The 72,089-nt window shown below is 34.1% G+C and overlaps 5 protein-coding genes across 11 annotated transcripts in view; 2 read left to right on the forward strand and 3 right to left on the reverse strand.

The window, feature by feature from the left end:
• Positions 1–1,928: 1,928 nt before the first annotated feature.
• On the forward strand, positions 1,929–5,300 carry LOC131630447 (probable receptor-like protein kinase At5g18500). Of its 2 annotated transcripts, none has more exons than XM_058901226.1 (8): positions 1,929–2,372; positions 2,689–3,333; positions 3,457–3,561; positions 3,677–3,799; positions 3,904–4,074; positions 4,152–4,281; positions 4,398–4,610; positions 4,732–5,300. In XM_058901226.1, exons 2-8 carry the CDS (start codon positions 2,696–2,698, stop codon positions 4,864–4,866), a joined length of 1,515 nt encoding a protein of 504 aa, XP_058757209.1. In that variant the 5' UTR covers positions 1,929–2,372; positions 2,689–2,695; the 3' UTR covers positions 4,867–5,300. The 2 variants fall into 2 exon arrangements, with proteins under 2 accessions (XP_058757209.1, XP_058757205.1); XM_058901222.1 differs by having other exon boundaries at positions 1,930–2,372; positions 2,677–3,333.
• Positions 5,301–5,601: 301 nt separating this feature from the next.
• LOC131630463 (pto-interacting protein 1) lies at positions 5,602–8,020 on the reverse strand. 2 transcript variants are annotated; one of them, XM_058901233.1, is made up of 7 exons: positions 7,828–8,020; positions 7,440–7,532; positions 6,970–7,217; positions 6,738–6,864; positions 6,387–6,660; positions 6,142–6,274; positions 5,602–6,052 (listed from the first exon to the last, which is right to left on the reverse strand). In XM_058901233.1, the coding sequence occupies exons 2-7, from the start codon at positions 7,519–7,521 to the stop codon at positions 5,831–5,833; spliced, it is 1,086 nt and encodes a 361-aa protein (XP_058757216.1). In that variant the 5' UTR covers positions 7,522–7,532; positions 7,828–8,020; the 3' UTR covers positions 5,602–5,830. The 2 variants fall into 2 exon arrangements, with proteins under 2 accessions (XP_058757216.1, XP_058757221.1); XM_058901238.1 differs by lacking the exon at positions 7,828–8,020 and adding an exon at positions 7,716–7,740.
• Positions 8,021–21,161: 13,141 nt separating this feature from the next.
• Positions 21,162–23,335, forward strand: LOC131630485 (pentatricopeptide repeat-containing protein At3g06430, chloroplastic). The gene is made up of 2 exons (XM_058901261.1): positions 21,162–21,676; positions 21,998–23,335. Exons 1-2 carry the CDS (start codon positions 21,335–21,337, stop codon positions 23,132–23,134), a joined length of 1,479 nt encoding a protein of 492 aa, XP_058757244.1. The 5' UTR covers positions 21,162–21,334; the 3' UTR covers positions 23,135–23,335.
• Positions 23,336–23,556: 221 nt separating this feature from the next.
• On the reverse strand, positions 23,557–36,303 carry LOC131630477 (pleiotropic drug resistance protein 3-like). Its single transcript, XM_058901250.1, has 24 exons — positions 35,699–36,303; positions 35,176–35,299; positions 34,977–35,062; positions 34,696–34,780; positions 34,400–34,559; positions 34,229–34,305; positions 34,096–34,149; positions 33,896–33,986; positions 33,321–33,622; positions 32,947–33,228; positions 32,542–32,855; positions 32,294–32,454; positions 32,098–32,201; positions 31,655–31,808; positions 31,424–31,564; positions 31,245–31,318; positions 30,821–31,153; positions 30,447–30,737; positions 25,582–25,665; positions 25,269–25,402; positions 24,926–25,153; positions 24,593–24,764; positions 24,245–24,499; positions 23,557–24,024 (listed from the first exon to the last, which is right to left on the reverse strand). The coding sequence occupies exons 1-24, from the start codon at positions 36,025–36,027 to the stop codon at positions 23,758–23,760; spliced, it is 4,302 nt and encodes a 1,433-aa protein (XP_058757233.1). The 5' UTR covers positions 36,028–36,303; the 3' UTR covers positions 23,557–23,757.
• Positions 36,304–68,468: 32,165 nt separating this feature from the next.
• The window catches only part of LOC131630491 (uncharacterized), a 7,491-nt gene continuing 3,870 nt past the window's right edge, over positions 68,469–72,089 (reverse strand). For all 5 annotated transcript variants that reach the window (XM_058901293.1, XM_058901289.1, XM_058901273.1 and 2 more), the window contains one exon: positions 68,469–72,089. This exon is cut by the window's right edge. In XM_058901293.1, the coding sequence (XP_058757276.1) occupies positions 68,817–69,929 (1,113 nt within the window). In that variant the 5' untranslated portion in view covers positions 69,930–72,089 and the 3' untranslated portion in view covers positions 68,469–68,816.

The raw sequence follows: 72,089 nt of genomic DNA on the forward strand, positions 1-72,089 counted from the left end.
TTTTGAGGGGTTTTGTCAAAATATCAGCTAATTACAACTTAGTTTTGCAATATTCAGTGCTTAATCTCCGCTTGCTCACATGATCTCTTAGAAAGAGACACCTCATATCTATGTGTATGATCATTGAGGTATCTTTGTACAAAGTGATATTCACTAGTTCATCATCTGACTCCTTCTTCAATTTGGTGTCGGTCTCCATAGATGTAATTGTAAGATTGCATTTGCTCATCTTAAACCTCTTCAAGATGTATTCTGCATATTTCTTCTTATGCAGGAAAACTCTTTGTTTGGTGTTCACAATTTTGATTCCTAGAAAATATACCAAATTTTCTAGGTCTGGCATTTCAAACTCATTCTCCATGCTTGCTTTGAACCTTGTCAATTCTTTTTCATTTGAACCTGTAACCAACAAATCACCTACATAAAGATATAGAATGACTTAGTCTTGTTCATTTAAACCTTTGACATATACACTATGCTCTGATGTGCATTTGTTGAAATCTAATTTGATTAAGAAGTTATCAATCATCTTGTTCCAAGCTCTAGGTGCTTGCTTCAATCCATACAAAGTTTTTCTCAACCTATACATCATCTTCTCCTGCCCTTTTACTTCAAAACTTGGTGACTTCTTCACATAAGCTTCTTCCTCTAAAGGTCCATTGAGAAATACATACTTCACATCAAGTTGATATATCTTCCAACCTTTGTAAGCTGTTATCTTCCAACCACAAGTGATTAAACTTTATTAAAGTCCAATCTAAGTCCTTTAAGTAAATCCACATATTTCTAGTGAACTCATCTATGAAGGTCAAGAAATATTAATTACCTCCTAATAACTTCACTTCAAAGGGACCGCACACATCTGAATGCATAGTTTCAAGCTTTTGATGTGACTTCATTGGCAAGTCACATTTTAATGGCTTTATTATCTACTTGGCTCTACAACATTCCTCACAAAGCTGCTTTGGTACTTCAATCTTTGGAAGTCCATACACCATTTTTTCATGTGCATCAAGCTAAGTCTTGTTGGTTGATTAAGGTGTCTTCGGAATTAGCCCAGACATTTTATCAAGCACCTTGAGTTTCCTTTCTTCCATATTCATTGTGTAATTCTTGTCAAGTAATTGACCCAAACTGATTAAATTACATGCCATTGAGAAAACATACAAGACATCCCTGATAATAACTTCATGTCCATCCTTCTTTCTCACCATAATATTACTCATTCCTTCTGAAGTCACCATGTTGTAGTCTACAAAACGAATCGATCTTCTAACTGATTCATCTAGGGAGTTAACATTGCCATGAAGTCAACATTACCATACAATAAAACTCTCATTTAAAAAAATTTAATAGTGCGTGCTCATAACTAAATTAAAAAAAAAAACTCTAATTAATTTAAACGGATCCCTTACCATCATCCACATTGGATCATCTCCTTCCATACATCCCTCTCCTTCAATCAACCAAGTGTAATAATAATAAACATTAATAAAATATAATATATAAAAAAGAAGAGAGGGAAAATGTTAGTGAGAGATAGAGACAAATTTGTGAAGGAGAGAATTGGAGAGAAATAATGGAAGGAGAGGATCCAATCCCTCATCCACATTGGATCATCTCCTTCCATACATCCCTCTACTTCAATCAACCAAGTGTAATAATAATAAACGTTACCTTGGATACATTTAAATCATAATTTATAATGACATGAATTAACAAATGAATTATTTTACACCACATTGATTATTTCAATTAAAAAAAAAAACAAGAATGAATAAAACAAGAATCCATAAATGTCAAATGCCAATGAAGCATCTGTTTGTCTGTCACCGTCACACATAGGAATTGAAAAGAAAAAGAAAAAATATCAAAAGCGAAAAAGCACGCATCACATCACAATCACAAAGAATAAAGAGAAGAAATTTGAAGAAACAGCAAAGGAAGTTTCTATTTTGATGCTTCTTTTTTACTATCTTCAATCACCAACCACTCATGCCTTGTTTATTAATCCCTCAACAACATCATTTCCTTCCTCTCATGTTTTCTCCTTTTCCCTCCAACAACTCCACTCAGCTTTCCTTTCCTTGCCGTCACATTCTCTTTTTCTCTCCATGTTTTGTGTTTCATGTTGTTGCTGCTTTCAAAAGTTTCTTTTTTGAGATTGGAAATAGATACCCTTTGGAGAGATTGACAAAACCCAGATACAAAATTGTGTTTTGATAATGGACTTGAGTTTGGTGTGTGATAATGAGTTCACATCCAACTGGGTTTTTTGAATGGTTTAGAGATCTAGTTTTAAAAGTTGATTTTTCAGGTTCTGAAAAGGAGCTTCTGAGAAATCTGTGTTAAAGAATTTTGGTTCTTGATAGGTATTATTATTAAGACTCTCTTTATGTGATTTTGTTAATCTTAAATCTATGTGGCATTGGTGGAAAATCAAAGGGTGATGATATGTATTCATACGAATATTTTGTTAGCAAATGATTTTTTTGTTTTGTTTATATGGTCATTGGTTTCTTGCTTTTGTTAATTTTGGTTTAGCTTATGTGAATTTTCATTGGATTCATCTTTTCTTTTGTTTATCAAATGAATGAAGTTTTGATTTATATCTATTAGTACTATTTGTTTTCAAGTGATGAAGTGATTTTTTATATTTAACTCTGATTTCTGTAGATATATTGGCAGTGATTAAATGGCATCTGATCTGAGTTCGAGTTTGTCGAAGAAAACATCTTTTCTTGGGTTGGAAGTATGGGAGTTAATGGGGTTAATAGTTGGTTTGTTCATTATAATCATTCTTCTAGTGATATCAATATGTCTTACTTCGAAAAAGAAATCGAGAAGAATCAACAGTATGCTTCCCGTAACTCATAGGTTATCCGTTTCCGAAGAGATCAAAGAGATTAGCGTTGATCAGGTTTCGACAAATGGTCATCCTCAGAATGGCGTGTTTATGAGTCTTTACGACAAGTTTAGTGATAAGGAGGCCGAAAAGGTTTTGCTCCAAAACAAGAATGGGGAGTATAGCAGTCATTCAGGCTCATTGATTCATGTCGAGAAAGACATTGCTGGCTCTCAATCGGGTGATGAAAGTGGTGCGAAGCGCCTTTCTGCACACAGGCTTTCTTTAACTTCACCGTCACCTTTGTCTGGTCTTCCGGAATTCTCTCACCTTGGTTGGGGGCATTGGTTTACATTGAGAGACCTAGAACTCGCAACAAACAAGTTTTCAAAGGACAATATTATCGGCGAAGGAGGATATGGAGTTGTTTATCAAGGTCAGCTGATCAATGGGAATCCTGTTGCTATTAAGAAGCTTCTAAATAATCTGTGAGTATTGCCACTATTTAATTCTCAGTTCTGAAATCTGTTTTATAATTTCTATACTTTTCGTGTTATATTAGCGTGTTTGCAACCAGTTAGATTATAATACTATTTACGCTCATCGTGCAGTGGACAAGCCGAAAAGGAATTTCGAGTGGAAGTTGAAGCTATTGGTCATGTTCGGCACAAGAACTTGGTTAGGCTTTTGGGTTTTTGCATTGAAGGAACTCACAGGTAACCATATCGTCTTCGTCTATATGTTATTCTGGGTTCAATTAAATATCCAGTTTTTCATTTTTCTTCTTCTCTTATATATGAATCGACAATGGAAATTCCATGTTAATTTCAGGTTGTTGGTTTATGAGTATGTTAACAACGGAAATTTAGAACAATGGCTTCATGGAGCCATGCGGCAATATGGTTACCTCACATGGGAGGCTCGGATTAAAATTCTACTTGGAACAGCTAAAGCGTACGTTCATTTAGTAAACATCCCTGATTTTGTTTTTGTAGAAAGTTCTTTTTTTACTTTCGGTGAGTTTCATTTTACTGATCTTATGATTATCTTGCGTGCAGGCTGGCTTACTTGCACGAAGCAATTGAGCCTAAAGTCGTCCATCGAGATATTAAGTCAAGTAATATTCTAATCGACGATGAATTCAATGCCAAAATATCTGACTTTGGACTAGCCAAGTTACTCGGTGCCGGAAAAAGTCACATTACAACTCGAGTTATGGGCACTTTTGGGTAAACTCTCTTCTGTCTACAGATTTAAGACTTGTTTGTTTATGTTTTCGTTTTAATGATTGTTTTTGCGTTTTCAGATATGTGGCTCCCGAATATGCCAATTCTGGCTTACTAAACGAGAAGAGTGATGTTTATAGCTTTGGTGTATTGCTCCTTGAAGCAATTACCGGAAGAGATCCGGTAGATTATAGCCGTTCACCAGCCGAGGTGTGTCTTTATTAACCCGTAAAGAAATTATTTGAGACTTTGATAGACATGTTATTATGTATAATGCGTTCGGATTTTTCTGCCTCTCCTAACTATCATTTGGGTGATTGTTGTAGGTAAATTTGGTCGATTGGCTCAAGATGATGGTCGGTAATAGGCACGCAGAAGAGGTGGTGGACCCAAACATTGAGACGAGACCGTCAACAAGTGCCCTTAAAAGAGCCCTTTTGACTGCTTTGAGGTGTGTTGATCCAGATTCTGAAAAAAGACCAAATATGAGTCAAGTCGTCCGCATGCTTGAATCTGAAGAATATCCAATACCTAGAGAGGTTCGACTTCTGATTCACATATATAAAATTGCGAGTTTCCAACATTTTGTAGCAGTTACGTTGCAACTGTAATGTGCTTGAAACTTCATATTTTTAAACAATGAAGTGATTGTTTTTTCAGGATCGAAGACGCAGGAAGAGTAATGCCACAAATGCTGACGTGGAGACACATAAGGAGACTTCTGATACAGATAAGAGCGATCATCCAGAGTCCAAGTCCATCGGAAGAAATGGAAGAAGGAATCAACGGAAGTAAAACCAAGGATACTAAAGCTAGAAGTTACCTATTCCTGGTTAAGGTACGTACGTGCAAGTGAATGTGCCATTTTTGAATTCTTTCGTGGGAGCGTGTACGAGTTACGATAACCGCCTCATTTTACATCATATTCATGGAGCTGGACCAGAGTTACTCTGTGATATACCTATTTGGTTGCTATAACTTGGATCATCATGTAGATGTTAGGAAATTGATCCCTTACACCGGTTTGTACTTTGTACAGTTCATTGCTATTCATACTTTTCCTCTTGTATTTCTATTTGTTTCATCACTCATTAGGATTGTAAAGTAATTGATGTTTCCTTGTGTAAGATGATAAGAAAATTATATAAAGTGTGAAGGAGAAGGACACAAAATATGTGCCTTATTATTGTCTATAATTGTTGCAATGGAAAATTTCTTGATTATTACCATACCATAATGAGTTCTTCCCCTGTTTTCTTTGATTTTTTTTTTGAATGACAAATAATAATATATAAAAGAGGGTGAAAATCACCAAAATACATCAAAAAAGTCACGAAGCACAAGAATTGCCAAAAACAGAAAGCTATAACTAGACTAAAATCTCAGCTCTAAACTTATTTTGGGAATTGAACCAGCAAAAGCTATAATTCATGGTTCTGATCCATGTAGCCGACTCCACTTAGTAGGATAAAGCTTGGTGGTTGTTGTTGTAGTATTAGTTTTACTAATTAAGCACTTATTTAGTACAAATTTATTCAAAACCAGAATCTTAACTATGAATCAATATTTTTCAGTAATGCTGTCTGGAGTACAAATGTTAGGTAAAATAAATACTACACACAATACTTTCACACTGAGTACAAAAATTAATTGTCATTAACATAATCTCTTTTTTTTTTTTTACTTGTGTCATTAACACGCTTTGTTTTAACTCGTGTCATTAACACAATTGAATAAATGATGGGTTTGGTTTGTGAATTTACACGTTGCGTGGTTCCCTTGATTGCGAAGAACGAGGATTATTCATTAGAGGCTGTAAAGCTTTGACAATGATGCTCATATTTGGTCGAAACTCAGCTTCATATTGAACACACAGTGCAGCAACAGCAGCCATCTTTGCAACTGCTTTGGAAGGGTACTCTCCCTTTAGTCTAACATCAACACACTGCTTCACCTTATCTTCACTAAGCCTTGGTGCTGCCTGATAAAATCGAACGAACAAAGAGTCACATTGTGTAATATCCAATCACTGTCAGATTAACAGAAAGAGAGAAAAAAGTTATAGCATACCCATGTCACAAGGCTTTGCTGTCCTCGGGGCAGTGTATGATCGACAGGTTTACGCCCAGTTAAGAGTTCCAACAGTATGACTCCAAAACTGTAAACATCACTCTTTGAAGAGAGGTTTCCAGTCATTGCATATCTGTCATACAAAAAATCAAGTCATTGTTAGTTCTTAAAAACCAACTTGGAGTCAAATTTATACTCATTGAGAAAAAAAAGTCAAATTAGTTAGGCATTTAGAAATAACTTACTCTGGAGCATGATAACCAAAGGTTCCAAGAACACGGGTAGAATGAAGACGAGCTGCTGCATCAGGGGCTTGATTTGACAGATCAAAATCAGCAATCTTTGCAACGTCGTCCTCGAATAGAAGTATGTTACTAGATTTAATGTAACGATGGACAATATGAACTTCTGCCTTTTCATGAAGATATTCAAGTCCTCTGGCTGCTCCAACGGCGATTTTAACCCTTTGAGCCCATGATAGAACTTGACCAGGTTCTGCACCCTTTACCCCTTTGCGCCCTACATCCAAAATCATGATAAAATTATATAACATACTCATGTGAAGGAAGAGTGATATGATGTTAGGAATAACTAACCATGTAGAATGTCATGAAGGGATCCATTTGGAGCATACTCGTAAGCAAGGGCACGGAAAGGGCCGTCAACACAGTATGTAAGAAGCTCGACAACGTTTTCATGCTTTAGCCTTGAAACGATGGAGACCTGTGTCAATTTAAGAACTAAAAGTTTAAAGTACCGAACGGAAACATAAGATGATGTTTTGTTGATTATCTTATCAGAAATTTTTTAACAACAATCGAACCAAACCTGAGAAAGAAATTCTTGGTCTGGCTGTTTACTGGAGTCCAACTTTTTAATCGCAACTTCACGTCCCGTTTTCAACGTGGCGCGATATACTTTCCCGTACGCACCTTCACCAAGGAAAGACTTCGTACCAAAACTATCTGTCACAGACTTCAATTCATCTACTGTAATGGAAGGCACAGAAATCGGTTGGAGATTTATAGGCCGAGGAATGGTTACTGCCGTGTGTCTTCCATGATAACTAGAGTTCCCTGCATTGTACGAAAGAAGAATCAAAACGAAACGCAATTGTAATGCCAACACAAGCACAAATATACACCACAATCAAGACTTACAATTTTCAGAACATCTCAATTTGAACAAAAGCAAGTTCAAAATTATTCAGTACAAGAATTTGTAATATTACAGATATAAAAACTATGAATACTATGTTTCAAAAAACGACGGCGGATCGATAGTGGATTATTAATTACCAGTAGGATTGTTTTGCATGAAGTTTCCTCTGTCAGCAGTAGTATAAGAATCATTCTCTTTGCAGAAGCCAAAGCAACCCATGATTCTTTATTCTGAAAGTAAGTTTCAATATGAACGGTGTTAAATCACATACATAAACATTGATATCAATAGCACAAGACAATTAAGGTATTAATAACATAAAACCCTAGTTAGATAAAGAAAGTATACATAATTTTTACTACAAAATCCAGAAAGAAAGTAAAAAAGTGACAAGAATATTAGAAGCAACAAACCAGTATAAGATTTGGATGAAAGCAAAGTAAAGTAACATAGAATAATATGCGTGGATGAAAAGAAAGGAAACAAAAAAAGAAGTTTCCTGGATAGGAAAGATAAGAAAGAAACCTGTTAGAAATTGCAGAGATTGTGGACCACAAAAATGGATGATGAAGTTATAAGAGAGAGTTAAACGCAGAGAGAGTAAAAGAATAGATGGACTTTTGTGTTTGTGAAATGAATTGGAAACTACCTTGACTTTGCCGGGTGAGAAGGGAAGAAGAATATATTATAAGAAAGTGAGTACGCGAAGCAAGAGGGGCTTAAAAGACATCACCAAACGTTGTTTGTTTCATATATTATTGGAAAGTCAGTCAAAGTCAATAAGCATTCAAAACCCCGTTTCCATCTTGGCGGATGCTGCTTTTCTTTGAGTTTTTCTTTTCTCACCAATAAATTCCTGTTGATATTTTTTAGTATTAAGAAAATTTCTGACATGTATCCATATGATTTAAAGGAAGTTATGAAATACCGATACCCGAACACGATTTCGACACTGATATGAGGATACCAATAGTAATTTAAAAAAATAAATAAATTATACGTAATTATAATTGTCCATGCAGGTGATTAACAGTACTAATACACGAACAAGCAATTTTTTTAGTGGTGTAACTAGCGGGATACCCGTGCGTACGCACGGGTACTGGTACGGGACGCGAATTTGTTTTTAATACATAATAAAAATGAAATGAAAGAAAAATCAAATTGTAAAATAAAAAAAATTGATTAATATATTTTTTATTTAGAAGATAAATTAGTAGTATAGTTGTTACTGTTTATTACAATAATAATTTGTGTCATATATTAAAGTTAGATAAGTAGTAAAGTTGTTTTGTTTATGTACAATAGTATTATTTTTCACCTTAATGTTTTCACATATTTGAAACAAATTATTGATAAATAAATTTGTTATCCAATATTTAGATTAATAGTAAAATTGTTTCCATTTATAATAGTTATAATTTTTTCTATATATAATAGAGAAATGAAAATAAAGTGAGAATGACTTAAAAAACAAAGGGTTAATAAATTATTTTTTATTTATAGAGAGTGGTGATAAAAAAATATTGTAAAAAGGTAGTAGTTTGTTAAAAACATAAATGGAATGTGTAGAAATAGATATAGTAGTTTGTTAAAATATTTTTTTATAAAAATCAATATTTTAATTTTCAATGTGTTTTCAATGTTTGAATACACGCATTTAAAAAAAATATATTATTTTAATCACTTAAAGAGTGCCCTAAACGCACTGGTTAACATTTCGCAAATAATATTATTTATAAAAATAATTTGGGTTAATCAAAGATTGTTTCGTATTTTGACATCATTTATAAAAATATTTGAATCAGTAATATATTTTTTCCCGTATACCAATAAAAATTTGATTCGTAAATTTTTTAATGCGCATAGCATTGTCAAATCAAATGATAAAGTATAAGCATAATTTGGGTTAATATGATTTTCATTATTATTATTATTATTATTATTATTATTATTATTATTATTATTATTATTATTATTATTATTATAAACATCAACTAAATAATCATTTTATAATTGACATAAATTTTGGTGAAAAAAATTATTAATAAATATATATGTGTTTGATTTAGGTTAGGCAACAACTTTAACTTATCAATTTGCAACTAAAAAGGTGAATTTTTATCATCTGATTCTGTAAACTCTGTTGTCTTGATGACTGCAGCTGAACAACATAAACTGATGTGTAATAGTTTAAAGATTTGACTAAACCAAATTTAGGGGAATTTCTTACCATGACTTCATTTGATTTTAACTCCATAAGAATTCTCAAAAAGATTTATATGATTTGTTTCTTCATCCATTTCTTCTTACAACACATACATAAAATATTGTACTACATATAACAAAATAGTCTCACCGCTAGTAGTAGATTTTGAAGATTTCTAGTAAAATTTATGTTAACAATTGTGACAAAGTCCATTTCAATAATTGGTTAGATTAAAATTTTGGTTGCATGTAAATTGCAAACCATGGACCAAAGTCCAAAGTGCAGCGACTGAGATAACAAGTAGAATTATTAATATAAAGACCATTTGAATATTTGATAAGGTCAACCCATAGCACGTTAATGTTGATCTTGTGACCAAAAGCCAATTGGGTAATGTTGATCTAGTAGCGTTAAGACCTAGGTTGTCAATAGAGCGCCATAGCGTCATTGTAGAGGCGTAGCAAGACATCACGACTCCTCATCGCTACATTATCACGACTCCTAATATTTAATTATATCAATTTCCTTTTTCATTTCCACCATTTTTTCATTGTTTTCTTCTCTATCTTTCCGTTTTTCATGGTTCTTCACCATCTATATTATTCTTAGTTGTTTGTCGTTATTTTCATCAATTTCTTAGTCGTTCATCTATCTTCCCCTCTCTCTTCTTGTTTTCCATTGTTCTTCGTTGTTCTCATCTATATTTTACCTTGCTCTTTTTCTCTTTTAATAACAACCATGATAATATCACCTTCTGCCTCTGCGCAAGTGTAACATCAACCTCCAACAACTTGCGCATAACATCAACCTCCAACAACAAAGGTTATCTTAAATTTATTGGTGACAACTTTGATATTGATTGTAGGCATGGAAACAAGGCGGGGGCGGTGACGGGTTTTATCACCCTCGTACTCAAACTTGAATCCCAATTAAATATGTGTTTAAATATGTGTTTTCTGCCCGAATCCCAATAAGGATGAATAATTGAACCGAAACCCCGTCTTAAACGGGTTCAGATATCCCCACTTTGCCCTATCCCCACACCAGAATCAATGTTTTAAAATTGAAATAATTCATTTCTCCAAACCTATAATTTGTCACGAACTCTAACAAACATTAGAAATATTAAATTAAAACAATCACGAAAAATTTCAAATAATAAAGTACAAACTGAAATATCAATTTCAAATAATAAAGTACAAACTAAAATATCAATGTATTAACTAAACATATATTATTCTAAATTATCAAAATCAAATATTCCAAATCATCGATAGGCAGGTTCGAAGGCGGGTTCAAAGTGAGTCCCAATTACTCGCCTCATACCCATTTTTTAAAATCAGAGAAAATCCAAGCCTAGTCCTGAACCCTGTCAAATCGAATTTTCCCCGTCAAACTCAAAGCAGGTTTAGACGGGTACAAATTTTGTTGCCATGTTTAATTGGTTAGTAGTGGAACTCTCATAAAGACTAGACAAAGAAAACAATTGTTTGTGATTTATTTAGCACCCTTCTACGGAAGGAATTACACGAGTTAAGAAGAATTAATTGAGGATAACGGGAGAAGTAAAATCTTATATAAAAGTACCAATTGATATTAAAAAAAATATTGCAGCAGTGTTACGATTAAAAAAACAAGTCGTTGTTGATGGTTAGATGTCTGAGGTTAATATTAATGGGATGATGGTGATGTTTTGCATAAAAATATCAAAGTTTCGTTCAAGAAAAAGGCCTTCAATTGTTGCTATGAGGGCCAAGAGTAATGCTAAAGGTCTAATGGATGCACTTATGCTTCGAAATCCATAGGCATCTCATAAGAAGACGTTATCACTAAATAGAATAAAAATATTAATCAAATATTCTTGCATGGAAAATGAAAAGGAGTTAACTAATCAATATATTGTTCGTTTCTTCTATCATAATAGCTTGTATTTTAATTTGTGAAGTCTATAAATTTCAAGTTAAAGGTTGATGTTGTTGGAAGTTATGGAAAACACTTGAAGCCTTCAAGTTACTTTGAAATTAGAGTTCCCCTGCTCAATAAGAAATTAGAGTTCACAAAGAAAATGTACAAGGGCACATGTGATAGAGAAAAATCAATTTGGATGTTTTATCATATCGGATGTATGGAAGGAGTGAAATTTTAGAATATTGATCAATTTTATGGTCAATACTTCAAGCAGAAGTATGTTTGTAAGAATCATTGATGATTCAAGCTACGTGAAGACCTAATGGGAGATATTTGAATTATTGAACTTATTTGAAATATTGCAGACTATTAGTGACAAGTAGAAACTATGTCTTCACTAGAAAGAATGTTATACATTATTGCTTTCTACTAATATTTCATTTCATTCATGTGATAAACATCATTGGTTATTTAAGTTATTTGTTTTGGTCTTAAGAGAGTTTTTAGCTGAGAAAAATTATAGAATCTATTGGATTCCATGTAGTTTTGATTTAAAGTTATAAGACATAGAAAATATACCTATGTTGAGACAAGTTTGACTCTGCAACTATGTGATTGTTGAATAATTTTATTGAGCTATGCTTGTTATTTTATGCATTATTAACATTTTTAAATGTATTCTCACCCCTATTTGCTTATTTGTTTTGTTCTTTATGTTGGTGGTGCAAATACTCAAGTAGACGAGTCTTAGCTGTTGCTGTGTTGGAGTATGCCATAAATGTCTTCTTCTTTGTGTATCATTTTGAGTTATTTAGATTTCCACCTGTCACTATGATAGTGTAACACTGGGACGGGTTATACTTTGTTTTCAGTTTCTCAAAGTTGTTGAATTATTTCCTTCATGTTTTGAAATAGTCATTTTGAATTATGAGACAATTAAGTTGAATGGATGTTTTTGAGTTCCGCTGCTTTAGTAGGAAAATTGAGTAAGATGTTTATGTTGAGAAAAGATGTGACACCATGCCACTAAGTTAAAATTATTATGTATGTTTTTATAAAATAATTGTTTGAGATTTTATGGTGTTACATTTTTCACTGTGCAGATAATTGAATTAACATATAAGACCAATAAGTACAGACCATCACTTTTGAAAATTGTTGGTTTTACTTCTACAATTATGAATTTTTCAGTTTGGTTAGAATTTTTAGAAAGTGAAAAAGCAGACAATGTTGTGCGGACTTTTTCAGATGGTACATATTAAGGAATAATCCAAGGACATGTTTCCAACATTTATGCTCGACACACAGCTGGAATACCTTAATGTAGGCCCAAAACCTTGGATAACAGTGAGAGGGAGCAACTTTCAATGTTTCAGGACGCCTACTTTGAAGTCGTAGAATGGTAGCCGCAGTCATATCCTTGCGAATAAGCACTCATAAAGGGGAGCCATGCAGTCGTCATAGGAACTCCATGTCCTCTTCTTGGGGTTCACCAGAAGAGCTGGCCATTCTAGAGGATCACTAACCATGGTGCCAATAACCTCTATATCGGTCATGATACTCATAACAGATAAAGTTCCCATTACTTCTGCATCCTCTCAGTTGTGCTCTACTGCATCCGACCGATTTTGAAGGTCTAAGTGGGGCTTCACATTAGCGTCGCTGGATTCACAGTTATTGGTCCTCAAGCAAAGTTGCATATGAATTTTAGCACGCTATTTCCTCTGGAGGTTGACTTGTATTTCCTTATCGGTTAAGATGTGATAGGGCATAGAGACCTCGACATAATTCACCTCTCCCACGATATTTGATAAAAGGGCTTATAATGAGTCGGATGAAGAAGCTCTTTCCTTCAGAGAATCCTTAAATCCCCTTGCCGAGTCAGAATCATCATATAAAGGTATGACTTATGGTTCCAGACGATCATGATCAAGAGAAAGGAGATGAGAAATGTGGGATGTCCCTATTTTTTAGGCACAAGAAGTTTCACCCTTCGAGTTGCTCGCTAGGATAACTATACTATTACTTATTCTGGCTAGAAAATAAGAAATGCTGAAGAAAAAGCTTGAGTTTCTCCACTACTCTTTCAACTGGCTCCAAACGTTTCAACTCTAGCTCACACCGGACCGCATCCTAGAGGCTGGCCAAATCACTAAAGGATTCCCCGACTCACTCAAATGTCTAACAAAGCTTTAGGGGCAACTGTTTTGGATCGACCAGAGATCCAAAAAACTAAGGCCCATCTCGACTAAAATTCACACCGCTTGACCCAATATATAAAAGTCATTTCACATGAAGAACAAGATACATTTTCTGATCTCCACTTTTCACTATACTCATCTTGAATCTTAAATTGACCTGAGTGTCCGAGTGCTAACTAACCATGCAAATCCACTCTGCACCGCCGTAACTAAAATTAACATCACCAATTAATCAACGATCCATTTCTTATTCCTGAACTAAAGACTTCTTTTCTCTTCAACTTTATCATCATACTATGTCATTTTTTATTAATTTCTTAACAAAGATTCCACAATATGAAAATTATTTTTTTAAATTATAATTTCACACACTTTTTAAATTTGTCTACCCATTTCAACCAACAAACTATTTATTTTAGTATATCCAAAAACATAAATTTATTTAAATAGAAAATTTATGATATGTTAAGAAAAGTTGGATGCTTAGATCTAACTTAATTAATATTTGTAAACTAATATGATGATATTAGTTACTAATCAAGTTATAATATCAAACTAAGATAAAATAGAGAAGAAAGTAGAATGATAATTTATATCATTCAAAGTGAAAAATGGTATGTATTTACATAAACCAAAGGGAGGTATTTATACTAGTAGAAGTATTACTATTATACTAAGTAAATAATTGGTATTACTATTCTATCTTTGACAAATTATATGTCACCAATTATTTGTCATTACTATTTTAAGTTTGACAATTTGAATAGATATTTCTAAATAATATAATAATTTATTTAATTATTATAACACCCCCCCCCCCCCCTTTGAAATATCTATCACGGTGCTCCATTGAAGTCTTGTTGAGAAGATTCATATGGAAACATAAGTTGCCTCATTAAAAACCTTATTAGGAAAAACCCATTGGGATAAAAATCTTAATAAGAGAAAAAGAGTACAACATTATGCTCCCCCTCAACAGAACACGTATAACTCTTCTTTAAAGATCTCAAAGGTGACGCATTCCAATATTTTGTACATGCTTCTTGAAAACTGATGTAGGAAGTGTCTTTGTAAAGAGATCTGCCATATTGTCACTTGAACGAATATACTGAATATCAATCTCTTTATTTCTTTCAAGTTCGTGTGTGAATGAGAAAAACTTCGGAGGGATATGCTTGGTCCTGTCACTTTTTATGTAACCTTCTTTCATTTGGGTAACACATGCAACATTGCCTTCATACAAAATTGTTGGATTATTATCAATTGGTAAACCAGACGCTCCTTGGATATGTCGAGTTACTAATCATAACCATCTACACTACTTTGCTTGCTTCATGAAGGGTGATTACTTCAGCATGAATTGAAGAAGTTGCTACAAGTGTTTGCTTTTGGGATCTCCATAATATTACAGTGTTACCATATGTAAATATATATCCAGTTTTTGATTTAGCATTATGTGGATCTGACAAATATCCTGCATCTGCATAACCAAGCAAAACTGGTTTTCTATTGTTAGAATAAAATAAACCAAGATCAGATGTACCTCGAAGATATCGAAATATATGCTTTATTCCTTTCCAATGTCTTTTTGTAGGGCATGAACAGAATCTTGCTAGTAAATTCACTGCAAAAGCTATATCGGGTCTTGTATAGTTAGCAAGGTACATGAGTGCCCCAATGGCACTAAGGTATGGCACTTCTGAGCCAATATCCTCTTCATTACTTTCCTTAGGCTAAAGGGATCTTTTTCAATATTAAGTGTTCTACCCATCATTGGACTACTCAAAGGATTTGTCTTGTTCATGTTGAACCTTTTCAATACCCTTTCTGTATAATTTGATTGATTTACTAATATACCATTTTTGATATACTCAATCTGTAAACCAAGACAGAATCTGATTTTCCCCAAATATTTCATTTCAAATTCTTTCTTTATATAATTTCTTGCTTCTTTGATTTCTTTATTAGTCCCAATGATATTTAAATCATCAACATAAACAACAATTATTACAAATCCGGATATAGTTTTTCTTATTAAGACACAAGGATAAATAGGATTATTCTCATAGCCTTCTTTAATTAAATACTCACTTGGTCTATTGAACCACATGCGCCGGGATTGTTTTAACCCATACAATGATTTCTGCAACTTAATTGCACACATTTCTCTAGGTTTTGATGTCTCAGGCATTTTAAATCCTTCTGGAATTTTCATGTATATATTAGTATCAAGTGATCCATATAAATAAACAGTAACAACATCCATAAGATACATATCAAGATTGTTAAATACTGATAAACCAATTAAATAACGAAAAGTTATAGCATCCATAACAGGAGAATATGTTACCTCATAATCAATTCTCGGTCGTTGGTAAAAACCTTGTGCAACGAGACGAGCTTTGTATTTGACAATCTCATTTTTCTCATTTCGTTTTCATACAAAAACCCATTTATATCCGACCGGTTTCACATCTTTTGGTACATCCATAATAGGGCCAAATACTTTTTGATTTTTAAGAGAATTTAACTCAGTATCTATTGCATCCTTCTAATTTTTCCAGTCATGTCTACTTTGACATTCACTCATAGTTCTTGGCTCTGGATCATCATTTTCATTAACAATTTCACATTCAATGGAGAATGAAAATATTTAATTTATATTCATACCTTTTCGGTTCCACAAAATTCCTGTATCAACATAATTAATTGAAATCTCGAGGTCATTCTTATTTTCAATTTCATTATCAATGATCTCATTTTCACCATCTTATGCTTCTTCGAGAGAACGTTTTTCAATTGTGGATTTATCAATATCTAGTGTCTTTTAAAGACCACTTTTAATCAAATTCACCTTTTCTATTCCCTTTCTTTTTCGGGGATTTTTGTCTTTTGATCCCATAGGTCGACCACGCTTCAAGTGTGCCTTGGATGTACTTACTACATTATTTTGACTTGAAATTTCTATCCTAGCTGGGACATTTATAGCTGGTACATGTGACTTTGTTACTCTTTTCAAATCAGTAAATGAATCTGGCATTTGATTTGCTAAATCTTGTAAGTGGACTATTTTCTTCACATTTTCTTCCCACGATCTATTATATGGGTCCAAATGTAATAAATGAGCTACACACCATATTATGTCATTTCTAGTTTTTTATTCTCTCTCGCCTAGAGTTGGAAATATTGTTTCGTCAAAATGACAATCAACAAATCTTGCCTGAAAAACATCACCTGTTAAAGGTTCTAGATATCTAATAATAGATGGTGATTCATATCCCATATATATACCTAACCTTCTTTGAGGTGGTAATATTGGGACATATACTGCGCAACCAAATATACTGCACAACCAAATATCTTTAAATGAGAAATATTTGGTTCCTTACCAATTGCAAGTTGATAAGGGGTATGTTTATGATCAGCACTTGGCCTCACACGGATGAGTGCTGCAGCATATAAAATTGCATGACCCCAAACAATAACTGGTAGTTTAGTTTTCATTATCAATGGTCTAGCAATATATTGAAGACGTTTAATTAATGACTCAGCTAAACCATTTTGTGTAAGTACATGCGGAACATGATGTTCAACAGTAATACCAATCGACATGCAATAATTATTAAATGATTCAGATGTAAATTCACCGGCATTGTTAAATCTAATTTTCTTTATAGTATAATCAGAAAATCGAGCTCTAAGTTTAATTATTTGTGAAAGAAATTTTGCAAATGCCATATCACGACATGACAATAAGCATACATATGACCATCTACTAGATGCATCAATCAATATCATAAAATACCTGAATGGTCCTAACGATGGATGGATAGGTCCACATATGTCTCCTTGAATTCTTTCAAGAAATTTAGGTGATTCTATCAGAATCTTGCCCGGTGAATGCCTTGTTATTAGTTTGCCAAGAGAGCAAGCTTCACATGGTCTATCTTCTTTTGTAAGTTTTAAACTTTTCAATGGATGACCATGTGTACTTTTAACTATTTTACGCATCATTGTTGAACTAGGGTGACCTAAATGGTCATGCCATAAATTCACAATTTTGGGATCTTCTTTTACTACTAAGTTGCACTCAACTTCATGTATATATGTGTAATGTAATCCAGAAGGCAATTTTGGTAGTGTTTCTAAAATTTTCTTCTTTCCCAGAACATTAGAAGTAATATTAATGTATTTCATATTACCTTCAGTTGCAGTTTCAGTATCATATCCTTGACGATATATGTCATTAAAACTCAACAAATTTCTCTTTGATTTTGGAGAGTATAAAGCATTATTAATGACAAATTTTGTCCCATTTGGTAATATGGACATAACATTACCTGTTTCTTCAATCAAATCTACAGGGCCTGATATTGTATTTGGCAAAATAACCTTTTTGGTCCTTTATGTTAACCTCGGGGTTTATTTTGGTCCCTTAACTTCAAAAAGTGTCATATTGGTCCCTTAACTTCAAAAAGTGTCATATTGGTCCCTTAACTCTTCAAAAGGTGTCATTTTAGTCCTTTTAATCACGTTAGCGACGAAAAAACTCAAAAATCGGTCGCTAAATCAGTCGCTAATATGACTAAAAGGACTAAAATGACACCTTTTGAAGATTTAAGGGACCAATATGACACTTTTTGAAGTTAAGGGACCAAAATGAACCCCGAGGTTAACATAAGGGACCAAAAAGGGTACTTTGCCTATTGTATTTATTATACCTTTAGTGAGATTTATTTCAGTAAAACATTTCTTACTTTTGAGGATTGTGTGTGTAGTTCCACTGTCCGGAATGCAAATGTCTTATACATGTTCCATGTCCAACCTTCTTAAAAATAGAAATAAAATTAAATACAATAAATTAACAACATATTTAACATCATTATTTCATATAAACATAAGATACACCTTAACAAAATACAAATTGTTAAGTAGATACATATTTCAAATATAAAAACAAGCACACCAAACATTATTCAAATACATATTTTAAATAGTTACTTAATTTGTTTCACCTCCAACAAAATCAGCAGTTTCAAAATAGGTATTATCATTTCTGGGTTCAATTTCATTAAAATTCACTTCTTTTCCATTTTCTTCGACATATGTCATTTGTCTTTTGCACAAATGTTCTGGTGTTCTACACACCTTAGACCAGTGGCCTTTCTTTCCACATATGTAGCATATATCCTCATAATTCCCTGAGGGACCTTCTTGGATATACTTACCATTTCCTTTGCGATTCTAATTATTTTGGTCATATCTGGGGGATCTATAACTATTCCCAGGACCTCGTCCACGTCCTCTTCCACAAAAATGGTTTCGACCGTGGAAAAGGTTTCGACCGTAATATCCTCCTTGATTGTGACCATCAAAATGAGCAGGATCATTATTATCATCAAAACGAACATGACCACCACGTCTCTTAAGACGATTAAAGCCACCACGCCCACGATTAAAAGTTGTGGCATTAGTTTCAGGATATGGCATTGTTCCTGCGGGCCGTGCCTGGTGGTTTTTTTTATAAGGAGCTCGTTATTTTGTTCTGCCACTAGAAGGACTGCAACTAAATCAGAATACTCAGTGTATTCCCTCATTCTATATTGTTGTTGCAATAATACCAGAGATGCATGTAAAGTCAAAAAAGTTTTTTTTCCAACTTTTCTTTTTCAGTTATAATTTTCCCACAAAATTCTAGCTGTGATATAATTTGGTGCGTAGCATAATTATATGCAATGACAGTTTTATAATCTTGGAACTTTAACTTGTTCCACTGACCCATTAATGAGGGTAACAGAACTTTCTTCTAATGTCCAAATCTTGCTTTAATTTTGTCCCATAAAATCTTGGGATCTTTAGCATTTGAATATTCTGTTTGCAATCCATCATCAAGATGATGCTTGATTATTATGTTTACTTTTGACTTTCTCTTTTCTATTTCATCTGAGTCGTTTGTCGATTTTCCAGAATTCTCTCCTTCAAGGATTTTGTTAAGTCTCTCACATGTAAGATACTCTATTAAATTGTTGTTCCAGGTTATGAAGTTGTCCCCAGTTATGCTTAGAATTTTGAATTGATTCTTAAGATTTGATATGATTATATCTATAATTCTGATGAACATAATCAATATTTAAAACTAAAAGAAATATCAATTTATTTAGTTACAAAATTCATGACTACATATTATTCAAAAACCTCTACTAACAAACCAAGCTAAAATCAGTAATGGTATGACGATAATTATGATTAAAGCTACAACATCATTACCTAATTCTTCACGCTTGATAATACTGACAGCAAACAACATAATTACAAGTAGAGTGATGAACAAAATAATAAATTTAGCCATTTGAAAAATATGGGTAGATAGTTTGAGAATGGTGTGAAGTTATGAAAGAAGAAGAAGTATTTATAGAGATAATTTTAAAAAATGGTCGTTATGTGACCGTTGGAGAAAAGAAAAAAGAAAAAAAAGGTTAAGTGGGGTAAAAAAAATATGTAGTCAAATTTTAAGTGTGTTAAATATCATCTAGTAGTTATAAGTGTTAGAGATAATTATAATCTATAACATATATGGTGAATGAACACATATGATAAAAATTAGTATATGCGTATGGGGTTTTAGACCTCCACTGAATATAAAAGAATATTTGCATATGGAGTCTCAGACTTCCATTAAATATAAAAGTTAATATCTACAAATGAGGTTATAGACCTCCACTTAAATATAAAAGTTAGTATTTGCATTAGGAGTCTCAGACTTCCATTAAATATAAAAGTTAGTAACTGCGAATGGAATTATAAACCTCCACTAAAATATAAAAGTTAGTATTTGCATTAGGTGTCTCAGACTTCCATTAAATATAAAAGTTAGTAACTGTATATGGAGTTTTATACCTCCACACAAAATTTATAATAAAAATAGTCAGACTTATTATAGAGCACTTGACAAGTTGCCAGTTTTCTATAACAAGGAGTAAAGTAATAACAATAATGATAATATTCACTCTAGTTATAAATTACTTGACTGGTTGCTAGTTTTCTATAACCAGGGCAGATGAATAATAATAACAAGGTTAAAGAGGTAAGTATAGAATATATACCTAGTGTACTGGAAACTTCTAATAGAAACGATCGTGCTGATAACGTGTTAAGAAAAACCGGATGTTTGGATCTAACTTAATTAATATTTGTAAATTAATATGATGATATTAGTTACTAATCAAGTTATAATATCAAACTAAGATAAAATGGAGAAGAAAGTTGAATGGTAATTTATATCATTCAAAGTGAAAAATTGTATGTATTTACATAAACCATAGGGAGGTATTTATACTAGTAAAAATATTACTATTATACTAAGTAAATAATTGGTATTAGTACTCTATCTTTGACAAATTATATGTCACCAATTATTTGTCATTACTATTTTAAATTTGACAATTTAAATATATATTTTTAAATAATATAATAATTTATTTAATTATTATAACATGATGATTATTGTGACTTTTCTAAGATTTTTTTAAAGAAAAAGTAATTTAAATCCACAAACTCAACCCTATGTATGAAAATGCAAAAACATCATCACCACTTTGAGTTCATTCATTGATTCATCCCAATCCCATCTTCAAAACTTTTACCACCATTGATGAATTGATTTCAAATCCTCATTCTTCAATGCTGTCTGAGTAATCAAACCCTACACTAAACCATGGACATGGCTTCCGTCTCTCTCACATTCTCTTCTTCCATAGTCCCCTCCCCAATCCCCCAACCCAAATTCACCAAAACCCACAACAACCCCACAAGACCCAAAGCTTCAACCTTTCGTATTACCCACTGCGCAATTTCATCACCAGTTGTCAAAAAGAAACACTGGAAACAAGGCGAGTTTCCGGGTTTTTCCCAATCTGAGGGGAGCACGAGGAGAGGCCCAATTAAGAAAATCAAGCAAAAAAACGACAGGAAGAACAATGCTAAGGCATGGGTTAATACTGTTACTGAAGCTTTAGCTGAACGCGTGGACAAGAAACAGTGGCTTCAAGCCCTTGAGGTATACATACTCGCCAGTTTTGCTGTCAAATTTCATTAATTTTGTATGTTTGACTGTTGGGTCATGTTTGGATAAACAGGTTAATTAGATCTTATAGCATAATCACTTACCTGTATAAGCTATTTCTATAGTAAAAGATAAAATATAGGTCAAACTGTTTTCATAGTATATGTTGTTTTCATAAGCTTATGGATATTGTCATAAGCTTGTCGCAAGTGTTTATGTCAGTAGATAAATTCAAATAAGTCAGTTTGTATATGATACGACTTCTAATTATTCGTAGTATAATTTGGATGATTACTTACTTATTCATTTGTGCAGGTATTTGACATGCTCAGAGAACAATCCTTTTACCAGCCCAAAGAAGGGACTTACATGAAACTCATTGTGCTACTTGGAAAATCACGTCAACCCCATCGTGCCCATCAGCTTTTTACCACAATGATTGAAGAGGGTTGCGACCCTACTCCTGAACTATACACGGCAGTGCTCGCTGCATATTGCAGGAGCAACATGATTGATGAGGCCTTTTCAATTCTTGATGAGATGAAGAATCATCCTCTTTGTCAGCCTGATGTTTTCACTTACAGTACGTTGATAAAAGTCTGCATAGATGCTTTCAAATTTGAATTGGTTGAGTTGTTGTATGAAGAAATGGCTCAAAGAGGCGTTGTGCCTAATACGGTCACGCAGAACATTGTTTTGAATGGTTATGGCAAGGCAGGGATGTTTGATCAGATGGAGAAAGTTCTGTCGAGTATGCTGCAGAGCACTGATTGCAAGCCTGATGTTTGGACCATGAATACGATCATTGGTGTCTTTGGTAATATGGGTCAGATTGATATGATGGAGAAATGGTATGAAAAGTTCCGTAATTTCGGGATAGAACCAGAAACACGCTCTTTTAATATCTTGATCGGTTCGTATGGAAAGAAAAGAATGTATGACAAAATGTCATCTGTTATGGAGTATATGCGGAAGTTGCAATTTCCTTGGACCACCTCTACGTACAACAATGTGATTGAAGCATTTGCAGTTGCAGGGGATGATAAAAACATGGAGTATACATTTAATCAGATGCGTTCTGAGGGTATGAGAGCAGATACCAGTACGATTTGCTGCCTTATCAATGGTTTTGCAAATGCAGGGCTCTTCCATAAAGTGATTAGTACTGTTCACTTGGCTGCGAAGCTTGAGGTACCCGTGAACACTGCCTTTTATAACGCAGTCTTATCTGCGTGTGCAAAGGCGGAAGATTTGATGGAAATGGAGAGAGTTTTCACGCGTATGAAAGATAACCAATCTCCACCAGATGACACAACTTACTCAATCATGATCGAGGCATATAGAAAGGAGGGTATGAATGACAAGATATACTATTTGGAGCAGGAAAAGCAGACAATGATAACTGCTGATGATAAGACAGCGAGCCAGCCCGAGGATGAAATCTTTAGTTGATTTGTTTTCTTAGTCCAGACCGCTGTTTAATTTCATTTTGGCATGGTGGAGTGATTAGTTACTGAGTTGCTCTCCAGCTTCATTTTTCATGATGAATGGCTGCCTTTCCTACCTAACTTCTACTTTGTTGTAAAGTTGAATTTAATTTTGTCATCCATTTTACTTATAGAGGAAATTTAAACATCTGCATCTTTTAGTGTATTGAGTTCATGAGCTGATAACTGGCTTTCAAATCTTAATGTCGAAACTTGTATGTCAAAATATCATTAGAAGTGTACAATGCATCTTATATAATCATCAAAGTGTCTCAATGTTTGTAGATCCAATAAAGCTAAACAAATCTGAATTTTTCCTATTACGGACTGCAATAAAATGATTCATTGTAAATCAAATTCCAAACTAACAATTAAATTAACGAACAATTTCAAATCAAAACCCAAAAATACATGATAAAATAACCCAATCTACATCATTTACTACCAAAAACAAAACAAAAATGTATATTATGTATAAACAATTGCACAAGAGGTTTTGCTCAATGATGTAGCCTTGTATTCCTATATTTCTATACATGAAAATTGTAGCCACCACACTGCAGAAGAAGCAATCTGTGATATCTGTTTCTATCTCTTTTGGTAGTTTATTTTCCCTATACAGTAGGCAAAAAGGGATGCATAGATAATTGGATAAGCAATGAGCACCACAGCCACAATACTTAATCTGTCATGTCTGAATCCATAGTAATCCTTTAGAAAAGAACCAACTGATTTTTTGTCCCCAAATATGAGTATTTCTTTGTCCATGTCTCCATATTGTGAAGTTAATAGGCCATTCAAGGACCAAGCTGTAGGGCAAATCCAGTAGCACCAAACCCACCATTTAGGAATTTTCTGCATATTCCGAAATTCAAACCTTGGTTAGCCAAACTTAAATTTTTACAAAATTAACAAAATCTTCTTCGCCATATTAGAACTGAATACAAATATTATTTAGGATGTAGCTATGATTCTGTTCGATCCAAACAAAATCAAGCCACAACTCCAGGTCCTAAATATTATGTTATAAAAACTAAATTATGAAAAGAAATTTGTGGAGATCAAGGAGACTTACAGGTCCAGGCATGAGGAATCCAGAAAAGAGATTGAATATGGTGTAGACTGCAGTTGACAATACTGAAGCTAAATCCAGATTTAAGCTTAATGACATTACCAGCATTCCAAGATACACAAAGTATAGAAATGTGCAGAATGTGGTGTAGAAGTACCAAAAGAGCTTCTGAACTGACCAATGGAAACCTATCATTGGATAGGTGATAGCCACATATAAAATTGCTTGCACTAAGATATATGGTATTTCAATAGCCACCTACATTTAAAAAAGAAATTGATTATAACATTACTGGTTTTACTATAAAATAAATACCACTTGAATTTGAATTTGCTTTAAGCAGTATCATACCTGTGCAAATGAATAAGCCATGGAAGAATACATTCCTGCAAACTTTTCTCGATACAGGACGGAGCGCTCGGTTGCCACGTACGGTAGAATTGTTGAACAGTAATTTATTCCCAAGAATATTACAGCAATATACATTGATCCAAACACGTTGAACAAATCCTGCTGAGTATTTCTTTAACCGTAGAAAAAACACATGTCAGTACTTGAGTTAAAAGCTACTCTAGAATCAGGACATCACTAACAAACATGGAATGAAAAATGTTTTCTTCTGATTTAAATTAATGAGTTTCATTTCTATGCAAATTATATGTAGGTATAAGAAAGCAAACTTACATTTCCTTCCCTTTCTGCCAAAATACCGCCCCAAATAATATTGCCGCAACAATCATGAACACAAATCGTATTAAATTGTACTCGGGACTTCTCCAATAGGACAAGTGTTGCTTCCATAGGCATGCCATAAACTGCCCCAAGTTATTTTGTGGGAATTGAGTTGAAAAATGCAAGTCTTTTGAACCTGGCTCTGGTTCACTTATCTGTCTCACCAATTCAAGGGTATCCCTAGAAATAAAAATAGTAATTCAAAACATGAGATAAGTGCTCTTTCAAATGCTTGATTCACTTATTTGTCTGTATTTTTTCTATGAAAATGAATGATAGCCAACTCGATGCTCACCGGTGAAGGTGTGACTCTTTATATATATTTGCAAAATCTATTTTAAGTTCATCTTCTACAGATGCAGAAGTAGCTTCCAACATCCAGGTTGCAGGATTATAATTGTCCTTGATCTTTGGAACTCCCGATATACTCTGATGGACAGTCAAGTAAATTAGATATAAATTTCAGCAATTCAGGCAAAGGAGTGAAGACTAAGGCACAGTTTTTTGTGAATGTACATTGCAAGAAAATAACTTTAACAAATAAGATAATCACATGGATCTGTCCCGAATCTAAAACACTAAGTACTTCGCTTCAGGTCTGAGCATACCTGAAAATATTCAATCAGTCTATTTGAATGATGGCCTAGCATTCCATTATATATGATCTTGCCTCCAGACTTCATTAGAATCAGCTGCATGAAAAATAACTCATTTTTATTTGTTGATCCATATGTTGTATCCATACACAAATATACAACAGAAGGTACTGTCAATAAGGAATACTTATTGCAGTGATTTTGTTATAACTATATTTGATGTTAGTTGCTGAATATAGGTTAGGCTGTCTAATTATATATAAATTATAGGAATTAGAATATTTGTATTATTAATGCCATTTATGACTTATGTAATATATATGGATAGCATCAGATCAATGAAAAGTAAACAGAGAAAACACAAATTCTGGTTTTGTATCCTTGACAGAATAATATTCTGACATGGTATCAATAGGTTATCGATCTAACCTGTCAGATTTTTGTTGATAAGTGTTCTCTTCGACATTGTTGTTTTTCGATTTTTTTTGGGGTTCGGCTCTTGTTTAGTTTTGGGTGACTCTTGTTTTGGTCCCCTTCTCTGCTTTTGGTCTTCTCTGCACTCGGTTTTTTTTTTTTTTTTCTTGTCGCTGTTTCTTGGTTTTTGTTTGGTTTCATGGCTTCGGAAAAAGAAAGAGAGAATTTTTGTGTTCGATTTACTGGGAAAAACTATCCTTCGTGGGCATTTCAATTTGAAATGTATGTGAAAGGGAAAGGAATGTCTGGTCATCTCAATGGGGCTTCGAAGGCTCCAACCGAGAAGGCTGCGTTAGATACATGGGAAACAAAGGACGCGCAAATAATTTCTTGGATCCTTGCCTCAATTGAGCCTCAAATGGTTAATAATTTGCGCTCCTTCTCGACCGCCAAAGCCATGTGGGATCATCTTAAGGTGATATACGATCAGAATAATGCAGCGAAACGCTTTCAACTCGAACTAGATATTGCAAATTATCGACAAGGCTCTCTGTCCATTCAAGATTACTACTCTGGTTTTCTAAATCTATGGGCTGAACATTCTGAGATCTTGCATGCTGATGTTCCTAAAACATCCCTTGCAGCTGTTCAAAATATTTATGAAGTCAGCAAGCGCGATCAGTTTCTTATGAAACTTCGCGCAGAATTTGAAGTGGCTCGTGCAGCTTTACTTAACCGTAATCCAGTTCCTAGTTTAGAAGTTTGTGTCGGGGAACTTTTCCGCGAAGAGCAGCGCCTACTCACCCAAAACAGCATGTCACCGGACCAGAATACTACCGATGCTGTCACAGTCGCCTATTCAGCCCAAAATACAGCCGACAGACGTGATACGCGGCGTGTCCAGTGTTTTTCCTGCAAACAGTTTGGTCATATTGCTCGCAACTGCAGTAAGAAATTCTGCAACTATTGCAAACAACGTGATCACATTATTACTGAGTGCCCCACGAGACCCGCTCGGCGCCCTACCCAAGCCTTTCAAGCTACTACCCAAGCTGCTGGTTTGTCTACTCCTATCATCGCTAATGCATCTGATACGTTGACTCCGGAGAAGGTGCAACAGATTGTTCTCTCAGCTCTATCAGCTTTGGGCATTCATGGTAAGTCTACTAGTGCTTCAACACCTTGGTTTGTGGATTCAGGGGCTTCTAATCATATGACTGGATCCCCTAAACACTTACAAAATGTCCATGCTTATAAGGGCACCCAAAACATTCAAATTGCTGATGGTAACACTCTGCCTATTTCTGCTGTTGGTGATATCAATCATTCCTTTAACAATGTATTTGTGTCACCAGGACTTGCCTCTAATTTAATTTCCGTTGGCCAATTGGTGGATAATAACTATAATGTTAATTTTTCTCGTAACGGTTGTTTTGTGCAGGATCAAGTGTCGGGGAAAGTGATCGCGAAGGGACCTAAAGTAGGCAGATTGTTTCCGCTCCAGTTTCATTCCTCTAATTTTTCTTTTTCTTGTATTGATGTCTCACATCCGTTTGCGGATTTGCATAATAAATTAGGACATCCAAACTTTGTTGTTTTGTCTCACTTAATAAAAACAGGTTTATCGGGCCACAAAAATATCAGTGTTGACTCATCTTTTAATTGTTCAGTGTGTAAACTTGCCAAAAGCAAAACTCTTCCTTTTCCTCTCCATGCTCATCGTGCTGAAAAATGTTTTGAAATTATTCACAGTGATGTTTGGGGCGTGTCTCCAATTTTATCTCATTCCAAATATAAATATTTTGTGACATTTATTGATGACTTTAGCCGTTTTACTTGGGTTTATTTTCTTCGTTCTAAAGCTGAAGTTTTTGCAATGTTTAAGAAATTTTTGGCTTACGTTGAAAACCAATTTCAGACCACCATTAAGATATTACGTACGGATTCCGGTGGGGAATATATTTCTCATCCTTTTCAGGAATTTTTGCAACAAAAAGGCATCCTGTCTCAGCGTTCATGTCCCTATACGCCTCAACAAAATGGCATCGCCGAACGCAAAAATCGTCATTTACTTGATGTTACGCGCTCCTTGCTTCTGGCTGCCTCTGTCCCTCCCCAATTCTGGGTTGAAGCTTTGTCAACAGCTGTCTTTCTCATCAACCGTCTTCCTTCTCAGGTTCTTGGGCTTGATTCTCCCTATTTTCGTCTCTTTCATGCACATCCTGATTACACTAATCTTCATACATTTGGTTGTGTATGTTTTGTTCATCTTCCACCTTCTGAACGAAATAAACTTGGCGCCCAATCAGTTATGTGTGCATTTTTGGGTTATAGTACCACTTATAAAGGCTTCTTGTGTTATGATCCCACCTCTCGTCGCTTACGCATATCTAGGAATGTTATATTCTTTGATCAACAATATTTTTTCCAAAATACTAAACCTTCCTCTATTGATTTTGTTAATCTTGTTGATTTTTCTAATGATTCTCTTCCTATAGAACGATTTAAACCAGGTCATGTTTATGTCAGGCGCGCTCCGACTTTGTCCCTTCCCGCCACTAATCCGTCACTTGAGCCTGCACCAGCGCCTCTGCGACGCTCACAACGAGTGTCTCGTCCACCTGATAGGTATGAATATAGCCCTATTTCTCTTACTGCTACTCTATCTGGTACACCTATTCCTACTTGTTATTCTCAGGCAGTTAAAGATGCTCGTTGGGTAACGGCAATGAACGATGAACTACAAGCCCTTCAAGAAAATTTCACTTGGGACATTGTTCCTCGACCTCCAGGTGTTAAGCCTATTGGGAGTAAATGGGTGTATTCGGTAAAGTTGAATTCAGACGGTACTCTTAATCGTTACAAAGCCCGATTGGTTGCATTAGGCAATAAACAAGAGTATGGGGTGAATTATGATGAGACCTTTGCACCGGTCGCGAAAATGACTAGTATTAGAACCATTTTGACTATTGCTGCCTCTCAAGGATGGCCACTTACCCAAATGGATGTGAAGAATGCATTTCTTCATGGAGACTTGGCAGAAGATATTTATATGACCCTTCCTCCAGGGCTGCCTTCCTCATCTGAAGGGGTGTGCAAGCTCAAACGCTCTCTATATGGATTACGACAAGCTCCACGAGCATGGTTTGAAAAGTTTCGAACTACTATACTCGGTTTTTCTTTTACTCAGAGTAAATTTGACTCATCCATGTTCATTCATCGCACATTAAATGGTATTGTTCTTCTACTTATTTATGTTGATGATATGATTATTACCGGTTCTGATCATGTCGCGATCCAGCACATTAAGCAACAACTTCAGGCTTCTTTTCATATGAAAGATCTAGGGGGTCTTCATTATTTTTTAGGGCTTGAGGTTTGTTCTAATTCCCAGGGAATTTTTCTCCATCAACATAAATATACTGAAGATTTGATTTCTTTGGCGGGCCTAACTTCAGCCACACCAGTGGATACTCCTCTAGAGGTTAATGTGAAATATCGTCGTGATGAAGGTGATCAATTATCTGATCCTTTGTTATACCGGCAGCTGGTCGGTAGCCTTAATTATTTGACCATTACTCGCCCCGATATTTCCTTTGCAGTTCAGCAAGTGAGTCAATATATGCACACTCCCCGCCATCTTCACCTAGCTGCAGTACGTCGCATCATACGGTACTTGAAAGGCACATCTACACGCGGCCTATGTTTTCCTGCTCGGCAGCCTCTTAGTTTGATTGGTTATAGTGATGCAGACTGGGCCGGTTGTCCCGATACACGAAGATCAGTTACTGGTTGGTGCATGTTTCTTGGTCCTGCGTTGATTTCGTGGAAGAGTAAAAAGCAGTCTCGCGTCTCTAAGTCTTCAACAGAATCTGAGTATCGAGCAATGTCTACAGCCTGTTCTGAAATTACTTGGCTTCGTGGACTTTTGGCTGAGCTCGGTTTTCCTCAACATACAGCCACACCACTTTTTGCCGACAATACTAGTGCTATTCAAATTGCTACTAATCCAGTTTTTCATGAACGCACAAAGCATATTGAGGTGGATTGTCATTCAATTCGAGAAGCATTGGACAATCATGTTATATCTCTTCCTCATGTCACATCGCAACTTCAACTTGCAGATATCTTCACTAAGGCTGTACCTCGACCTCGACATCAGTTTCTTATCAGCAAATTGATGCTTCTTGACCGGCCGCATCAATTTGAGGGGGGATGTCAATAAGGAATACTTATTGCAGTGATTTTGTTATAACTATATTTGATGTTAGTTGCTGAATATAGGTTAGGCTGTCTAATTATATATAAATTATAGGAATTAGAATATTTGTATTATTAATGCCATTTATGACTTATGTAATATATATGGATAGCATCAGATCAATGAAAAGTAAACAGAGAAAACACAAATTCTGGTTTTGTATCCTTGACAGAATAATATTCTGACAGGTACTTTTGACTACCTCATCAAAAGTCTCAAATATATCAATGCTTGGCTGATGTATGGTGCAAACCGTGGTCCTACCAGTGCCAACAACATTCTTCACTGCACGCATAACTACAGCAGCAGCTCGGGCATCCAAACCTGATGTAGGTTCATCCATAAAAATTATTGAAGGATTGGATACAAGCTCTACTGCTATAGTTAGCCTTTTACGTTGCTCGGTAGATAAGCCACTTTGACCAGCGATACCAACTAAGTTATCCTTTATATCATCAAGTTCAATTGTTTCAAGGACTTCTTCAACAAATTTCTGCAGAACAGATACGCACATAAAGTTACAAAACACATCTTTTATGTGAAAATGACAGACAAACCAAGGTTCAAATCCCATACCCCTTTTGTAGCTGAATCAATCTCGCTTGGCAACCGCAACCAAGCTGAGTATCGAACAGATTCTTCAACTGTTATATATGGCGAATGTATGTCGTTCTGCTCACAGTAACCTGAAACTCTTGCAAATGTCTTTTGAACTTTAGGGTACCCTCCAATTCTTATATCTCCTTCTATGATACCTCCCGTTTTTCTTCCTGAAAGGACATCCATGAGTGTTGTCTTCCCTGCTCCACTGACTCCCATCAATGCAGTCAGGATTCCTGGCCTAAACGCTCCCGTGATATCGCAGAGCAATTGTAGATTTTTCTCATTCGAACCATGCTTTTTCATCTCCTGCTCAAAAGAAGAGTAAATTTCTTAATTGACAACCTTGTCAACATTTTACATAATCATATTACAACAATAACGTAAATATGAAATTTACCGGAGGAGTGTCAACAAAATACTGGACATCCTTAAATGCTATTGACAGTGGCAAAAAGGGCAAGACCATTTTCCCTGGCATAACCAACCATGCAAAAGAAACCAAAAGTTGTCACTATCTGTTTGAAAGAAAAAATTCATTTGTGATATAAGTTATACCATAAAGTGTCTCTTTTCTACCTGAGCTTTGAGCTTCCTTCGATGTGTGGCTAATATCAACTGCTACTGACTTATTTTTTAATTCCACTTCATTGTTTCTTTCTCCTCCTTTTAGTTGAGGCAGCCTCTTTTTCGAAACTAAAGCTCGAGATTGCTTTGGCTCTATATGCATTTCCCATCAAATCAGTGGAAGAATCAAAATAAAAACAATTGCTCGATATTTTTCCTTGTAATATCTTGGATAGGACTCACCTTTTAAGTAAGTTAATGCTACTATAAATAGTATATCAAATACTACTGCGAAACCAAGTAATGCCCCAATTGATATCCAGAAGAAGCTGCCGTCAAAGTCTAAACCACGACTCTTGAGAACCTCCCTTCCAACGGTGATGTTTCCCTCTTGAATCTGAATAATAATAATGATGAAAATAACGATAATAATATAGATATACAACTGGAGATTCATTTTGATACACCGTTTGTGTAAAAAGTTTTACACTGTAAACAAATTATAACTAGTTATATGTGTGACTTCAGTAGTATTTAGAATAAATGTCAAACATTTGTAATGATCTTCCGATTATGATTCATTGACAGTATAAAAAATCGTTATCCTGACAATGTATATGAATTAAATCCCTATAAATGTATATTGTGACCTATCATGAAACCAAATAAATTATCTTAGAAGGTACCTTTTGCCAGCGAGGAGCAAGAAATTCATTGAGTGTTATTCCTATTTCCCCATATGACATGGGAGAAAGCCAAAAACCCCACCTCAACCACTTTGGCAATGATGCTGCAGAGAATGAACTCCATGATGAGTAACTTGGTAATTAGTAATTTAGTACTACTACATGTTATAATTAAAGACTATATAAAGAGGCTTACGTCGAGGAAGAATAAAGCCTCCAAACAAGAACATAAGTACTAAGACCAAAGAACCAACAGTTGTAGCTGCAACATCAGTTTTAAAAACTGCGGCAAGGGAACGACACATAGAGGTTGATGACATGTGCAGAGCGATAAGCAAAAGGAACTGGCGGAGGAACCTGATACAATAAAAAATATTAAAGAAAAAACTTGCAAAAGAAACGAGAAAAAGTTTGACTATATTTACATACAATCAAGTTACATACCTTGTTATTTCTGGGCTGTAGCCTATAACATAATACGTTATTGATGTCCAAACAAGAGAATCAAGGACTGAAAATGGAATCTTTAGTATGGCAGCTGGAAGACAGTAAGCCCAAGCTGGATAGAGATAGAATGCTTTCTGCTTATAAACAACGGGTAATCTAGTAATAGTCATTATCAACTCGGCAACTCCATTCGTCATTAGGCGTACAAGTGTATAGTACAATGAACCTAATAAATAGTTTGATCCTAACAAGTCCACATCAAGTTGTGTGCGCAAAAAGACCGTCATTGTTATGATTGCAGTGATTGTAAGCTGCAAAACAAACGAAAAAAGAAACAAGTTATATTTTAAATGCCCAAGCACAACTTAGCTTAGTTGAACTGAACCTGAATTTGATAGTAACCTGCACAGTTTTGAATATGTAGATAAACGAGTTTCGTTTCATGAGAAGTATCTCCCTCTTCATACAAGCATTAAACAAATCCCATTTTCCTAAGGAGTACTTGCTATATGATAAAGAACTTTCATGTGATTGAGATTTATCATATGGTTGTGAGAGCTCATCATCTAACATTCTTCCCCAGTAACTTGTTTTGAAAATTTGAGAGAAGTCATCCACTGAAACATAACTGTAAGGAATATCCGTGCGGTACCAGTATTGCCTTTGATCCTTCTTAGAGGTTACCTGCACATGCATGAAATTTGTAACTCATGAAACTATGAGTAAAATCGCTTGAACTTTGGCACAATGGTAAGGGACACAGTTTCCATTCCTACCTCTTGAAGAAAGTCTGCCACTCCTTTTCTTTCAGGGCACCAGAAACCGCAATCCTTAAAGAACTGGATGGCTTGACTGCAGGGGCCATGGTATACTATCTTCCCCTCTGCCATCAATATAAGATCATCAAATAACTCAAAGGTTTCTGGTGCAGGTTGGAGGAGTGAAAGCACTGCCGTTGCATCATTGATGTGCACCAATTGCTGGAGACATGTAACTATTTGAAAAGTAGTGGAGCTGTCTAAGCCAGTTGATATTTCATCCATAAAAAGTGCTTTTATGGGACCTACAATCATCTCTCCTGCAATATGATTTGGAACAAATTTGAGTGTATATATATATATTAAGGAGACAATATCTATGAAATATATGTTTGCATGAATCCCAACAGATCTCGTATCAGCTCTGATACTGTCTTCATATATGAGTTGGGTTAACTCAGCTCTATAAATCTGAATTGTAAGGTAATGGATGTCTCTCACTTGTAAACCCATTTTCAAGCTATATCTCATCCAACGTGGGACTCTCAATAGTAACAAAATGACAAGAAAACATTACTTAATTTTCAAGATACCTGTAGTTAGCCTTTTCTTCTGTCCACCTGAAATGCCTCTATCTAGTGCATCTCCAACCAGAGTGTCAGCACAGATATCCAATCCAAGTATCTACAATATCAAAAGTTTGAATCCACATGTTAAAAAGAATAGAAAACATCTAAAGTGAGCGATTCAGTACATTTGTGCTCTAACTCAATACTGCTTTAAGCAGGTGTACCTTTAAAACATATTCCGTTTGAAGATTTTCACTTTGTCCTTCAACAGAAATAGCCTGCAAAAGTCTGTGTTACTTTCTTTGTCAACTTTTTTCTTTCTAATTATGACATATAAATTGTCGATATTACAATTACCTTCATATAAGTATCAATATCCGGGTCAGGGAAGATTCCTTGTTCTTTTTCTTTCCTAGTGATTTCAGTCATTATATCTGCAACTCAAATGATATGTATGAATGCCAACTGGTATTTTATTAGTAACAAATTATATGGATAATCTAGGATTGAATAAGCAAGAAAGATTACCAGCTCTGCTTCCAACCCCCTGACAACGTGCCGAGAAGTCAATTGTTTCCCTCACTGTCATTTCAGGAATGTGTAGGTCATACTGACTTATATAAGCTGATGTTTTTTGAGGAACAAATTCATCTAGTCTGTGACCATTGTAACAGATTTCTCCAGAAACCTAAAGATAAGTAAAAAGGTAGGATATCACAGCGATTAATACGTTTATTGATTTTGGAGTTACGCTAAAAAAAACACTTAAACTCAATGACTCTGCACATTAATTTTAGTCTATATTACTGTGTTTAAAAACTGACCTCTAGAGATTGATCTAGTTTTCCAGCCAATGCCATTAGTAAGGTAGTTTTCCCACAGCTAGGTGGACCCAGAAGAAGAGTAAGCCTGCATTAAGAGCCATATTTGATGAGTTAACGTTTAACAATCTGGTCTGTTATTTAATTTAAGCTTCATCATTTTGTTTATTTCCGTCAAATAACCAAACCCATGCCAGTGTGTCTTAATGGATCCTTTTCTATTTGTGATTGTAAATACCGAATTCATGTGAATATGAGTGCATCCTTGTAAAATATTCACTTACCTTGCTGGCTTTATGACGCCACTGACATCTTTCAGAATGCCCAACTTGGTTTCTTGAGAACTGCATGATATAGTCTTCATTAAGCCCTGTTCGAATCACAAATTAGTCCTGTTTGCGTGTACAAATAAGATGAGGCAGTAACAAATGTAGGTTTATGATGTATATAAATAGAAAGAGAGATTGAAGGAAGCATACTTACTGAAAATAAGCTAGAAAAAGAATTCCATAGAGTAGGAAGTGGCTTCCCTTGAACAACCTCACATTCTGCTTCTACATTCAGGTTCTTGTACCTTACCTCCACACTAGGTAGCTTCACATTCACTCTGAAAACAAACGAATATATCAGTCAATTCTTCAAAATAATCCACTAATATAAACTGAAAAGATAACCCCTTCCTTCTTTTTGCAGAAATGCAACAAAAGTGCTTATCATATAAGTGCTTATGTATGAATTGTTTCTATAACAACAGTTAAAATAAAGTCAAACTGTTTCCATACAAGTTATTCCGGAGAATTTATTGTGGAAATAAGCTAAAAACATCTAGCGGACATGTCACAAGCTATTTTCATAAGCTCTCTCAAACAGTCTCATAAGTGTTTATGTTAGTAAATAAGCTTCAATAAGTCAATCAATCTAGTTCAAAATCAATTTTCCAGAATTGGATACCAAAAATGTCAACCCTAATTTTGCAGCATGATCTAGTCCAGTGTAAACAAATTACCTTTCCATCCTTTCTCTAAGTTTCTGCAACAAATTAAGATTATCATTCTCAATATGCTTGATGAGCTTATCAATAAACAACCGCTTATCAACAGCTCCAAGCTTAGTAACATCAACAACCCTTTTACTACTACTCCTTTGCCATCTACTACCACTTTCCTCCTGAGTGATTTCATCAACAAAAGAAGTTTTAATCCTTTTGAAAGTTGGTAATTTCTCTATAGCAGCCCATTTAGATTGAAGCTCTTTATCTTCCTCCACAAATGAATCTGCATCTCTGTCAAAAGTCACAACATGACCTTGATTTCTTCCTCTTGGAGTTAACTCCATTACTAGTATTTACTTCAATCAGCTACTGAAGTGAAGGTTTTGAGCTGTAAAAATCACAAACATGTGGTGTGCAATGTTTCAAATAGAGATTTTGAAGGGATGCTTGAAGGTTCTTCAAAAGCAGCCACCTCTTGAGGGTGACTCTTGATTAGGAAACAAAACCAATTGAATCATATGATTGTTGTGTGAAGAGAGATGTTTTGTTACATCTAGTTAGATTGGAGTTTATTTATTTTGGTTCTTCTGCAAATTGTTATTTTATAATTTCTTCATCTCTATTCCCATCATTGACTATGTAAAACAAAGTCCTTATGGTGATTTTTTTCTTCATGCATGCTTTATTTTATAATATCTTTTTAGTCTAATAATAGTTTTTCAAACTTCTATTTTAATTTTTTTTGATAGAAATCGCTATCTCATTCAAATGCTTTTGGGTGTCTATTTTAAATTTTAAATTTTTTTAGTTTTGGTTTTTCATTTAAATTTTTAAATAAAAATAATAATATAACATGTTTTAAATGATTTGATACATGATCAAATAATTTAGAATATGGCTTTTTAATATTAAGATAATGTTTATGCTCATGTAAAAATAGAAGAAAAACGGATAAAAACGGGATGAAAACGACACAATTATTCCTAGATGATAAAGTCAAATCTCTTTAAAAATTGTGTTTATTGATACAGAAGACACAACATTTTTATGCAAGAATCTTTGAACTCGTAATTGTTTTTTATGTTAGGAAGTTAAATGTGTCAAAGTTAAATGATAAAGAAGCATATGTTGAATGCCGAACACGCTTTGTCATGTTTAACCACTTTAGTTAAAGTGGTTTTGAAGGTTGTCTGTCTTACGGTTAAATCTTGAATTGTAAGTGGCACTAATGAGGAAATCTTGATCAAGTTAATGCGTGCATGTTCTGTTCCTATTCAATTATACACCAAAATATATGTTGGTCTAAATGTCGATTTTTCCTCCCGAGGATCAATCAAAAAAATTATGTGTCTCTCTCTTCAGAGTATTTCCAACTACTAAAATATATTAAATAAAATATCTTTAACAAAAATTATGTCGATATTTAAAAACTAAATGCTCTTTAAAAAATAACGTGCTCTCCTAATATATTTAAATACGATAAATATGATAAACTTTGTCAATTAATTGATAAAATTAAATATATTCTTAGATATCTAGATGATTTTTTTTAACTTAATTAAATCAATAATTAAAATTAAATATAATAAAAAATAAAAGAAATCATCTATATTTAATTTTAATTATTGATTTAATTAAGTTGTTGAATCATTTACGTTTGGATGAAACACATTTTTTGGTAAGTTTTATTTATTTTATTTTTAATTCATAGTAAAACAATAATAAGTTGTTATTTTGAGTCAATGGTGGTAATTAGAAAAGTGATTACACAGTAATTAGATTTTTCATATCTTTCACTTTTCTCTTTAGTATTTAAGCACATTATTAATATAGTATTACTTTTCTTAAGCGATAGACCCGGATTTGTCTCTCCCAAAAGCACTTCAATCTTTAATTTAATCAATTTTTTTGTTCTAACCTCTAACTTTTGCTTATTGTGAATTATTACGCCCAGCTCAGCTATATTAATTTTCTTTTTGGAGTTGAATCAAATTTTTTTTAATTCTAACTTTTGCTTATTGTGAATTATTACCCCCAGCTCAGCTATATTAATTTTCTTTTTGGAGAAAAACACCAAAAGATATTTAAATAATAATGTGTATGTACCAAAAAAAAGACTTTTTTTTTTTAATTCCCCTGTTCAACAAAAGATCAAATTAAATTAAAAATATTTTAGTTATTTTTGCATAATTACTTTGCCTACCCTTTGAGCTTGAGTAACGCCAAAGTTTGATGAACAAAATTCATTTGTAATTGTAGCATAGCATGCAATTGTTGAATACTAAAATATTCAATGGCGGCTAATTGAATAAAAATAAAAATGTGATGGAATAATTTATATTTAGGATTTTGTTCAAATTCAAAGTCATGACTCATATACGGTTGAAGAATTTGCTGTACTTAGACTACATGATGTGAAAGCACGTGATCTTAGCATACACAAAAATGTTCTACAAGTTTTTGTTTGGTCAAAAATATTCTATACAGCCATTAAAATAGAAAATGGAGGAAAATTTGTTATTTTTTAATTGACGAGGGCTTTTTCTTTTCCTAAAAAATTAACATAAACTTTTTGTGTTATTTTCAATTTATAGCATACATTAATTATCCTTTTCAATTAAAATTTTAAGATATTATGTATATAAATTATTTTTTTTATAAATTTAATTTTCTATCGATTTATAGATGAGTAAGACTTAATCACTCACATTTGAACTCAACAATCTTCTCACAATCCTATAACACAATCCGACACATGACTCAACTTTTGCTCCCTCAAAGTCGAACTAAGACTATAATACTATTATCTGGAGAGTTCGCGAAATGTATGAGCAACAATTTACTTAATGTTCTAAGATTATAAGAGATGGAGATGACATGTCTCCAGCCAAAACTTTAAAACATCATGTATATTATACATGTCTAAAATAAATTTTAACATTTTACTTATTCATTAAAAACGTAGACTATTTTACTTATTCATTAAAAACGTAGATTGAGATGACAAATAAACATACACATGAAGTAATATTATTCTCTTGTTACACATTCTAGTCACACATTGAATTGTCATACTTCACATTAAACTTATGTCACTTATTCACATTAAATTATGATAGGTAAAAATCAAATAAAAAGAGGGCCTCAAGGGAATTAGGGTTATCCCTTAATGTGGCCCTTGAGTTTAATTTGAAGCTCCCTCCCTCTACTCGCTCAATGAAACGGCGTCGGAGAAACTCCATCTTCTCCGAGCGTATCCTTCACCCGCCGCCGTAAACTACAAGCTTGCCACGGTCACCGACCCACTCCCTCTCATCTCTATCTCCGATCAGTTATTTCCTCTTTCTCGATTCAAATCTCCTTTCGGATCCAATCTTGTTTCAAATCGCGAATGCAACAATAACAATGTGAACATGAATCATAGAAGGGATTGCAATTATGTGTATTCAAAACTCAGTTGCCTCCTCAATTTCCTGCTCTGAATCTCTAATACATAAATATCCCAATCTTATTCTTTTCTCTTCACACTTAGTATTTGATTTACAGTTCATAAAATCTAGATCTCCGAATTTTCTCACAAAAATGTCAGGTCGTGGAAGGAGAAAAACGTGATTCGTAATGTTGTTACATATATTGTGAACATGCAAGGAGGAAAACTGTTACTGCCATGGATGTTCTTAAGAGACAAGGAAGAACCCTATATAAATTTGGATTTGGGATTTTTCTCGGGCAATTCAATTCAATTATATAAAATAATAATAATATTAATAATAATAATAATAATAATATGATTCAGTGCCACGTCAGATGCCAACATGGAAAAGTTGACGCCATTAGCAAAAATTGGACGGAAAGGACTAACGTGGACCTTTTTGAACAATTAAAGGACCACCTTGACACTTTTTAAAGATAAGGGACCAGAATGTACCTTGGGCTATAGTTAAGGGACCAAAAAGGTTATTTTTCCTTTTCAATTTATAGCATACATTAATTATCCTTTTCAATTAAAATTTTAAGATATTATGTATATAAATTATTTTTTTTATAAATTTAATTTTCTATCGATTTATAGATGAGTGAGACTTAATCAATCACATTTGAACTCAACAATCTTCTCACAATCCTATAACACAATCCGACACATGACTCAACTTTTGCTCCCTCAAAGTCGAACTAAGACTATAATACTATTATCTGGAGAGTTCGCGAAATGTATGAGCAACAATTTACTTAATGTTCTAAGATTATAAGAGATGGAGATGACATGTCTCCAGCCAAAACTTTAAAACATCATGTATATTATACATGTCTAAAATAAATTTTAACATTTTACTTATTCATTAAAAACGTAGACTATTTTACTTATTCATTAAAAACGTAGATTGAGATGACAAATAAACATACACATGAAGTAATATTATTCTCTTGTTACACATTCTAGTCACACATTGAATTGTCATACTTCACATTAAACTTATGTCACTTATTCACATTAAATTATGATAGGTAAAAATCAAATAAAAAGAGGGCCTCAAGGGAATTAGGGTTATCCCTTAATGTGGCCCTTGAGTTTAATTTGAAGCTCCCTCCCTCTACTCGCTCAATGAAACGGCGTCGGAGAAACTCCATCTTCTCCGAGCGTATCCTTCACCCGCCGCCGTAAACTACAAGCTTGCCACGGTCACCGACCCACTCCCTCTCATCTCTATCTCCGATCAGTTATTTCCTCTTTCTCGATTCAAATCTCCTTTCGGATCCAATCTTGTTTCAAATCGCGAATGCAACAATAACAATGTGAACATGAATCATAGAAGGGATTGCAATTATGTGTATTCAAAACTCAGTTGCCTCCTCAATTTCCTGCTCTGAATCTCTAATACATAAATATCCCAATCTTATTCTTTTCTCTTCACACTTAGTATTTGATTTACAGTTCATAAAATCTAGATCTCCGAATTTTCTCACAAAAATGGCAGGTCGTGGAAGGAGAAAAACGTGATTCGTAATGTTGTTACATATATTGTGAACATGCAAGGAGGAAAACTGTTACTGCCATGGATGTTCTTAAGAGACAAGGAAGAACCCTATATAAATTTGGATTTGGGATTTTTCTCGGGCAATTCAATTCAATTATATAAAATAATAATAATATTAATAATAATAATAATAATAATAATAATAATAATATGATTCAGTGCCACGTCAGATGCCAACATGGAAAAGTTGACGCCATTAGCAAAAATTGGACGGAAAGGACTAACGTGGACCTTTTTGAACAATTAAAGGACCACCTTGACACTTTTTAAAGATAAGGGACCAGAATGTACCTTGGGCTATAGTTAAGGGACCAAAAAGGTTATTTTTCCTTTTCAATTTATAGCATACATTAATTATCCTTTTCAATTAAAATTTTAAGATATTATGTATATAAATTATTTTTTTTATAAATTTAATTTTCTATCGATTTATAGATGAGTGAGACTTAATCACTCACATTTGAACTCAACAATCTTCTCACAATCCTATAACACAATCCGACACATGACTCAACTTTTGCTCCCTCAAAGTCGAACTAAGACTATAATACTATTATCTGGAGAGTTCGCGAAATGTATGAGCAACAATTTACTTAATGTTCTAAGATTATAAGAGATGGAGATGACATGTCTCCAGCCAAAACTTTAAAACATCATGTATATTATACATGTCTAAAATAAATTTTAACATTTTACTTATTCATTAAAAACGTAGACTATTTTACTTATTCATTAAAAACGTAGATTGAGATGACAAATAAACATACACATGAAGTAATATTATTTTCTTGTTACACATTCTAGTCACACATTGAATTGTCATACTTCACTTAACTTAATTTTTTATATTATAATTTAATTTTTTTTTATCTTCAATATTATACATTAAAATATAATAAAATTAATATTTAATTTGATTTTTTTGTATTCTATTAATTTGTATTATTTTAGATATTTGTATATTATTTTAAATAATTTAAAAATTATATTGTATTTAAAAACATGTTAGATCATTTTTATTTTATTTAAAAAATAATAATAAATAAATCGCTCGTTTAGAATCTAGCACTCTAAAATCCGTCTAAAATCAAATTTGGAAAATATATTTTGAACTCATATTATAACATTTTGTTAGTTGGATCTTCCGAGACACGCTAGAGCTGAAATTTAGAATCAAATAATCCATTTTGACAATTTTAGATGAATTTTAATTAATTACAAATGTCCAAATATACAATCATCTTGTTTCTTACTTAAGATTGTTTAAACCTATTATATACTGCTATTGTGTTTCTATATTGTATACTTCCGAGTATAAATATGAACAAACATTTGAGAGAAAAATGTAAATATTATCTTTTATATAAAAAAAATTATATATTAAAAAAAACTTACAAAACAAATAAATATATTGTTTGTGTTTGTGATAAGGATATATTATAGTACGTATGTATGGGGTACCACCAATAACTAACTACTACCTCCGTTCCTTTTTATAAGAGACAAGTCATTTTTTAGGTTCATTGAATAACTAATGTATTTGGTCTCTTTATAGACTAGATACATTGATTATTCAATAAATCTAAAAAGTGAATTTTCTCTTATAAAAAGGAATATGATTTTTCTTTTGTTTTAGATCTGTCTTTTTCTTTTAGCCTCCAGCAATTATTACTGTATTATGGGCCATGCTGTCGTGCTTTGCATATGTTTTCTTCTTTAATTACAGTTCTTAATTAAACCTTTTCTTTACTTAGCTGAACAACTTGATGCAAAATTCTCAATTAAAATTTTACGTACGGAACACGTGTAAAGAAAGCTAAATACTACAGTCTTAAATTCAAAAATGTGACTATCAAGTGTTTGACATTTTAGTTTTAATAATATCTCAAACAATAAATACTTTTTGTTTTCCATAATAAAATATTTGAAAAATATGTTGCGTTTTAAAGTATAAAATCGTTAAAAATAATTTAATTTCCAATATTAACCTTATCATGAGATACTCTTGTTAGCCTGGATCACTATTCCGTGTGATCAATCAATCTGTAGCCAAGTAGGGGTGGACAATAGCCGGGTTTGGACGGTTTTAAATTCAAAATACATAATCGAAGTAAACTGCGGTTGACATATAGGAGTCTAATTCCGCCCATTTTCTTAATCCGGTTTAGACGGGTAATGATTGTTTGGGTTAGTGGTTTTGCAGGCGGATGATTTGGATTATTTTGAGTATTGGTATCATAAAATCAGATTTTCTTCTCAAGACATTAACCAACTATTACAACCAGATTTTCATACAACAAAAATATCATAAAAAATAGATCTGGGCAGAGAAAGAAGAAAACACGACGAAGAAGAGAATAGTAGAGGAGGAAGGATTGCTTCATCGTGCTTCAATATCTTATTCCACTGCAAAAAAATGAATGAGAGAAAATAAGAAAAATCTATAGTCTTTTTTCAATTTTATCGAAAAAGGAAGAGATATTGAGTTTGATGTAGTACAAGAAGCATAAAACATGCGTATGTGAAAGGAAACAATTAATTTCTTTTTAAAATAAATAAATTACTAAGAGTGTGTTTGGATTGACGGTTGACATAATTGATTTTAGTAGAATTGAGTTTGGTAGAATTGATTTTATCAGAATTGAGTTTAGCAGAATTGATTTATGTTTGGATACATTTATGTAAAAGTAAGTTGAATAATAAATTTCAGTGTAAAAATTATCCAGAATCAATTCTGGAGGCAGAAGCTACAAGTTCTAGCTTCAAGTAGAATCAATTCTAGAGTCAGAATCAATTATGTTTTTGTCTAACCAAACATCTTAAAATCATTCAGAATCAATTCTACACCTATAGAATTGCTTTTGGTCAAGTCAAACCAAACTTGCACTAATACTAGTTGTATATAGCTGTACTAGTTCACGTAACCTTCTGCCATATTTCAGTCTTTATAGCCTATAACTATAGGCATTGATTATTTCATTAAAATAATATCCATTGTCTTTAATACTCTAATAAAAGAGAAATTAATTGATACTATGAATGAATTTCAGCATTACTGTAGTGCATTTCTGGGAGGGTGCGGGTACCCATGAGTTTAGAATTTCAATCTGCTTCTATCCGTTTTGACCTGAGTGAAACCATGTTTTACAAGCTGTCAACCCGTTGACCGACCCAAACCGCCCATTTACCTTCAATTTTTTTTCGTTTTTATGGTTTTTGGACGGGTGAACGAGTCTTGTCCACCCATTTAACCAAGCACTGCAATGTGCAGTGTTACAAAAATGGTAACACTCTAACGTGTAAAAACACCGATTATCAGTCAAATTGAGAGTCATTGTAGTGTTAAATCATGCAAATGAAGATGAATTAACAAACACTAACGATAAAAAGGAGAAGAAACCAAGTAAGTTGTCAATAACTAACTAACACCAGTAGATTGGAAGTTAGTTATTATGGTTGAAAGTCAGTTACTTGTGTATTAAAAACAATAGTACTATATGTGTGGTGCATTATAGCTTATCATGTAAGTAACTCATCATGCATGTAACTATTGATTTTACCGGTTCAATAATCAATGAGAAAGTTATCATTCATATGTTCATTTTGAATACTTCAATATGGTATCACTAGATTCAATGAACATGATCAGTGGTTTTCACACATATTTTATCGTTGTTTTTAAGTATGTTTAAGTTTGGTTATTGAGTGTTTTATTTCTTTATTCGTCATTTTATGCTTTGGTTGTATGTTTTAATGTTTTCAGGTTCATATGGAGAAACCGGAGTAAATCAGTGCGAAACTCGGAAGTTTTGAGGAAGTTCAGAAAACATGCTACAGGAAGCCTGACACGGGTGGCCGTGTTGCCCAACACGGGCCGTGTCAGGAAGAGAGTTGGGAGCAAAGTTTGAGAGAAAGGAAAAACAGTGAAGCAACACGGGTGCCCGTGTTGCACAACACGGCCCGTGTTGGGTGATGACGCTGATTTCAGTGATTTTTATTATTTAGTTCAGTGGTTGGCCTGCAGGGGTGTTTTTGGAATTTCCAACCAACTTAAGTGAGTCTGCACTATTTAGGAGGGTTTCCAAGATGAATTAGGGATCTTTTTGCGACACGAAGAATTGGAGGATTGAGAGAAGAAGCCTATGCAATTGGAGAAGAACGGAGAACTCTCATGAGCGGAAGCCATTGAAGATCAAAGTTCATCATCTCTATTGTAATGTCTTTATTTGATATCTTTGTAATTTCTTTGAATGATATGAGTAGCTAAACCCCCCAATGCTAGGGGGTGTCCCTGATTAACATTTGTGATGATTTTGAATTCCGAATTTCAATAACATATTTCTCTTTTACATTCAATTTAATGGTATAAGGTTTTTAATGCTTTCCTCGTCGGACCAACTGGATTGATTCATGACTGACAATTAGGATTGACCTCCATTGTTAGGGTTTTTATACCATTATATTATAGTAGATATCTGTTGCACCCCAATTTTTGACCTCTGAGATCCCATCATTTTCTAAGTGTTATGATCATTATTGTTATACCCCAAAATTTGCCTGCGTTTTTAAAAAAAAAAAGAAGTCAACAGACTTCTGTCTAAAAATTTGGATTTTTATACAATCTTGGATTTTTATTTCATAAATATCCTGATTTTATGAATACTCAATTTTTAGAATTTTTTTATACAGTATTTTGGTTCGCTGTTAAATTTATCCTTTCATAAACGCCAAATACTGTTTATCACTTCATACACTGTTTATTTGAGATTTATTTTCAGATAAATAATGCTGACGCAGTTCGTGCAGAATTAAAATTTGCAGGCGCGGAGTCTGGGTTTCAGATTATACTGGTAACAATTAAATTATTATTGGTTTTATTTCCCACTAATTTTTATTTTTATACTATATTATTTTTTTCAAAATCTCTTTCTTTCTTTTCAAATTTTTTTTTTCAAAAAATCAAATCCTAGCTTTATTCTATACCCTTTTTCTTTTCAAAACTTACCATACTTTTTTTTTTTCAAATCCTACTACTATTCAAACGGTACACTCCACTCCCAACGTCTCTATCTCTCTCTTTTCACTCTATAAATACTCCTCATTTTTTCCATAAATTCTCACATCAAATTTCACTCATCTCCCAAATTTCTCAAACTTCTATCTCATAATTATTTTCTCTTCTTCCTCGGCAAAAATGGCAAAGTGGATGGATACACTTTTTCTTATAGTCATCACTATTTTTACGGTGATCATGTCCTTCTTCTGTCTGCATAGTCCTGAAAAATGCGGACCTGCGATGGTTACACTTCCGATCATCTATTTTCTGTTGTTCATAGCATGGATTATTAATCGTCATTTTTAAAGTTTGTTGTATTTGTCGCTTTCAAATAGTGTACCGTTTATTTTATTTGTCGTACTGTTCATTATATTATGTAATATTTGTACTGTTAGTATTAAATGTTGTACTATCTGTCGTACGGTAGTTTAATTATCAAGATAATATTATGTGTGTTAAATATTTATTTTTCTGTGCATTAAATATTTTTTTTTCAAGGTTATTATCGGTAATTTCGTTCGCGTACAGTATATTTTATTTATTTATTATGTTTGTGTTTTTCTAACAGCTCAGGTAAATAAATTTTTCACCATTGACACAACAAAAACAAAAAAAGAAAAAAATTAACTTTAACTGTTGAATTTTCACTTTAACTGTTACGTTAATACCCGGACAGCTAGTTACCAGTCAAACCCGCTATCAGCGCAATTCTCCGTGTTTGTACCATCATTCAAATCAATTTTTTTGCACTTCAAATTTCCAAGATTTTGTTCTAGAAGTCTTCTGATAATCACGTGGTCAACAGAGACTCAACACTGCACAAAAATCAGGTACGCCTAACTGTCTCCTACACAAACAGTCCCTAACTAGGGTTTTTGTTTTTTTTCAGGAGAACGAGTTTTTGAGACCTCAAATGGATTTCATGGATCTCCATATGTCTCAAAATACCACCAGACAAATTTTCAAACTCCGATTCGCTCAGACGCACAGTCAACAGCTCAAACAGTCAACAGACGACCAGTTTGACCAAAAAGTCAACAGACAGTCAAAAATGCAATTTTTTGTCAACATCCATATTTTTTCAAAAGATTCATCATGTGATCAATGGTTGATTATAATTCATCAAGAAAAGTTCAGAAATCGACAAAACTCAAAATTGCAAAATTAGAGTTTTTTACCTAAAAGTCAACTAAACTTTGACCGACCATAACTCTCTCATAATTTATCAGAAAAATTCCAACCAAAGCTCATCCTCAAGGAAATTCAATTCTCTACAACTTTGATGTTGGGACCAAGGTCAAGAAATGCTTCCGCCTAAGAGATATAAGCCAAAACATTACGGGTCATTTTGAAAGTCAACAAAAAGCAGTTTTTTGTCAAAGCCCATATCATCAAAATAACTTCTCCAAATGCAAAAACGCTTCCAAAGTGGCTTGTAGAGGACATCTTGGGATTTCCAAAAAGTTTAAGAACACTTTCATAGGATCAAAATTGAGGGAGATATGCCTTGATGAAGTTGACCTTTTTTGGAAAAATGCATGAAACAAGTAATGACCAAAATTTGATTTTTTTTCAAAAAGGCCAATTCTTTTGTGATTCAATCTTGATTCTCATATGTTTAAAGGGCATCCACGACCCATCCATGATTCATGACATTTTTATTTCATTTTAATTAAATTTTATTCATTTAAAGTTTAATTAAAGTGAGATAATTCAAAGATATTATCAAAGATGCTTATGGTTGCCAATCAAGACCAATTCAAGATGCTTAAATATATTATTGCAAGGTTGAAGAGAATAATACTTGAGTGTTTTAACCATGGTTAAGAAATACACTCATTGAAAATATTCCATTATCATATTTTTTCCACAAAATCAATCATGACAATTTCCACTTGCAAGGCTTCCAAGATCAAACTCTTTGCCTATAAATAGAACTTCATTTTCTTCATTCAAGGGGGAGGAAAAAAAGAGGAGCAAAAGAGAAAGAACAACAACAAACACCAAAGCCATAGTTTAAGCATTTTATATTTTTCAAAAGTTTCAAGAAACTTGTAAAAAATCAAGGCTCATTCAAATAGCCACCTTCAATCAATTTCAATCACTCTATTCCACTCTTGGGACATCATAGAGTAAGTACAATGTAATTTTTAATATGTAGTAGTGTTAAGAGTTCATGAATTAAAAACTCCATATTTATGCATATTTTCAATTTCTCAAAAAAAAAGTTTTAATTTTAGTTTTAAGTTGATAAAATGTTTATTTAATTTTTAACCTAAAAATATTTAATTTCTTTTCATAATTAATTTATTTTGCTTAATTAATTAGTAATTATGTAAATATTGCTTTTTAATTATTTTCAACCAATCAAAAACTCCAAAAATATTTTCCTTTTAGATTTAGGTTTATATTTTTATAATCTAATATTTGACATAAAAATATTTTATTTTTATTCATAGTTAATTCATTTTGCTTAATTAATTAGTAATTATGTATATATTTGCTTTTTTTTAAATTATTTCTAACCTATCAAAAAATTCGAAAAAAATATTTTATTTTGTTAAATTAGGTTTATATATTATATACTAATTTTATACATAACTAGATTTATTTTTCTTGTTAAGTTTAATTATTTGTATAATTATTTGTTTAATTAGCTTGTTAATTAACTTAAAATCAATTCCAAGAAAATCACAAAAAATGAATTAAGTTTAATTTGTTTTATATTTATTTTTGTATATTATTTGATATTATTTCTTATCCTTTTTTCTTTGTCCCGACTTGGAATAAAAGATCAAATATGGCAGAGATTGTATGCAGTTGATTTAAGACTTCTTTTGGAAATTTATCGTGTAGTCGCTATGATTCTATCAAGCTTCTGATAAATTTTCATTAACTTTAAATCCGAGATCATCATTCACTCACCATCGATCTTCACTAACATCGTGAATATACTTGACTAGCTTCAAGATGATTCATGTGCTAACATACTAACAATTGACTTTAATTTTCGCATTTTATTATATTGTTCTTTATATTTCTTGCTTTATGCTTTATTTTATTATTTATTATTTATTATTTATGTTTCTGTTATTTTTTCTTTGTCCATTTGGACATATTATTTATATTTCTGTTATTTTTTCTTTGTCCATTTGGACATATTATTTATGTTTCTGTTATTTTTTCTTTGTCCATTTGGACATATTATTTATATTTCCGTTATTTTTTCTTTGTCCATTTGGACATATTATTTATGTTTCTGTTATTTTTTCTTTGTCCACTTGGACATATTATTTATATTTCTGTTATTTTTTCTTTGTCCACTTGGACATATTATTTATATTTCTGTTATTTTTTCTTTGTCCACTTGGACATATTATTTATATTTCTGTCATTTTTTCTTTGTCCATTTGGACATATTATTTATGTTTCTGTTATTTTTTCTTTGTCCATTTGGACATATTATTTATGTTTCTGTTATTTTTTCTTTGTCCACTTGGACATATTATTTATATTTCTGTTATTTTTTTTCTTTGTCCATTTGGACATATTATTTATATTTCTGCTATTTTCTCTTTGTCCATTTGGACATATTATTTATGTTTCTGCTATTTTCTATTTGTCTATTTTGTTAACGTACATGAAAGATCTTATAAATTAAGAGTAAGTAACTCCTAATTGCTTGCTCAAACACTTCCATTTTCAAACAACGTATTTTCAAAACTTCTCATCTATTTTCAAAACTTTCATCTGGTATTTGAAGGGCATTATTCCCGGTGAAACTCTTCAGAGACCTATGTGACCTATTGTCCATCTTCACTTATTCTATTTTCAAATCAACAAAGCATTTAAAAAAGTGAGCTAAGCAATTAAGAGCCCATGGATAACCATGGATACAAAGGGTGCTTAAAACCTTCCCTTTGTATAACCAACCCCCCGAACCCAAAATCTGTCAAAAGGTCTTTCCTGTTCTTTTATGCCTTTCCTTTTTTGGATAAAATAAAAGTCGGTGGCGACTCTTGCAATAATAAAAAAATCAAAAAATAAAAGAAAAAAAGAGCAAGGAGTCAGTTCGCAAAAAACCGAGTTTACAATATCACCTAGGACTAGGGATACCCTATAGTAACCGGATTGTTCTTGATTATAATAATATTTGATTTGATCACTAATTTCGAAGGACTTTGGGATTAGGATTTCAATGTTCAAAAGTTTGCCCACTAAGGACTTAGGAGCAAATACCCTTAAGAACCGGTAATTGATAAGTTGAACTTTGTTAATGAAATAAGGGTTCAGAATTGTTACATGTTAATGCACACACCTACCCTGGCATGTTACTCATATTTGGCCAATTAAACCTTTTTAAGTTTATTTGCAATTTAATTTGTAATCACAAAAACCAAAACCCCAAGGCTTTTTGTTTAATTGAAGTGCGACTAACTCTATAATCTCACGCAGTCCTTGAGATCGATATTCGGGGAATTTTCCCTTTATTACTACAGAGGCAAAATAATACGCTTGCTATTTTACCGATCAAGTTTTTGGCGCCGTTGCCGGGGACTGCCGAAAATTGTAGAGTTTTTAGTTTTATTTCAATTAGAATTTTGTTGCTCTGCGACTAAAATTTTATTTTCTGAAAAGAAAAAAATTTTATATTATTTTTGTTCCTCATTCTAATAATTGTCTAATCTGTTTATGCGAGGCAAGGCCTCAGCAGAATTTCTTTTTGACGCAGAATTTTGAAAGGACTTTTCACGCCAGGCGCAGACAGGCTCATCAAGCTAAACTGGAATCCGAAGAAAAAGTTGTGACAGTTCATTCAGGTTCTGAAAGTGAAGAAGAAGTCATGGGCGAGGTACCACCACCAGAGAGACTTCTCGGAGACTATGGTGCTAGAAACACACCAGGAGGAAGACTAACTATTGTCAACCAACCGGTGAATGTTCCTAATTTTCAATTGCATCCAAGCACCATCTCTCAGCTCGAAAGAAAGCCTTTCACCGGAAAGGTTAATGAAGATGCAAACAAGCACCTACAGAGGTTTCTGACCATGAGTACAACTTTAAAAATCGAAGGTCATACAGAAGAGGCCAAGAAGCTGAGAATGTTTCCATTCACCTTGGCAGAAGAAGCAGAAGAGTGGTTTTATTCCCTTCCAGCGGGCAGCATTACATCATGGGAAGAGATGGAAAAAGCTTTCTTAAATGAGTATTTTCCCGCCTCGGTATTTATAAGGAAGAGGTATGACATTCTGAATTTCAAGCAGCAGGAGGGTGAGCCCTTAGGAGATGCCTACAAAAGATTCAAAAGAATTCTAGTGGCATGTCCCACTCACAATATGGACAAGACTGAACAGATGCAAGTATTTGTCAATGGGCTTAGAATGAAAACAAAGCAGTTAATTGATACAGCAGCTGGAGGCTCGACAAATTTCACAACAGCCTCAGGCATCATCAAAATCATTGAAGCAATAGCTGCAAATGAGCATTTGGAATTGTATGACAGGTGTGCTAGCAAACCGGAAGGAATCATTGATCTCAAGCTGGAGACTTCTAAAACTCGGGTTGAAGATGCGATAGCCGCAGAAGTTGAAAAGAAATTGAAGGCTATGAATATAGGTAAACAACAGGTGGCTCAAGTTCAACAAGCTCAACCTGTCAGCTGTGAAATCTGTAATGGCCCACACCAAACGGTGTACTGTTTTGCTACTCCCAAGCAGATTGAAGAAATCAAATTCCTAAGACAAAACAACCCGTATTCTAACACCTATAATCCAGGGTGGAAGAATCATCCAAATTTTGCTTGGAAAGATCAACAACAACAAGGTACCCAGAAGGCAGAGTGGGAAGTGGCCATTGAAAGATTAGTTGGGCAGTGTTCTCAGTTCCAAGAAGAAACAAGAAACAACCACAGAAACACTGCGGCCTCAATTAAAAATCTGGAAGTTCAAGTGGGGCAGATAGCACAGCATCTCACTCTACAGGCACAAGGTACCCTTCCGAGCTCAACTGTGAAAAATCCGAAAGACCAGGAGAAGATTAATGCTGTTACTACAAGAAGTAGGAGAATAGCAGAATCTGAAAAGGAAAAAGAAAAAGAGGAAATAGATGACCCCATGGTAATAGAGGTGGATTTGGAAATAAGAGAGAATCCAAAAGAGCCAGAAGTTGTGGTACCGCCGGTTAAACCAAATGAAGAAAAAAATAAGAAAGACGCTGAACCTGTGATAAAACTGCCCTTCCCCTCCAGAGTGACAAAGAAGGGTTCAAGAGAGAAAGACTTTGAGAAGTTTACTAAATTGTTCAAAAAGTTAGAGGTAAATCTACCATTCTTTGAAGCACTTGAGCACATGCCTTTGTACAAGAAATTTATGAAGGAGGTGTTGGGGAAAAAGAGATCACTAAGAGGAGAACCAAAAATTGCAACGGAAAAGTGTGGTATAGTCTCAACAGCAAGGAAGATCCCAATAAAGAGGAAAGACCCTGGGGCAGTGGCGATACCATGCACTATCAAGAATATAGCATTTAAGAAGGTACTCCTCGATTCTGGGTCTAGTGTGAGTTTAATGCCTTTGTCCATTTTCAAAAAGCTTGAATTGGAAAAGATTAGTGAAAGTAAGACCCAGTTAAGGTTCGCCGATCACACCGTTAAGAAATCATATGGGGTAGCTGAAGATGTACTAGTGGAAGTTAATAAATTTGTATTCCCTGTTGACTTCCACATCATGGACATTCCGGAAGACGAAGAAACTCCTATCCTTCTTGGGAGGCCATTTTTGTCGACAGGCCGCTGCAACCTCGACATTGAAAAAGGAACGCTGACGCTGAAATCTTTTGATGAAGAAGTAACGTTGAAGATGTTAGGAGTCAAAAGACAGAGGGCGGTTGTGAATGATCAAACTTCTGATGGTATGACAGAAAGTGAGGAAAAGAACAAGAAGTCTAAACAGCCCCAAGAAAAAGTGCCAAGCATAGCCTCCCGGGTGGAACCATCTTATGTAGTTGTCAAAAATCTTAAGAAAGCTAAGGAAGTCAAGAAGAAGGTGGAGGAGAAAGAGCAAGGAAAGAAGAAGAATGTGGGAAGTAAATTAAAGAGAAAAGCGGTGAATGCTTTTCGTCTTCATGAGTTAGTGGTTGCGAAAGTGACAAGCAACAAGGTTTGGAAAAGGAAATACCCTTCATAATAAAGGGTAATGGACCGTCGAGCCATGCGACGTTAAACGAAGCGCTTCGTGGGAGGCAACCCACGGTTTTAATAATTAATTTCTCTGTTTGTTTATTTTATTTTCAGGAAATAAAAGAGGACGTCTCTGGTGAAAGCTTGGAAGTGATCATGAGAGTGCATTACCCTCTGTGAGTCACCTCTCTCGAACTCGTTCTGAAACATTGAGGTCAATGTTTAGTTCAAGTTTGGGGGAGGCTCTTCTCTGTGCATTTTATTTTTATGTTAGTTTTATGTTATTGGTATGATGTGAAACCATAAAGTGAATTCTGCCCAAATTTTTACCGAAATTTTAAATTTTTGTTGAAGAAGTTTTGATCCTAAAGAGCGATCGGGAATAGTATATAGAGATGAAGCGAGGATTGTTTGAGGACAGGAAGTGCGGAATAATGTGACAAGAGGTTTGTTTAAGCACCCTTGGTTCCCTGAAAGATATACGAGTCTAACGTGTAGATTTGCACCATAGTACTTGTCTCCTGAGAAGTACTTCTCGAGTAGTTTATTGATACAGTCTGGCATAATTCGGATTCACTTGCATGATGGCTGGTTGAGAAAAAAAAGAGATATAAAGTTGGCACCAAATGATGAAAAGGCGGTAAAAGGCAATCGGCTCGCTAAGTTGGGTAACCCTCACCCGGTTATTCAGCCCAAAGGAGATTGATCCCCAAACGTCGTCCAAAAGGACAATATATAACTGCAAGGTTTGAAAATTTCATCGGTAATAAAAAGTAGCAAATGCTGCTAGTTTGGTGCCAGGAAAAAAAATAATAAGAAGCCTTGATCCGTCTCATGCAGGTGATGATTATTATAAGAAATGCAGTGCCTTAATATGATTGTCCGAATGAAAGAGGAGGAAAATCGGAAAGAGACTTAAGTGCAAAGCATAGTTGAAGAGGTATCCGAAACGGGAGCTTGAGGATTAATGTGGTAACAAAACTCGTCGCGTCATGTGAATGCCAAATCACTGTTTCTTGATCAATACAGACAGATATCTCACGTATGAACACCGTGTGCTTTGAAGGTCATTAACTTTTGTAATTGTCGCTTAAGGTCAAGCAACGGTTTAAGTTTGGGGGAGTTTGATCAGTGGTTTTCACACATATTTTATCGTTGTTTTTAAGTATGTTTAAGTTTGGTTATTGAGTGTTTTATTTCTTTATTCGTCATTTTATGCTTTGGTTGTATGTTTTAATGTTTTCAGGTTCATATGGAGAAACCGGAGTAAATCAGTGCGAAACTCGGAAGTTTTGAGGAAGTTCAGAAAACATGCTACAGGAGGCCTGACACGGGTGGCCGTGTTGCCCAACACGGGCCGTGTCAGGAAGAGAGTTGGGAGCAAAGTTTGAGAGAAAGGAAAAACAGTGAAGCAACACGGGTGCCTGTGTTGCACAACACGGCCCGTGTTGGGTGATGACGCTGATTTCAGTGATTTTTATTATTTAGTTCAGTGGTTGGCCTGCAGGGGTGTTTTTGGAATTTCCAACCAACTTAAGTGAGTCTGCACTATTTAGGAGGGTTTCCAAGATGAATTAGGGATCTTTTTGCGACACGAAGAATTGGAGGATTGAGAGAAGAAGCCTATGCAATTGGAGAAGAACGGAGAACTCTCATGAGCGGAAGCCATTGAAGATCAAAGTTCATCATCTCTATTGTAATGTCTTTATTTGATATCTTTGTAATTTCTTTGGATGATATGAGTAGCTAAACCCCCCAATGCTAGGGGGTGTCCCTGATTAACATTTGTGATGATTTTGAATTCCGAATTTCAATAACATATTTCTCTTTTACATTCAATTTAATGGTATAAGGTTTTTAATGCTTTCCTCGTCGGACCAACTGGATTGATTCATGACTGGCAATTAGGATTGACCTCCATTGTTAGGGTTTTTATACCATTATATTATAGTAGATATCACCTAGGACTAGGGATACCCTATAGTAACCGGATTGTTCTTGATTATAATAATATTTGATTTGATCACTAATTTCGAAGGACTTTGGGATTAGGATTTCAATGTTCAAAAGTTTGCCCACTAAGGACTTAGGAGCAAATACCCTTAAGAACCGGTAATTGATAAGTTGAACTTTGTTAATGAAATAAGGGTTCAGAATTGTTACATGTTAATGCACACACCTACCCTGGCATGTTACTCATATTTGGCCAATTAAACCTTTTTAAGTTTATTTGCAATTTAATTTGTAATCACAAAAACCAAAACCCCAAGGCTTTTTGTTTAATTGAAGTGCGACTAACTCTATAATCTCACGCAGTCCTTGAGATCGATATTCGGGGAATTTTCCCTTTATTACTACAGAGGCAAAATAGTACGCTTGCTATTTTACCGATCAGAACACCATTATCTTCTCATTCAATTTCTTCTTTATTGATCATGTTCTTCGTTCTTTTCTTCTCTGCAACTTCTATTTCGATCAAATGTAGTGAATTGTAGTGTGTGTTTCTACTTCTTTATTCATCTTTGTTTCACATTCTTCCATTTTTTTAATCGATTCAAACATGCATCTGCGTGTTGCACCATCATATCAAGCTGATATTGATTTAGAATACTATGTTCATCCGAGTGAAGGACCTAATTCCATTAATGTTACTCCAAAAACTTGATGGTTCAAACTATCTTGCATGGCACAAATCAATGAAGCGTGCTCTTGGCACCAAGAACAAGCTGAAGCTCGCCGATGGCACCAATCAGATTCCTCCTGCAGATGATCTCAATTTCACTTAATGGAAAAGATGCAACCATCTTATTCATTATTGGATCATAAACTCAGTTAGTGAACAAATTGCTTCCACTATTGTTTTTCATGAAAACGCGATCGATGTTTGGGATGATTTATGTGAAAGATATTCCAAAACTGATTGTGATTAAATACAATATGATCTTCCATTAATAGTTTGGAACAAAACTCAAAATCTGTATCAGGATATTTTCTTGAGCTAAAAGGGTCATGCGAAAAACATAATTCTAATCTCCCCTTACCAATGTGTCCTGGCTGTCATCGATGCAGTTGTGCTGGTATTCACAATGCACAAGAATACAGATTAGAAGATCAAGTTATTAAATTTGTTACATGATTGAATGACACATTCTCAGTTTTAAAAACTCAAGTTTTGCTCATGGATCTTTTACCATCTATCAATTGAATCTATTCCTATGTGGTTTAAGAAGAAAGTAATCGCAAAAATATAGTTGTTGTTGAGGACAACTCAATCTTGGTTAATGCAACTCATCGACCTAATTTCAAGGGAAAATGTGGTTTTAATGGTGGAAAACCCTTTGCTATAGTATGTACCTTCTACAATAGAAATGGACATACCATTGATTTTTGCTATCAAAAGTGTGGCCATCCTAACTTCAACAAAAACAAGTCCTCTATCAATGCTATTCAAGTTGATGCATCTGTCTCATCTCAAGCTTCAAGTGAGTTACAAGTTACTTTAGCTCCAAGTAATCAATCATGCATCAATCTCTCAAGCTTAGTATGATCAACTTCTCACACTACTACAACAATCCAACTTGAATCCTTCAGTTCCAACATCTATCTTGAATTGAGTTTTTTCATGCCACTCCCATGTTGATCAAGTTTCAGGTATCACGAGTAATACAGTTTCTAGCCCTACATTATCTTCTTTTTTATGGATTTTTCACCCAAGTTCCAATGACCATACATGTTCCTCATTACACATGTTTAGTTCTTACTATAAAATTAAGCCAATTTTAGTAAAGCTTCCAAATGGAAACTGTTTCATATTTCAATATGTTGCCAACCTTGTTTTTTCAATCTCTTTTTATGTTAATCATGTATTATATGTGCCATAATTTAGCCTTAACCTCATTTCAATTTTTAAATTGAGTCAGAATCTAAATTGCTTTGTTGTTTTCTCTGCCAAACAATGTCTCGTGCAATAATTGAACACCAAGAGGATGATTAGTTTGGGTGGTGAGGAGAATGGCTTATATAAATGTTGGAGCGGTAAAGCGGAAAGCAAAAAATAATAGGTATGTTTTTTAACGGGTGATATAGGTTATATCGTATCGTAGTCCATAGAGACTGGTAGAGAAAAACTGTCGTTCAACTATCTCACGTTCTAAGTTTCATGATTGGGTACGGAAAGTAAATGCGGGAAAAGTAAATAAAAGCAAATAAACAATCTTAATAGTATAAGAGAAATAGTTATGGAATTGCATTTCGTTCTAACCATCGAATACTTAAATCTGAAGATCTATCGCTCAACACTCACTATACGCATCAAAATCACCAGGCATCATTCAATACCCATTACGATTATTAGCCCCATATCTATTTCTACAATTTAGAAACTAATAGTTATCATTCCTAATAAAGATCTATGATGTCTATTTCTACAACAACACAAATTCAGAGCATTTAAGCAAAAAGATCAAGAACAACAACAATGATGATTTGTAAAGTGAATATACAAACGATTCCAAGATCAACAAATGTACATACAAGAGAGGAAATATATACATATAAAATCCACCATTAGAATGGAACATAGGGAAGAAGGAGATGAACCGGAAACTTTCACCGTGTCAAAGCAATCGAGACAAATCCATAGTCAATCGACAAGATGTAGCACCCAATGGTGTTTCCTAAACCTCTAAACTATCAAAAATGAATCAGAGCCACTCCAAGGGAGAAACGGATGATAAAACCCTAAAAATTATGTTCTGAACTATAAATACAAAAACTGAAAAAATCGCAGAGCGCGCTAAGCGCCCTACAGCGTGCTGTCACTTAATGTACCAAACCGGCCTAGAGCGCGCGATGCGCCCCAAGTCCGCACGACGCGCCCAAGCTTCTTCCTGAATTTATTTCTTTTGCTCCTACAGCGCGCGTAGTGCACTACACCAGAACAACAACTTTATTTCTTCAAAACACTCTTACAGCCGTGTCTTCGACACTTTATTCCTCGAGGCTCCGACAACGCAATAAAACCTACAAGAATACAACAAAACTATCAAACGGTACATATTTACACAAAAACGTAACAAAATTCAAAGTATACGAAATCACACAAAACAGGGAATTATTCAAACGGTATTAACAAAAAGTATCGATAAGTGTCACTATTTACATACACAAAATAAATACATTTTGGCACTTATCAATAAATTGCATAAAAAGGAAACGCAGCTTGAGGCTAATAGTCGTGTACAACCTGCTATCACTAAGTCCCTAACTGACCAAGCCAACGCATATCACATCACTAGTTCTAGCTCAAATTTTGTTACTACAAACTTTGTAATTCCCAAGTCATCCATTTGACACTTTAGATTCGAACATGCATCCTCTAAGAGGATCAAACAAATGTCACAAATGTATGTTTCCTTTGATTTTGATATTAATCCTACCTGTGATATTTTTCATATGGCTAAGCTTACAAAGTTACCTTATCCTATAAGTTATTCAATTACTTCTAACATTTTTCACTAGTTACATCTTGATATTTTGGGGACCTCTTGCCATACCTTCCATACATAATCACAAATAATTTTCAACCAATCTTAATGATCATACAAGATTTGTATAGAACATCCTCATGAAAACAAAATCAGAAGCCTCCACACAAGTCCAAAATTTCATTAACATGGTTATAAACCAATTCAACAAAACACCAAAAATAGTTAAGTCAAATAATGGCCCTGAATTCCTTCTTAACCCGTTTTATATATCTCATGGCATACTTCATCAAACAGCACATGTTGAAAATCCCCAACAAAATGGAAGTGTTTATAGGAAACATCAATACTTGTTGAATGTTCGTCGAGCCCTTCTATACCAATCAAAATTACCTAAACCATATTGGTCATTTACACTTCAATTTTCCACTTACATCATCAATAGAGTGCCCTTACATGTCATTCAAAATAGTCACCTTATTAGGTCTTGTATAATGAACTACATGACATCAATTTTTCAAAAATTTTTGGTTCGCTTTATTACGCTTCCACCCTTCAAGTTTATTGAACAAAATTTGATTCTAGAGCTAGAAAATGAATCTTCTTGGGATACAAAACTAGTATGAAAGGCTTTATTCTCCTTGACTTCAACACAAATGAAACTTTTGTCTCTATAAATGTCGCATTCCATGAACATATACTCTCTTATGAACCTTTGTTGATGCGGTAAAGCGGCAAGTAAAAGTAAGTATTTATTTAGTTCTATCATATCGTCTCCACAAGGATTAGGGGTTACTGAATTGTCGTTCGACAATTTCTCGCGTTCTTGAGTTTGGGTGAAAATGAGTTCAAACGGTAAATGCGGGAATTAAAATTATGAACATAAAAAGAATTTCATTCTTCAGAAATGATAGAACTCTCGGTATTGAATTTCACATACCCGTTAAATACTTAAACTCATTACTCAGTTATATTCAACCTAAATCACTCGTCAATATCACCACGTACCACTCACACAAAGTGAGACATCAATCGTTTTCCCGTGTCGACAATTTCTCAGCACAACACGAACAACATTGAGGCATTAAGAGTCGATACCCACATGATTATTAAGCCTAAATCTATCTCTAGAGTCTAAGCCCAATAGATGTTCATCCTAAATCTGGATTCGAACCATATATGTCTATAGCATCTCAAATCTAAATAAAGCAAGCAATCACCAAAATTAATTTGTAAAGAAAGAATATACAACACCATGAGTAATCAATATTCATATAAACAAAGCATACTTACAAGCAAAACCCCAACAAATAGTAGTTTGCAAAGAGAAGAAACCAAATCTTCTGTGGTGTCAATCACGATCAACCAAGCTCACGGGCCCGAATCATCTGATTACAAGTCACAAATGTTGTTTTCTAAGCTATAAATTACCAAGAATGAAGTTTGATGAGTTGGGAACAAATACCCCAATACATAACCTAAAAAATATGTTTTTACCCCTTTTAACGTGTTTCTACCCAGACATTTCCGCCCGACAAATCCAGATTCGCCTGGAGAACTACACCAAAAGCGAACAACAAAAATTCAGCATTGTTTTCGACATAGCTTGAGAACCGTAACTCCAATTTGCACACTGTTTGAAGCGTTAGAAAGCTTATTCAATGCTCTTTCTAACACTTACTAAATATCAATGAAATTGATGATTTATTATTATTTGATTTGGAGCCTTATTTGTTGATGAGTTGCTCAAAATCGCATGTTTGAAATCGTGTCTTCGACATTTTATTGCTCATGCTCCAAATACGTCTCAATACCTATAAAATGAATAGAAAATTATCAAACGGTACACAAAAGTATACGTATTTACACAATAAACACAAATATACACAAAAATTGAGGCATTTGTTTGTATGAAGGTCTATTTTAACAATATACATTTTAAGCTATTAAAATTTGTTAAAACACCTTTCATAGAAAAAAGTGGGTCTATTATAGTAATTTCTATAGAAATTGCTATAATAGACCCACTTATTTTTACGAAAGTGTATTTTAACAAATACAAGACTACATATGTTTTAAAATAAGAATAAGATAGTTGAATAATTTTGTTTGATATTTGTTTTCTAAAATTGTACACAAGAGAGTATTAGAGAGTGTGTATATAGCAGTGTGTCACTTTGTTATTAGATGGATGGAGTGCAATAAGTTGTTTCAAAATTAACATAGAATACGAGGGAGGACGGTTAGTAAAAAATTAGAACAATGTTCCTATATAAAAGGAAGATGAGTGTAATTCATATGGATCTCATACAATACATATTGGAGTTCAGTTTGTTGGATGGTGGAGTTCAAAGATCAAACAAAAAGGTAAATGTTTAATTTTTTTAACACGATCGATGAATTTCATTCAATATTATTAAATTTTAATTTATTATATATTATATGAGAAAATGGTTGATACACTGACAGTGTAAAAACGTTTTACACTGTCAACTAATCACGACCATGAATCAGGACAAGTCAGACTGTAATTTTAAAAAAACTTATATGACATGGCAAAATGATTTGTTTCGATTGGATGACAGTGTAAAATTTTTTTACACTGTCAGTGCACTACCTTTAACCTCATATTATATTTCATTTTTTCTTTATTATATTACTATTAATTTAAATATTATTGTTTGTGAAATTTCCTAGAAAACCCTCCTAATAATTTATTATACATATAAAAATAAATTAAATTAATCAATTGCTTAACAACAAATAGTTTCTATAATAACTTGTTTATAAAAACAACATTTATATAATAATATGAAATATAAGATAATAAGAAAGATAGCAATAATAGTAATAAATAATCATTTACTAAGTTCTATATGATAAGAGATTTATATATAAAATATAAATAAATGAGGACATGTGTTTTAAAATAAGGCGAAGTTAATTGAATAATTTTGTGAGATATTTGTTTTCTAAAATTTTATAGTAGACTAGATAGTATTAGAGAATTTAGTATATAGCAACATGTCACCTTGTTATTAGATGGATGCAGTAAAATAAGTTAATTGTTTCAAAATTAGCATAGAAATTAGAATGCAAGGAAAGGAATGAGGAGGCTGAGTGTGTACTCTACTGTCAGAGGTGTCAAAAAAATCTATACGACCAAACTCGGAAATTTTTTTTTAATAACCAAGTTTTAAAAAAAAATATACATAACTAACCAATATTTTAAGAAAATTACCCCAATAACCATGTTTGGGGGTACTTCACACGTTGGCGCCTCCTATATTTTTTCAAATTTTTTCAGTTACCTGCGGATTTACCTGCGGATTTAGTGTTACCTGCGGAATTACCTGCGAATTTACATGCAGAATATTTTAATATTTAGTCTGCATGTAAATCCGCAGGTAAATTCGCAGGTAAATCCGCAGGTAACACTAAATCCGCAGGTAACTGAAAAAATTTGAAAAAAAATAGGAGGCGCCATATGGAATGGCGCCTACGTGTAAAACACCCCCAAACATGGTTATTTGGGTAATTTTCTTGAAATAGGGGTTAGTTATGTTGGTTATTAAAAAAAAATTTCCACCAAACTCCAATAATTAGAAATATTTTTTAAATCCTCTGCTAAATAAATACTTTTTGACCTCTTATTTTTAAGTTTCTCGTATTTTTGTTTTTAAAGAGGTATAAGTAAAAGGTTTAAAATTTAATTTGTTTGAAAAAAAAATATTTTAGTTTTTTCTTTAATTATGTATCCAAAAAAATATTTATGAAAATTAAATTTAAAAATAATTTTTTCTACAAAATAAAAAAATTGACTTTTTTTTATTTTTTTAGAAAATAAAAAATAAGACAATATTTTTTCGGAAAAAAAAGTTTAATTTTTTTCAAAATAAAAAAGGTTGCTTTTTTCGAAATTAAAAAAAAAAATCAATTTTTTAAAATAAAAAAAATCAATTTTATTTAAAAATATGTAATTTCTAAATAACATTTTAAAAAATTAAAATAAACAATTTTGTGAAAAAGTTGGGGTCGTCCCTCCTTGAATTTTAGAGGCCTTTAGTATATGGGATCTACTTATTTTGAGGCTCATTTATTTGGGAATTACTAATCCACCCTAAGAGGTGAAAAAGCACCAATATAAAAATCTGAAATTGTCCCTTAGATTTCGGAAATGTATCTTTAAATGCACCATTTGCCTCATTGAATAACGCCCCAAATGAGTGTCACCCCAAATTTTTTCAAAATTGTATTTCGGAGATGCATCTCTGGGTAAATCTAATCAATTTATTGATTATTGAGCATCCCAGTGGATTTTCCAAAAAAACATTTCTGAAGTTTTGCACTGGGAATTCAAAAACCTGTCACCTTTGCATATCACTCATTTTCGGAGATGCATTTCCAGAAATGTCAAACGTGATTTTCAATAAAATATTCACCTGCATGATCAGACCTCATACTCATTTTTGCTCAAAACCCTTCCAAAAGACCCTTCCATTCTCTATCAAGATTTTTACCCAAATCTTCATTATTGTGTTTCATCACATCAAAAGAAGCAAAAGAAGGTGGAATTCAAGATAAAGCTCGTTTATTTCAAGCCTCATTGTTCACATTAATCTTGTTTTGTAACTGAGAAACTTACGTCGAATTCGAAAATGTATTTTCGGGTTTTGTACGAATTCCTCCGGAAAGACATTTTCGGAGTCATTCTGTTTTTATTTGCCACCAATTTATTTTCAATTTCATCTATTTTTGAACATTTTATGTTATTATTTTCATTAGATATGATGCACCCCGATATTTTCTCCAAATATATTGTGTCTCTGGATGTCAAACGTATTATTGTGAAGGAGATAAATGTTGGAAACCAATTTACAAACGGACAAGTGTTTGAATTTTGTGATCACATGCTTCAATGAATTTGTACAGAGGCGTCCAAATAGGGGTTTGGTGTTGTAATATGAAGGTATCATAATGATTCAGGTAGAAGAGTTACATTTGTGACATTGACATACAAAATTAGTGGGAAGTATAGAACTCCTCTCCAAAAATTCAAATGAGATGACATTGGTTCAAGAAAATATGAATGTTCTTGTAAGTTATGTGGTTATATGCTGGCAAATAACAAATGAAAATTTAATGTGATATGCGGATTACATAATCATGACATATATGAAAGTGAGTCGGACATCCAATTGTATATCGCCTCACGCCGAAAGAAAACCTAGGGGTGAGTTTGGATAACAAAGTTCAAACCTACACCAGAATAGTATTTAACTCATTCAAACGCGATTATTTCACAAATTCTGAATGAATCAGAAATTTAAAATTTAGACTAACCCTCAAGACGATTAATTACTTGGCAGTAAGTTTCTTAAAAAATTGACATTTTTTTATAAACCTTATATACAAAGTATACATAAATTTTATTCAATTAAACCATACATATTTGTCATTCAATTAAAATACCATATATTAAGTTAAAATGGTGGTAAGGATTTTACCACCATACACCATTTGTTATTAAATAACCAGACATTATTGTTCATCAAATACAAAAAAATAATACAGATTATCAAAACTTTATACTCAAAATACAAAGAAAAATCCAACTATTGGGATTACTTGATCCCTGGTTCCTCTTTTGCCTCTTACATTGCAAGGCATTTTGTGTCTCGTCTATCATGGCTTGTATAGTGCCCATACCAGGAGTGCTTTCCACAAACTCTCCTCCCTCAATATATGTTCTCCAAATCCCCAAAATGCACCAATAGATTGAGAACACATCAACAACATGGTATGCTCTAGCATGCTCCTCTTTTAATATCTCTTGATAAGCTGACCTAGGCATACCCCAATCTTCATCTTGTATCATATAATAATGTGACACTCTATAAAACTATTGGATGTAAATGTACATCGTACTCAATTTACGAGGAGCTATCACATGGCATACATCTGCTAGGATCAAATGATCATAGAACACCTTAAATATATGATCAGTGTCTCTACGGAGGACAGTGGGAGGAGCAGACACAGTTGAAGCTTTAGGAATATCTTGTATATATCCAAATTGTTGCATGACTTGCTCAAGTAAATATGGATACATTAGTTATAACCTACAAGCCATCTAGGTGTATTCGTATGTGGCATGAAGTAGATATCGCGATGCAATCAATATAAACTCATAAGGGCTCAATTTCCTAATTCTCTCTGAACATGATGATGGAGTAAGCATATGGAAAAGCCTCAGATTAGCCTTTTGCATATGCCTGTTAGACGCTGGCCTAAGGATCTAGAGGGGGGGTGAATAGATCCAACACAGTTTTTCCGGGATTTTTACAGACTATAGCGAAAGCGGTTCTGAATCGACTTGCGTCTATTCCTGACCGCTATTGCAAAGGGTTATATGTGTTACAAAACCACAAGATATTCGAAATTCCGGATAAGGAGATATGCTATCGAATCAATACGTGTCACAACTGAATATCAATTAACTTCTAGATTGACAAACTTTGATTTACAATGCAGTAAGGTGGATTGAGCAAATAGACAAACACTTGGTGACAATATTCAAATTGATGCTAATTCAAGATGTGGTGAATTGTGATGTTTATGCAGAACTTTTAATTCACAATTTTAACACTTGAATCATTGATCAATTTAGCAATTATACCAATTATGAGCAGAATAAAAAGAAAAAGATAAAAGCGATAAGAACACGATATTTGTTTAGGCAGTTCGTCGACCGTCCTCGCTACGACTACGTCTGCCCCCAATTCCAAATTGAAATTGGGTAATCTTTCATTAATGTTGAAAGTAGTATATACAAAGAAGATAACAAAGCGATAAACGATAAACCAATTATGTCGATCCTTTGAATCTTCTTCCCCCTTAATCTTGACCAAGATCAAGGTTATCCAAGAGCTTCACTTTGATTCCCTTATGCAGTGTCTTGATTCCTTGAACTCCCCGTTCCTCAATCGTTACACTCAGCCGAATCCTCAATGAACGCCTCTTGATAAAAACCCCCAAGAACCACCCGTCGTGGAGGACAAAACCCGCAGATTTTATTCACCAACAAACCCCACAAACCTTCACCCACTAGGAATCTTCAATTCCGTTCCATGGACGTTATCGAACTCATCACTAACCCGCAACGCAAGAATGATTATGTGTAATTGTGTTGGAGATGATGAAGAACGAAGATGAGAAGCATTTGTGTATCTTTCAGTCGTTGGTGTTAATGAATAATTAACATGGAATGATATATATAGTTGCTGGTATGTTGGAGCAGAGAAAACACATAATTTGGGAAGTTTTCAGCAATTAGGTTGACCTACTTTAGTGCTTAGGTCGACCTAACAGAAGCAGAGTTGAAGTTGTCCCAGTTAGGTTGACCTGTTAGGTTGGCCTAAAATCTGTTAGGTTGACCTGCTGAGGGTTTAGGTCGACCTAAAGTCAGTTAGGTTGACCTGTTGAAGGTTTAGGTCGACCTAAATGCAGTTGTTTCCAGTTAGGTCGACCTGTTGAAGGTTTAGGTCGACCTAAAGTCAGTTGAAATGCATTTTTTGTGACTTTTCTTCAGTTTAGGTCGACCTAGGAGTGTGGGTAGGTCGACCTAACAGTGACATCTGTAAATCCCTTCAGTTTAGGTCGACCTAGGAGTGTGGGTAGGTCGACCTAACAGTGACCTTGTCAGTTTTGCTGAGTTTGCTCTAGTTTTGAGTCGACCTAGGGCTTTGCTTGGTCGACCTAACAGATGCAATACCATTTTCTGAGTGATTTGAGCTTCATAATCTTCCATTGTCTTGAGTCATTCATTTATGCTTTTGTATTTGGTTGCTTGTGATGTTTGCCATGAATCAAAAACTCATTTGTGAGTGTATGCTTGTTCTTACAAACTCCCCCTTTTTGATGATGGCAAACATTTGATTAAATGACGAAAGCTCCCCCGGTCTTGTATGCGTAAGCTCCCCCGTACTCTCAACTCATCTCCCCCTTTGTCAACATCAAAAAGAAAGAAGCCAGGAGAATAGTAGAAGAGAATAACAAAATAATCTAAACAAAACAATGTCTTACATAACACAATAGTAAAGAAATAGAGCATAATATCCAAACATATTTAAAGGTACAAACCAAGCTTAAGTTCAAGTAATAAAAGACATAATAACATGACAGAAATGATATGCAATGCAATGAAATGAACTAATGCAATACTCGCTAACGTTTGCCCAAACATGTTAGATGTATGCTTATTCTACTATTTTTATGTCCAAACATGATATGTTATGAGTAATGATGAACAACATATACATGTAAATGAGATAGGTGGAGAAGCATATAAGAAGTCACTATAAACATGTTAATTGATAGCATATTATAGTATCAATGATATTTTTGGAAGTGAACAACAAACATGTTACCACTTTCTCAATTGTAGGTATCTCGTCATCATTTCGTATAATGAAGTATATTCCTCTAGTCAATGTGGAATGATGCTTGATTTGATGATGAACTACCTTCATACTGAAAGAGATGTTAGCTTGAGCATAATCAATATATATATAAAGTAAAGGAATAAAATTAAGAAAACAAACGCATTTAGCTCAAAATTAGAGATATCTAATATCCCTAATTCCCTATGAATGTTGAAGAACTGCTCCGTTGCAAGAGGTTTGGTGAAGATGTCAGCTAGTTGCTTCTTGCTCTTCAAGTTTATGGCACTTGTGTTGTCGCACATGATAGGTATACGATCAAGCTTAATACCAAAGTCAAGAAGTTGTTGCTTGAGCCATAATATCTGCGCACAGCAGCTTCCGGCAGCTACATATTCTGCCTCAGCAGTAGATAATGCAACCGATACTTGTTTTTTTTTTGCTATGCCAACTTATCAATGAATTTGAGAATAGATGACATGTTCCACTGGTGCTCTTTCTATCGGATTTGCAGCCAGCAAAATCTGAGTCGGAGAATCCTACCAAATGACACTCATTTCCCTTCGGATACCATAGGCCATATGTAGGAGTTCCACGTAGATGTCGCAGAATTCTTTTGACAACTTTTAAGTGAGATTTCTTTGGACAAGATTGATATCTTTCTCATCTTTGTCTAGGTTAGTATTTGTTGCCATAGGTGTGTCAATCTCCTTCGCTTCACTCATTCCAAATCTTTTGAGCAGCTCCATGAGACTCATCTCAAATTCGCTCTGCATAAGCTTAGAAAATTCTTTGACAAGTTTTGCATTAGTCGACCCAAATATAATATCATCCATTTGGAATAGTTTGAAATCTTTTGAACAAGCATAGTCAAGTAAGAGGCGAATAGCTTCGAGACGTGCTACAGGAGCGTATGTCTCTTCATAATCAATACCTTCCTCTTGATTATAACCTTGGGCAACTAATCTAGCTTTGTTTCTAGTAATAACGCCGTTTTCATCAAGTTTGTTACGAAAAACCCATCTAGTGCCTATTACTTGATGAACTCCCGGATGAGGGACTAAGTCCCAAACATCATTCCGTTTAAATTGGTTTAATTCTTCTTGCATGGCCATTAGCCAATGCTCATCAAGTAATGCATCCTTAGCGTTTTTCGGCTCAACTTGTGAAACAAAAGCAAAATGATGACAGAAGTTACTTATCTTTGAGCGTGTTGTAACGCCCCTTGAGATGTCTCCTATTATATTGTCAATTGGATGGTCTTTCACATTTGTCCAGGCCTTGGGAAGGTCTTCATTGTTTGAGATGCTTTCTTTTTCATTTTCATAGTGAGACTCATCTTTCTCTCTCTCAGCATCTTTCTTTACAATACTTTCATTCTCGTCTTCCTTATCCTTGACAATGTCTTCAGTGGACGGACCTGCACCATTAAATGAAAGACCTTTCTCGACATATTTTGCATAAGATTCATCAAAAGACACGTGTACTGACTCTTCTACTATAAGTAATCTCTTATTATATATCAGATATGCTTGGCTAGATTGTGAGTAACCAAGGAATATGCCCTCATCAGCTTTAGCATATAGATGTTGTTTACTCTTAAGCCCTTAAACATAATGTCTCTTTTCTTAGTATGTTCTATTGTACAGCCAGAATTTGTAAACATTACTTTAAAATCTTTGTCACACAATTGACTTATACTTAAAAGATTATGTTTAAGACCTTCTACTAGCAGCACATCAGTTATAGTAGTGGTAGAAGGGTTACCTACACTTCCTTTACCAAGTATGGCTCCCCGATTGTTATCTCCATAGGTGACATACCCCTTTTTCTTTGCTTGAAACTCAACGAAAAGAGATAGGTCTCCAGTCATGTGTCTTGAACATCCGCTATCAAGGAACCACAACCTTTCGGCAATGTCAAGACACTTTTCCTGCAAGATTAATTTAAAGAGGGAGGTCCCCAATTTTCATTGGGTCCTTGGTAGTGAGTACACAATTTGTTGCACTTAGGCAACCATTGAAATACTCCTTTAGGAACTAAAATTCTCCTAAATTTGCATTTTTCAATGGTATGTCCCTTTTTGCAACAATAATGACAGGTAATATGATGAGAATATGGAGTTTTGCTAGTTGATACTTTTGGTACAAAAGTGTATTTACTATATAAAGGAGTATACGATCTTTTGCCTTTGTCGGAATGTTTTGCTCCATTTTTCTTTAGATATTTGTTGTATCTTCGCACAAACAGTCCCATTTCCTCATCATCGGAGTCTTCGTCATCACTTGTGTCACTATCCTTTGGCTCTCGTTTTGAGGTCTTGGAGCTCGAAGCTTTTAGAGCTATTGACTTCTTCTCTACCTCTTTCTCCATGTTCTTTTCTTTCTTTGTCCTTTTCTCACGCATGTCAAGGCATTTAAGGTGTTGTTCATGTTCCTCTAGTTTACCAAATAGAGTTGTGATATCTAAAGTGTTTAGATCATTTGCTTCCTTTATTGCTGTAACTTTGGGTTGCCATTTCCTGTTCAAACATCTTAAGATTTTGTTAGTAGCAACTGCATTGGAAACAGGTCTATCAAGAGAATTTAATCGATTTTTCAGGTGAACGAATCTTTTCTGCATGCTTTCGATGGTTTCACCATCTTCCATGTGAAAAAGTTCGAACTCTTGAGTTAGCGTATTGATCCTAGCTAGTTTGACATCATCCGTTCCCTCGTGGGCAACTTGCAATGTGTCCCACATAGCTTTAGCTGATTTACAATGGGAAACGCGATAGTATTCATCAACTCCTAGAGCTGAGATTAGAATGTTTCTCGCTTTCCAATCGTATGCATATTTCTTTTCATCTTCAGCATTCCAAGTATCTTCTGGTTTTGGAACAACTGCACCAGCTGCATTTGTCATGGTGATCTGGAATGGACCATTGACAATAGCTGTCCAGATGTTCCTATCAATTGCATTGATATGGACACACATACAATCCTTCCAATAGCCGTAGTTTTCGCCGTTGAAAACTGGAGCTCTATTATGAGCCCCTTTAGGTCCGGAAGCCATCTTTCCAATAAGTGTTTCACGTAGCACGGAATAAACCAGAGCTCTGATACCACTTGTTAGACGCTGGCCTAAGGATCTAGAGGGGGGGGGTGAATAGATCCAACACAGTTTTTCCGAGATTTTTACAGACTATAGCGAAAGCGGTTCTGAATCGACTTGCGTCTATTACGGACCGCTATTGCAAAGGGTTATATGTGTTACAAAACCACAAGATATTCGAAATTCCGGATAAGGAGATATGCTATCGAATCAATACGTGTCACAACTGAATATCAATTAACTTCTAGATTGACAAACTTTGATTTACAATGCAGTAAGGTGGATTGAGCAAATAGACAAACACTTGGTGACAATATTCAAATTGATGCTAATTCAAGATGTGGTGAATTGTGATGTTTATGCAGAACTTTTAATTCACAATTTTAACACTTGAATCATTGATCAATTTAGCAATTATACCAATTATGAGCAGAATAAAAAGAAAAAGATAAAAGCGATAAGAACACGATATTTGTTTAGGCAGTTCGTCGACCGTCCTCGCTACGACTACGTCTGCCCCCAATTCCAAATTAAAATTGGGTAATCTTTCATTAATGTTGAAAGTAGTATATACAAAGAAGATAACAAAGCGATAAACGATAAACCAATTATGTCGATCCTTTGAATCTTCTTCCCATTTAATCTTGACCAAGATCAAGGTTATCCAAGAGCTTCATTTTGATTCCCTTCTGCATTGTCTTGATTCCTTGAACTCCCCGTTCCTCAATCGTTACACTCAGCCGAATCCTCAATGAACGCCTCTTGATAAAAACCCCCAAGAACCACCCGTCGTGGAGGACAAAACCCGCAGATTTTATTCACCAACAAACCCCACAAACCTTCACCCACTAGGAATCTTCAATTCCGTTCCATGGACGTTATCAAACTCATCACTAACCCGCAACGCAAGAATGATTATGTGTAATTGTGTTGGAGATGATGAAGAACGAAGATGAGAAGCATTTGTGTATCTTTCAGTCGTTGGTGTTAATGAATAATTAACATGGAATGATATATATAGTTGCTGGTATGTTGGAGCAGAGAAAACACATAATTTGGGAAGTTTTCAGCAATTAGGTTGACCTACTTTAGTGCTTAGGTCGACCTAACAGAAGCAGAGTTGAAGTTGTCCCAGTTAGGTTGACCTGTTAGGTTGGCCTAAAATCTGTTAGGTTGACCTGCTGAGGGTTTAGGTCGACCTAAAGTCAGTTAGGTTGACCTGTTGAAGGTTTAGGTCGACCTAAATGCAGTTGTTTCCAGTTAGGTCGACCTGTTGAAGGTTTAGGTCGACCTAAAGTCAGTTGAAATGCATTTTTGTGACTTTTCTTCAGTTTAGGTCGACCTAGGAGTGTGGGTAGGTCGACCTAACAGTGACATCTGTAAATCCCTTCAGTTTAGGTCGACCTAGGAGTGTGGGTAGGTCGACCTAACAGTGACCTTGTCAGTTTTGCTGAGTTTGCTCTAGTTTTGAGTCGACCTAGGGCTTTGCTTGGTCGACCTAACAGATGCAATACCATTTTCTGAGTGATTTGAGCTTCATAATCTTCCATTGTCTTGAGTCATTCATTTATGCTTTTGTATTTGGTTGCTTGTGATGTTTGCCATGAATCAAAAACTCATTTGTGAGTGTATGCTTGTTCTTACAATGCCTATATGGAGAGGCGTCGAAAGTTCTTGTGGATCCATGCTTAAAAATGGTTCAGATGAAATACTAGTAAGGGAGTAACACAAGTTTTATGAAATATTAGTAAGAGTAAAGGTGAAAAAAATATTATTGTAAATAGACAGGTGTTTCCCTTTATTTGTCCAGTCTTTCATAAATAAATTTCACTTAACTTGGAATAGAGGTAAACCAAACAAGAGATCCCTCAGTTGTTGTTGAATTTTTTTCTTGCAGGTATAATCAAGAAGCTCGTGGATAGTAAGACTCAATAAGCAAATGCTTATCCTTGATGATGTCATGGTTTTGATGATGACAACACTTTAAGTAGTAACAACACTTGAAGTGGTCATAATGATAATAATGTAGGAAGTAAAGCAATTAGGATTATAATCACCAGTGAAATATTCACAACTTTCTGATGATGATGGTTAACTTGAAGATATATCGAGTCTCATCCA

The sequence above is a fragment of the Vicia villosa genome, linkage group LG1 (assembly GCF_029867415.1).
Source record: "Vicia villosa cultivar HV-30 ecotype Madison, WI linkage group LG1, Vvil1.0, whole genome shotgun sequence".
NCBI classification, from domain to species: Eukaryota; Viridiplantae; Streptophyta; class Magnoliopsida; order Fabales; family Fabaceae; genus Vicia; species Vicia villosa.

What these genes read in the sequence shown, in the direction of transcription:
- LOC131630447 (XM_058901226.1), top strand. Translation starts at nt 2,696, where the DNA reads ATGGCATCTGATCTGAGTTCGAGTTTGTCGAAGAAAACATCTTTTCTT. An exon ending in CTACTTGGAACAGCTAAAGC is followed by an intron (nt 3,800 to 3,903) that starts GTACGTTCATTT and finishes TCTTGCGTGCAG; the next exon opens with GCTGGCTTACTTGCACGAAG. An exon ending in AATATCCAATACCTAGAGAG is followed by an intron (nt 4,611 to 4,731) that starts GTTCGACTTCTG and finishes TTGTTTTTTCAG; the next exon opens with GATCGAAGACGCAGGAAGAG.
- LOC131630463 (XM_058901233.1), bottom strand. Translation starts at nt 7,521, where the DNA reads ATGGGTTGCTTTGGCTTCTGCAAAGAGAATGATTCTTATACTACTGCT. An exon ending in ACCAAGAATTTCTTTCTCAG is followed by an intron (nt 6,865 to 6,969) that starts GTTTGGTTCGAT and finishes AAATTGACACAG; the next exon opens with GTCTCCATCGTTTCAAGGCT. An exon ending in TTTGGTTATCATGCTCCAGA is followed by an intron (nt 6,275 to 6,386) that starts GTAAGTTATTTC and finishes TTTGTATGACAG; the next exon opens with ATATGCAATGACTGGAAACC.
- LOC131630485 (XM_058901261.1), top strand. Translation starts at nt 21,335, where the DNA reads ATGGACATGGCTTCCGTCTCTCTCACATTCTCTTCTTCCATAGTCCCC. An exon ending in AGTGGCTTCAAGCCCTTGAG is followed by an intron (nt 21,677 to 21,997) that starts GTATACATACTC and finishes TCATTTGTGCAG; the next exon opens with GTATTTGACATGCTCAGAGA.
- LOC131630477 (XM_058901250.1), bottom strand. Translation starts at nt 36,027, where the DNA reads ATGGAGTTAACTCCAAGAGGAAGAAATCAAGGTCATGTTGTGACTTTT. An exon ending in GGGGGTTGGAAGCAGAGCTG is followed by an intron (nt 34,306 to 34,399) that starts GTAATCTTTCTT and finishes TTTGAGTTGCAG; the next exon opens with ATATAATGACTGAAATCACT. An exon ending in GATTCCTCATGCCTGGACCT is followed by an intron (nt 24,025 to 24,244) that starts GTAAGTCTCCTT and finishes CGGAATATGCAG; the next exon opens with AAAATTCCTAAATGGTGGGT.